The sequence below is a fragment of the Hibiscus syriacus genome, unplaced genomic scaffold, assembly GCF_006381635.1.
Source record: "Hibiscus syriacus cultivar Baekdansim isolate YM2019G1 unplaced genomic scaffold, ASM638163v2 tig00111027_pilon, whole genome shotgun sequence".
Classification (NCBI taxonomy): Eukaryota; Viridiplantae; Streptophyta; class Magnoliopsida; order Malvales; family Malvaceae; genus Hibiscus; species Hibiscus syriacus.
This window is the reverse complement of record NW_024062960.1, coordinates 4,086,953-4,147,709: the sequence shown is the minus strand read 5'-3', so window position 1 is coordinate 4,147,709 and position 60,757 is coordinate 4,086,953. Positions and strand designations below refer to the sequence as shown.

The 60,757-nt window shown below is 34.8% G+C and overlaps 2 protein-coding genes and 1 pseudogene across 5 annotated transcripts; all 3 read left to right on the top strand.

Annotated features, from left to right (window-relative positions):
- The first annotated feature begins 28,725 nt into the window (after positions 1-28,725).
- Positions 28,726-30,851, top strand: LOC120151108. 2 transcript variants are annotated; one of them, XM_039163650.1, is made up of 5 exons: positions 28,726-29,328; positions 29,419-29,730; positions 29,819-30,110; positions 30,206-30,325; positions 30,401-30,851. In XM_039163650.1, the coding sequence occupies exons 1-5, from the start codon at positions 28,969-28,971 to the stop codon at positions 30,514-30,516; spliced, it is 1,200 nt and encodes a 399-aa protein (XP_039019581.1). In that variant the 5' UTR covers positions 28,726-28,968; the 3' UTR covers positions 30,517-30,851. The 2 variants fall into 2 exon arrangements, with proteins under 2 accessions (XP_039019581.1, XP_039019580.1); XM_039163649.1 differs by having other exon boundaries at positions 28,728-29,328; positions 30,203-30,325.
- Positions 30,852-31,409: 558 nt separating this feature from the next.
- LOC120150952 lies at positions 31,410-32,716 on the top strand (annotated as a pseudogene).
- Positions 32,717-42,715: 9,999 nt separating this feature from the next.
- On the top strand, positions 42,716-48,625 carry LOC120151107 (peptidyl-prolyl cis-trans isomerase PASTICCINO1-like). 3 transcript variants are annotated; one of them, XM_039163647.1, is made up of 21 exons: positions 42,716-42,833; positions 43,020-43,099; positions 43,184-43,268; positions 43,398-43,467; positions 43,679-43,776; positions 43,903-44,025; positions 44,262-44,294; positions 44,464-44,522; positions 44,626-44,710; positions 44,855-45,013; positions 45,092-45,149; positions 45,458-45,606; positions 45,799-45,896; positions 45,981-46,050; positions 46,185-46,244; positions 46,457-46,513; positions 46,821-46,889; positions 47,019-47,096; positions 47,781-47,882; positions 47,963-48,034; positions 48,118-48,625. In XM_039163647.1, the coding sequence occupies exons 2-21, from the start codon at positions 43,026-43,028 to the stop codon at positions 48,388-48,390; spliced, it is 1,872 nt and encodes a 623-aa protein (XP_039019578.1). In that variant the 5' UTR covers positions 42,716-42,833; positions 43,020-43,025; the 3' UTR covers positions 48,391-48,625. The 3 variants fall into 3 exon arrangements, with proteins under 3 accessions (XP_039019578.1, XP_039019577.1, XP_039019579.1); XM_039163646.1 differs by having other exon boundaries at positions 46,185-46,334; XM_039163648.1 differs by lacking the exons at positions 42,716-42,833; positions 43,020-43,099; positions 43,184-43,268; positions 43,398-43,467 and having other exon boundaries at positions 43,674-43,776; positions 43,877-44,025; positions 46,185-46,334.
- Positions 48,626-60,757: the final 12,132 nt, after the last annotated feature.

Sequence of the window (60,757 nt, the reverse complement as noted above, 5' to 3'; positions counted from 1 at the left end):
TTAATTTCAGTAATTTTAAAACTGACAGCATCCTATAAATAATTATACCAAAAAATAATGGGAAGAACAAGAGCTTAATTGCAATATTTTTAAAACTATCCATAAAGTAATTATACCATCAAAATTGGGGGACCTTGCCGATCCCACCCATAACATGGTTATGCCCCTGACATTGAAAGATTTTTTTGTTACGAATAAATAACAAGATCTTGCTCCATAAATTTTGGAAACTATCTCATTAATTATAGTAACACAACAATATCACCTTAATTTTTAAATAAAAAAATATATTTTTCTAAAAAATATAAATTAATATGCGCGAAGAAAAAATTTATTAATATAATAATAATAATAACAGGAACAATTAGGTAATAGTAATACTCATTACAAATAATAACACTCATATCCATCAATGCCAAAATTAATAAAATATGAAAAATAATACGTTGAAGGATTAAATTGAAAGAAAACATAACTTAAAGGGTTGAAATACTATTTAATCATGGGAATTTAGGATCTAATTACATTATTCTAATGAAAGAAGGACTAAATAAGAAATTATCCCAAACTCTTAAAAAGGCCATGGTCCTTGATGAGTCAGAATTCTGATTGAGTCCTACGCTAGTCACGTCAAAAACGATATCAATTTGAGAGATTTAAAACCCAAAATGATTTTTTGGGGGAATGAGTATATAAAGAAAATTTTAAGTTTTTTTTAATTTCTTTCCTTTTATTAAAAAAATCTTTTTTTCTTCTTTTCTTTAATCTATCATCTCATTGGCATATCATCGTCGCATACTGACGTCGGTCACTATTGTTAGTGACACTGACGATGGATAGAAAACCTAAAATGGTTTCCTCCCATATATAGGGCATCAAAAAAAAATGTTTTTTGTTGCATTGCCTTTGTTGTTTTATTTCCTTAACTGGGACAATTACTACGGTGCAAAGGAGAAGACTAGTTGTGTTCCATGCGTCTTCAAAAGACTCTAAGACTAAAATGAGTCTTTAATTAAAGACTCCAAGACTCTTATGTGTCTTCAACCTTCCTAAGCTCATTCTTGGAATCTTATGAAGACTTTTTGTACTTCTAGAGTCTTCTTAAATCGCATGGACTATCACGTGTATTCTCCTTTACACCGTAATAATTGCCCTACTATGGGAAATAATGCTCATAGTGGATTGTTTTGGGAATTATTTTTCTCAAGGACATTATCTAAACTATTTTACCAACCTAAAATTATTCTATTATATCTCACATCTTCCCCTTTACATCGTAACAATTGCCCTAATTTGGGAAATAATGCTATGAATTATTTTGGGAATTATTTTTCTCAAAGACATTATCTCGACCATTTTACCAACCTAAAATTATTCTATTAACTTATTTTATAAATTTGATGGAATAATGAGGTGAAAAATGAAATTGACTCACATGAAATGATGATTTTTTTTCTCAATTAAGGTGTAATGAATAGTGGTTGTGGGAAGAAGGTTGGATCACTTTACGTCTTTGGGAAGACGCTTGGAAGACACAATGTCTTCCTCATGCTGCATGCAGTTGGAACACCGAGTCTAGCAAAGTAGCAAAGTAGAAGACGTTGTATTTTATAGGCGTTTTCCCAAATATGCCAGGTGATTTGTGTGTCTTCCCACCTATACTGTAAGCAAACACCATATCTCATAAAATAATTCCCTCAACACCCTCTACGAGTCAATTTTTTTCCAACATCTCATCTAAGCATTTTTGTTACGTTTTCATATTAAATAAAGAGTGTTTGAGATGATCGTCATATATTTAGGGATATGGTGAGATATTGAGTTTAATTGAGGTTTTTTTGGAGAGAGATTTGGTTGGTTATTGGGGATTGATCGGTGGCAAAGGTTAGAGGTATAAATGAACAAAGTGTTTGCTGAACTATTCGCACAACGTCGTTTATGTTCACGAACAAGTTTGTTTATAAGCTCATTTATGAGCTCATTTATTGACTCGTTAGTTTATGTTCATGAACAAGTTCATTTAATGACTCGTTTAAAAGCACATTTTCCTTTTATTTTTTATTTTTACATTTTAAATATTGGTGAATATAGGGACTGAATTGAACATACGGTCAATTTTAGAGTTAAATTATGAAGCTTAATGAGTTTAAACACTAGTAGCGTAATTTTACCCTTTTTTAGATTATCAATGAACATGTTCGCGAATGCTAAATGAACATGTTTGTGAATATATAAATAATCACTAAACAAACATGATCGCGAACGCTAAACAAACAAACATGAACACCTTCAAAAATAAATAAATTGAAGGAAAATATGAATGAATAGATTGAATCATGACTATTCATGAAAAAATAATTAAGTCTTTTCATGAAAAATAGTTATTTCATTTCACTATAAAGGTCATGTCTTTCCATGATAACCTTTTGATTAAAAGGTTATGATTTTTAATCAACTGGTTAAGTCATTTCATTTAAAGGTCTTAACCTTTCAATCTTCTCCTTATATAAAGGCTAAGCTGTGACACATTTCAACACACAACTTTCTATTATTTTCTTTCAAATACTTTACTTTCAATTCTCTGATTCTTTTAAAGTCATTTTTCGGTGATAGATAAAGACAAAGATTGTGTTCGATTGTTCACTACGGTTGTGCTTACTGTTGTGAACGTTTGTTGTTGTATCCTGGGAGACCGACGTCCAACGTTACTCAAAGCACCGAGGAGAGGACGAATTTGTCTTAAGGAAACTGTTCATTCAGGCCTCAACAAAACTTTTCTTCTATTGATTCAGTTCCATCCGATTACAGGTTCTATTTTAATTTCACATTTTTTTAACTTTATTATTATTGAAATGAATTTTTTTAGATTGTAATACTACAACACTATTTTTTCAATATTTTGCAACAATCTTAAGACAAATTTCTTGTGTTGTAGTTCAATCTAAACTCAAGCAGATTACCGTGGCAATATATTTAGGCTAATATATATTTCGTTTCATATTATATTTATTATTTTGGTTTTGATTCCGATTACAGAAAAATGTATGATACTTCATCCAATTCGCAGTCTAATACGATTGTCGCTACACAGACTCAGGCTGCAAGCCAAACGTTACCTATTACCATTAGTCATAATGAAAAGCCTGTGAAATTCAATGGAGAGAATTTCAAAACATGGCAACAGAAAATGTTGTTTTATTTGATGACATTGAATCTGACCAAATTTTTTAAAGATGCTCCTCCTACTATTAGAGAGGATAAAGTGGATGCTGCAACCGCATTCAACATTATCAAAGCATGGAAGCACTCTGATTTCCTATGCCATAACTACATCTTGAATGGTTTATCTGATGCACTTTATGAAGTATACATCATAAAGAAAACAGCTAAGGAACTATGGGAATCATTGGACCATAAATACAAAACTAAAGATGCTAGTGCTAAGAAATTCTTAGTTGCCAAATTCTTAAACTTTGTAATGGTTGATTCTAAAACTGTTGTGAATTAGGTGCAAGAATTCCAACTAATCATTCATGGTATTTTCGCAGAAGGGATGATTATAAGTGAATCCTTTCAGGTGGCGGCCATTATTGAAAAACTTCTGCATGCTTGGAATGACTTTAAGAATTATCTTAAGCATAAGAGAAAAGAAATGACAGTGGAAGATCTGATTGTGAGACTTCAGATTGAAGAAGACAATCGATGTGCGGCTAAAAGGCTAAACAAAACAACCAATCATAACATTGCCAAGGCAAATGTGGTGGAAGTCAAAAAGGACTTCAAGAAAAGAAAACAAGGTCAAATTGAGTCTAAACTAGAACCAAAAGGCGGTGTTTCTAAGAAGCAACAATTCCAAGGGAAATGCTTTAATTGCAATAAGACGGGACACATGTCATTCAAAAGTAGGCTTCCAAAAAGGTCCAGAACAAAAGAGGCTAATGTTGTGACAGAAATTTCCAAGGAAGTATCTGCAATTAACCTATGTGTTGTGGTCTCTGAAGTTAACTTGGTTTATTCAAATCCAAGATAATGGTGGCTTGATACTGGTGCCACAGGCCATATTTGTTGTGACAATGACTCCTTTGTTGAGTTGGTTTCTTGTGAGAAAGAAGAAAAGATAAATATGGGCAATGTTGCAACTTCCAAGATCAATGGGAAATGCATTGTAATTTTAAAGATGACTTCTAGAAAAGAGTTGAAACTTCAAAACGTGTTGTATGTGCCTGACATACAAAAGAACCTTGTCTCTGGGACCCTCCTAAGTATACATGGCTTTAGGATGGTGTTTGAATCCCAGAAGTTAGTTTTATCAAAAGGGGGAATATTTGTGGGAAGAGGATATGTATTGAACAATATGTGGAAACTCAATGTTATCTCTGTAAAAGCTAAAAATATAAATAAGAATGATTCTTCTTCTTCTGTTTATATGATTGAGTCATTAAATTTATGGCATGGCAGACTCGGACATGTTAATTATGATATTTTACGTAGATTAATTAACTTAGAACATATTCCTCCATTTCACATTAATTATAATTATAAATGTGAAACATGTGTTGAAGCTAAACTAACAAGGTCTTCATTTAAACCTGTTGAAAGAAATACAGAACCTCTTGATCTAATACACAGTGATGTTTGTGACTTAAAATTTGTTCAAACTGGAGGAGGGAATAAATATTTTATTACCTTCATCGATGATAGCACAAAATATTGCTATGTATATTTGCTTAAAAGAAAAGATGAAGCTATAGAAAAATTTATTCTCTATAAGCAGGAAGTTGAAACCCAATTTAACAAAATGGATATTAAAACCGCTTTTCTTAATGGATACCTTGATGAGGAAATTTACATGGAACAACCTGAGGGTTATGTAGCTCTAGGGCAAGAAAAGAAAGTATGTAAGTTGGTAAAGTCATTATATGGACTTAAGCAAGCACCAAAGCAATGGCATGAAAAGTTTGATAGTGTTATGATATCAAATGGATTTAAAATAAATGAGTGTGACAAATGTGTGTATGTCAAAATCACTGTTGATGGATATGTGATTCTATGCCTATATATTGACGACATACTCATTGTTGGAAGTAACAATGAAATGATAAAACGTACCAAAAATATGTTAAATTCAAAATTTGACATGAAAGACATGGGACTTGCTGACATGATTTTGGGCACCCAAATCAAAAGGTCATCTGAAGGTCTCATATTGACTCAGTCACACTATGTAGATAAGATTCTTGAAAAAATTGGCAAGGACGATTCAAATGTAGCCAAAACTCCAATAGATACAAGTCAACATCTATCTAAAAATAAAGGTGAAAGTGTTAATCAAGTGGAATATGCAAGGATTATAGGTAGTCTAATGTACCTTATGAGTTGCACTAAACCTGATATTGCTTTCACTGTAAGCAGTTTAAGTAGATTTACAAGCAATCTAGGGGAGAAACACTGGAAATCAATTGTAAGGGTATTGAGATATCTCAGATATACTCGAAACTATGGATTGCATTATTCTAGAGATCCTGATGTGTTAGAAGGATTCTCTTATGCCAGTTGGATATCTGATATTCAAGATACCAAAGGCACAAGTGATTATATTTTCACATTGGGAGAAGGAGTTGTGTCATGGAAATTTTCAAGACAAACAATTATAACCAGATCCACGATGGAATATGAGTTTGTAGCCTTGGAAAAAACTGGAGAAGAGGCAGAATGGTTACGAAATTTTTTGGAGGATATTCCTGAATGGCCAAAGCTTGTACCCAAAATATATATATATTGTGATAACCAAGCAATAATTGGTAGAGCACAAAATGTAATATATAATGGTAAGTCGAGACACATGCGACGTCGACACAATACCATTAGACAACTGATCTCAACTGGAGTTATTTCTATTGATTTTATAAGATCAAAAGATAACATTGCGGATCCACTAACCAAAGGGTTGAATCGAGATCAAGTTGATAAAACATCAAGAGGAATGAGACTAAAGCCCATGAATTGTTAAGGTTCTATGTGAAGGAAAACCCAACCTAGTTGACTGGAGATCCCAAGATCTAGGTTCAATACGACAACCCACTTGCATAGACCTTGTGAGGTCACTGTGGGGGGTTTTTATCCTTAAGCTCATTCCTATGATGAAAACAGTGGCTAAAATGTGGATAAGGTTAAGCAATGCTTTTAATGACCAATATGTGTTTCGTTGAACCGAACAACATAAGTCACCTATGTGAGAGTGAAGTGGAGCCGCTTCAAAGAGACTATTGGGGCATAGTTCTCTAAGCTATTGCAGAACCAGGAGATGTCCACGGCTATATGGACATAACCATGAGAACCAAACTCTTATCGGTAAGATATTTGTGTGAGATATGTCATCGCTTACACAAACGGTATGACACTTCAAGGACATCACGTCTACTGGACAGCCAGTAAGGTAAACATATTTTCACAAGGGAAGGTTCAAAGGGGGACGCCTACCTATCCTATGCAAATATCGAACGTAGAATCTATCACCACATCGAGTCAGTGTTTTAAACAATCAAATTCATGTGGGGGATTGTAGGAAAAATATGAATGAATAGATTGAATCATGACTATTCATGAAAAAATAATTAAGTCTTTTCATGAAAAAATAGTTATTTCATTTCACTCTAAAGGTCATGTCTTTCCATGATAACCTTTTGATTAAAAGGTTATGATTTTTAATCAAATGGTTAAGTCATTTCATTTAAAGGTCTTAACCTTTCAATAAAGGTCTTAACCTTTCAATCCTCTCCTTATATAAAGGCTAAGTTGTGACACATTTCAACACTCAACTTTCTACTATTTTCTTTCAAATACTTTACTTTCAATTCTCTGATTCTTCCAAAGTCATTTTCCGGTGATAGATAAAGACAAAGATTGTGTTCGATTGTTCACTACGGTTGTGCTTACCATTGTGAACATTTGTTGTTGTATCCTGGGAGACCGACGTCCAACGTTACTCAAAGCACCGAGGATATGACGAATATGTCTTAAGGAAACTGTTCATTCATGCCTCAACAAAATTTTTCTTCTATTGATTCACTTCCATCCAATTACAGGTTCTATTTTAATTTCACATTTTTTAACTTTATTATTATTGAAACGAAATTTTTTAGATTGTAATACTACAACATTATATTTTCAATATTTTGCAACATAAATATACACGAACGCGATATTAGAAAATCAAACGAACACAAACCAAACATAAACACCTTTAAAATATAAACAAAGGAACACGAAAACAATCTTATTTGTTCAAGCTCAGTTCATTTACAACCCTAATAAATGTTGAGTGAGAGAAGGGTCCTGTTGTAGAGATTACTAGTAGTGGAGAGTTGTTACGGTTGGTTTATTTTGGGTTCAGGATATATTTGGGCCTATGTTTGGTCAAGTTGTGTTTGGACCCATGTGTGTAAGACCCAATTATAGATTAGGTAAATTATATTCTATGAATGTTGATAAGTGATATTTAAGCTCTTATTTGATATAACCCTTGGAATAATCCTAATGATTAAGGAAATTTTATTCTTCTTTGATGACTCGAGTTTGAACAATGTAATTTACATTTGTGCGCGAGTTTAGATATAGGCCTTTTAATAAAAATTATTTAATAATAATAGATAAAAAAAACTGATAGAAGGGAGCATGACTCGAATTATAATATAATTCAAGAGTCAATTTTACACCAAATCCTTTTCAAAGTAACGTATACGTTTATTGCCGTTTTTACGTTAAAATGATAATAATTTTATTATCTGTCATGTATAATGAAAACGTCGACACAATAAATGAACAACTAAGCTTGTCAGAGTAAGAGTTATCCATAGGATGGAAAAATTACCTTAAATATATTTGGATTTGGATTTAGATTTTATGATTCATATTTGATAAATTTTTTATTCATATTTTTATCAATTATATAAATACAATAAATTTTGTAATACAAGTATAATATACAATATCGAATTCAAAGGATATAAAATATAAAAAAATAATTGATGATTAATTTCAATTAACCTATCCATTTCGGTTGTAATTGTAAACAAAATAATTTTGTTTAGGGTAACACTACCAAAAGCATCATATTAGACATATAAAGAAAGGATTATACATCCCGTTAACTACTAAGTGAAAACACTGGCGATTTTCTCGATATATCACCGTTGAACAATATATTTCCTGATCAAGCACCGTTCAGACTATATATTTCCCAATCTAACACCATTTGCAGAAAGGCGCGGCCCCTGCAACGCACTTTACGCTGATTTGATGCCACGTGAGGTAAGGCGCGCCCCTTGAAATGCGTCTTATGCTTACATGGTATACACGCGTGTAAAGCGCGGCCCCGGGGGGAGCCTTAGGCCACCTACACTACAACAAAATAGGTATTTTAAGGCTTTTTTACATATAGCAGCGTTTTTAATTGCCGCTAAAAACACATGCGGCGTTTGTCAAAACGTCGCAAAAAGCATCGCTGAAAATAGCGCTGCTAAAGTTAGCAGCATTTTTAAACAAAAAAGCCGCAATAGGTAATAACATATAGCGGCGTTTGTTCAACAAATGCCGCAATAGGTGTTGTTATTTAGCAGCGTTTGTCACAAAAATGCCGTAATAGGTTTTGATGTTTAGCGGCGTTTTCCCTACAAACGCCGCAGTAGGTGTTGATATTTAGCGGCGTTTAACTTACAAACGTCGCAGTAGGTGTTGATATTTTGCGGCGTTGTTACAACAAATGCCGCAATAGGTTATGATGTTTAGCGGCGTTTCTCCCACAAACGTCGCAGTAGGTTTTCAGATAAAGCGGCGTTTGTATCGAAAACGACACAATAATGGTTGACAATTAGTAGCGTTTTTATTGAAAACGCCGCAATAAGTGTTGAGCTTTAGCGGCGTTTATCATACAAACGCCGCTAAAGTTCGGTATATCACGGCATTTATAATATACAAACGCCGCTAAATGTATGGTATATTACGGCGTTTTTTAACAAACGCCGCTAAATAACACAAAATTTTATAATTCTAAAAATAATGCTTGATTACCCCCAAATCTGTTTTTTCAACCTGTTCCATTATCCAACAAACAAAACAACAATAACATCAAACTCTATATCCATAACAAACATCATCAAATCCAATATAATAAATAAGTTTTCATTAACGTAATATAAGTTCAGTTAAACAAGGTTCAGTAACATTAACAGAATGCTCATAACATAAATGAGACTACGATGGTGGATTCTGAGGTTGCGTTTTCTGTATCATTAGCATCATATCATTGAGTCATTTTTCAAATTCTTCACATCTCTGCTGATATGCTGCTTCTCTCTGTGCTGCCGCTGCTTCTCTCTGTGCTGCCACTACTTCTTTCTCTACTTTCGCTGCTGCTCTGGCTGCTTCTACTGCTGCTCTCTCTGCTTCCCTTGCTTCATATTCTGCTTTCAAGTTAGCCATTTGTTGATCCATCTCAACCAACTTTTCTTTTAAACGACTAACTTCGTGGTGGGAAGATCGAGATTGTGATGACATGTACTGTGATGAGCTGGATCCAAAATATTTGGTGGGAGTAACGAATAATCCTTGACAGTGCACCCGACCATATCTTTCAGGACCCAAAACGTCATTAATAGCTTGGTTTTCAATGTCATCATCATTAACAATACCTTGACTCGAAGCGGTAGCATGATGCTCCGCTTTTTTATCCCTCAATTTTTCCTAATAATAAAGTGAATAATTAATTAAAATAAAAAATGTCATGGTACAAATATAAATAAAGTCAGGTAAATTTAAAACATCTACCCAATAAACGTACCATAATTTCTGCAGCGTCAGCAGTCATAGGAGTGTCATCATTCTTCGTATGTGTCATGTCAAAGAGTTGTATTCGACCAACTTTAGAACCGGATGTATTTTCCTACAATGTACCATAATATAATTACTATGAGTTAGTATGTACATGGAATACAAAAAACTATTTCAATAATCTATAATACCTCCTCATGAGCTATACAAGCAAAGCTCTTTGATCCAGCCGTGTGTGTAAACTTTTGTTGTTGCCTGCTAGCAACACCAACATGCTCTCGGTCCTACAATGTCAAACAATCACTTTTAATGATGATTTAAAATTCGTTACAATTATTTCTGAAAAATACATCATACCTATCCTTTTTTTGAACTCCAAAATCTGATTGCATCTTCCCATTGATACCTGAGCATTCCTGGTGGGACTGTTTGCAACTTCTCTTCAAGGCTGAGATCATTCTTGAAGTATTTCTTCTTTAAGGAGCTCTTGTGGTCCCTCCATCTCTTTCCTAACGCTTGCTTCACATAATCGTCAGAGACCTCTAAAGAAAATTTCTCCTATACAGCAAATAAGTGTGCACCGTAAGTATAAATTAGTATTGAATTTTTATAGAGTATCTATTATAATGACATTATTACCTTAACAAAATCCACCGCTTGATTTTTGTTACTATTAGGCATTTCGCCCCATGACTCATAATTGATGGGTAACAGATTCGCATTACGTCCAACTATGCCTAAGTAACCTACTAGAAGACGTGATTTTGGGCCAATAGGTTGACCGACATCATTTCTTGAAACTTTGACATGATGCCCAAGAGGAAGTTGGTATAATTCCTTCAAAGTTGTACGTCCTCGAGTTTTGCGCGTTCCAGCATTTTCAACTATATAATAAATTATTAAATGACAGTTTTGAAAATAAACAAAGTAGTAAATAATGTTTCGAAGATTACTTTGAATTTTTACTTCTTCTTCAATAGTTTCAGGAACTTCGGAAGAGTCAGGTGCATTCGATTCCTCATTATTTCTTTCTTCATGATCTTCAGAAGCTCGAACAACCCGCAAATCAGTTATTTTTCTCCTCGGCATGCTATCTATAATAAACAAACATGAATAATAAAAAAATGAATTAAGTAATGAATATATTAAAGGACAACATGTTAAATGTTATAACATTATAAATAAATAAATGAAGATATAAAATCGTACAAAAGTCTTATGTAATGTCAGTTGTCATAAATATCTTCATCAACATCCTCCCGAACCCATTGAAATTGTGTTGTATTAGTGATAGTTTCATCTAAGTTTTGTGGTAGTAGAGGTAAACATTCTGATCTTGTTTCAATGTCATCTCTACTTCCATCCCCGATGTCTATCAAGTCTCTGGGAGTATTTCGAAGCACAACATACCAACCGTCATCCATTGAATCGTGACAATAAAATACTTGTTTCACTTGAGAAGAAAATACATATGGTTCATCCATCAAACGTTGACCCGTGTGAATTAATCGAGAGAAATTCACCATTGTAAACCCGAATTTATCTCTTTTTATACATCTGTTTACATCAACCCAGTCACACCGAAACAACACAACCTTTCGTTTTCCATAATAATCTAACTCAATAATGTCCGTAAGATTTTCATAATAATCGACCTCTCCCTCATGCAGATTATTGTCTCTTACAGTAGCATAACTTGTAGTTGACGAAGTAACTACGACTCCACAATTTTGTGTCCTCCTTAATATTTCACGAGATTTCGTATGGAACCTGAACCCATTAATGAGGAAGGCATTATATATTTTAACTATTCTATTCGGACCTTGAGAAAGCCATTTAACTTCATCACTAACTTCTCTCCCACTCCAAACTTATTACACATGAATAGTGAATTAATTTCCATTGATGTCGATATAAAAAGCAAGAAATATATAATTTATAAGTGTTCTGTAAGATTTAGTTGCTTACCGTCTGGCCTAACCATTCATGAAAAGTTTCTATGAATAACTTATGTAGCTCTCGCTGATTTAATCTTCGGGAGCATGCTCGATATCTCAATACTTCTTTAAACTCGCTATAAAGAATATTATGTCGTTAAAAATTGATAAATATAAAAGATAAAGAGATTTCATTAGGATTGAGTCCGAAAGACTTACGTGCGAAAGGGATCTATTGAATCGTGATGGAAAAGAACATATCGGTGTGATTGTACCCAAGACGTGTCATCTAAGTGTGCAATTTCAACTTTCCCTAATGGTTGACCATAACTTCCAAACAAATAATGTTGAGGTCAGTCATCAGTACTTAACACATCATTTCGATTTGGTCTATTCCATCTTGTTTCAACATCTTCCAAATATCTAGAGAAAAATGTCTTTCATTCCTCTACCAAATACCCTTCAGCAATTGATCCTTCCGGATAACGCTTATTACGACAGTAAAACTTCAACTTGCCCAAGAACCTATACACAAAACAACATAGTACGTAAATACATTTTATTAAAATGTCTAATCAGTAGTAATTTGAAAAATATCATTTAATTAACACTTCTCTATAGGGTACATCCATCGATAGAAAATTGGTCCACCAACTCTTGCTTCGTGAGGAAGATGAATTAGCAGATGCACCATAATTGTGAAGAATGAAGGTGGAAATATCTTCTCCAAGTTGCATAAAGTCAAGGCGACTCGATCTTCTAGTTTATCAAGTTCTTCAACACTTAGAACTTTCCCACAGATGACTTTCATTATATTAGAAAGTTTAATGATACAAGATGTCACCTTACTTGACATGCAACCGCGAACAGCTACTGGCAGTAAATCTTGCATTAATATGTGATAATCATGTGACTTTAAACCATAAAGTTTTCGATCTTAACACTGTGCAAAACACTTCTTTTTCTTTCTTCGAAACAGAAAAAATAGAAGGCGACAAGAAATATCTTCCATTCGGATTTAATTACGGATGAAGATCATGCCGAATTCCCATGTCCACTAAGTCAAGTCGACTCTTAAGATTATCTTTAGATTTTCTGCCATCATTCAGAATGGTCCCGATAATATTCTCACAAACATTCTTCTCAATATGCATTACATCAAGATTATGTCTCAGAATATGCTTCTTCCAATAAGGCAACTCGAAGAATATACTCCTCTTTTTCCACAAGTCTACCTCATTTGGATCATCCTCTTCATCAGACTCATCATCACTCTTTTGGTCAAATTCAACCTCTTCATTGACCTGCTTTGTTTTTTTCTTTGATCGTGTACTACTTGGTTGATTCATCTTTCCATAAGTAAAATTCATATTTTTCAACATTCTGAATATTTCAGACCCGGTTGTTTGGTTAGGAGCATTTCGAAACTCTTCATCACCATCAAACATATTCCTTTGACATCTAAATCTATGATTATCAGATAACCACCGACGATATCCTATATAAGAGAACTTCTTTCCGTTAACCAACCACTTCAAACATATTTGTGCAACACAACAAGGACAAGCATAATGACCTTTGGTACTCCAACCAGATAAATTTGCATAAGCTGGAAAATCATTAATTGTTCATAATAAAGTCGCGCGTAAATTAAAGTTCTCTTTCGTCAACACATCGTATGCTTCAACCCCTTCCCATAATTGTTTCAACTCAGCAATTAGCGACTGCATGTAAATATCAATATCATTTCCGAGGCCTTTCTCGCCAGGGATTATCATGGATAATATGAAAGATGATTATTTCATGCAAATCCAAGGAGGAAAATTGTATGGAACAAGTACAACAGGCCAAGTACTATACGAAGTACTCATTATTTTGAATGGATTAAAGCCATCAGTTTCAAGACCGAGCCTGACATTTCAAGGATCTCTGGCAAAACTTGGATACTTGTTGTCAAATGACTTCCAAGCTAAAGAATCTGCAGGATGCCGTAATACTCCATCATCGGTTCTGCTATCATGATGCCACCTCATAGAGTCAGCAGTCTTGGAGGACATAAACAATCTTTGTAGCCTAGGTATTAGAGGGAAATAACGCAGAATCTTGACTGGTTTCTTTCTTGATCGTGCTTGAGCTTCATCTTCAGTAACATTTTCTGCCTCATTAGTCATCCATCGAGATTTTCCGCATACATGACAAGATTCCTAATTTTTTCAATCACCCTAATACAACATGCAATCATTCGGAAAACTATGAATTTTGTCATATCCAAGACCCAGATCTTTTATCATCCTCTTCATATCTTTGCATGGTTAAGGGATTTTTGCAAAAGGAAACACTTCTCCTAGTAACTCCAACAATTGCATAAAGGAGTTTCCAGTCTACCCTCCTAGGCATTTTAAGTGGAAAAGACGAATGCAGAACGAAAGCTTTGAAAACTTTGATCCCTCATAAAGTTGTTCATTCATTTCATTCAGCAACTTGTAAAACTTTGCCGCTTCTCCATTTGGCTCTTCATCACATCCAATTCTTCCCGTCTCAATGAAATCATTAACATCATCCTGACAATAATTTTCTGTAACATACGGCTGTTGATTGTGCATATTAAATGCATCTCGTATCATCCCTTCCATGTCATCTTCTCTGGAAGTTGGATGGTGAGAAGGAGCAGGATAAGTCGAATAACTCGTGGAAGTAGATCTATTTGATACAAACTCTCCATGAAAGATCCATTTTCTATACCCCCGAACAAATCCAAAAATAACTAGATGCTCGTACACAACTTCACGAATGTGCCAATTAATGTTCACACAATTCTTACAAGGGCAAAGAATCATATTCTCTTGGCTTGCATTCACAAAAGCTAAATTTAGAAAGTTTTCGACTCCATTTCGATATTCGACTCTTACCCTTGAGAAATCCATCCAACTCTTATCCATTTCGTATTTCTGGAGTTTCAATTTAAAATGTTAATTGGTAATATTATAGATACATTTATAACCTAAACATAAGCATTAAACTATCAGATATAGTTCATAATAATTTAAAACATAAATTGGAGTTGCTCAACTCAATTAGTAGCTACAGAGATAATTCAAACCGATGAAAGTGTATAACAAAATATGCAAGAAAATATCAAATCTAAACAAGAATACTTTAATTTCACTCATAAGCACGCATAATTTAATTTCACATAATAATTTAAGTTCACATTTATTTGCTAATACTATAGAGGAAAGTAGAACCTAAACAGAAGTTATAATTTCCTTTTTAATTGTTCAATATAAATCGACATCATAATAAATTCACACTAGAGGAATAGCACGCTTGGACCTTTATATATAATGCAATCATAATAAGTTTGTCTCTTAAAACAATACTTGCATATGTTTATGCATTTAAAAATCATTAGTTTGAAATGTTTATGCATTTAAAAATCATTAGTAATTAAAATATTTTGGTTGTACTACTGAGCCGTGTCGTCACTGCTACTCATGCTCCATTGCCAGCATATAGTAAAAATGTTGGATTATTTTGGTGGATATATTTTTATTCGATCATTATTAACCCGATAATTTTAATCTTAATTCAAACATTAATAATTACATTTAATAACTTTGAATTCTGTTATTTGTTCATGTATTAGGTAAAAATTGTAGACTGTATTGATGTTCTTTAGTTTTGTCATTTATGTCTATATATTATTAGGCCATGACTAAAATTTTAAAATTCAAGAATTATCGAGACTAAATTAATCATCTATACTAAATTAATCAAAATATAGATGATATACCTGTTGTAATTCTAGATGACCAAGAAGTAAAATGATACCCTATTTTTATAATCCAAATCAAGATTCAAATATCTAATTCTGCAATATGTTTCAGTTTCGCAAATACATATAATATCTGGGGTGTTCGATTCTACAAAGCATAGTAATTTTAACAACTTTATCAAAATATTATTTGAATATTCAAAGACATATCAAATATCTAATGACATCCAAATCTACAATCCGAATTACACTTCCTTTGAAATTAAAGATTAACCAGATCCTTCGCTCGGATTAGAGGAACAAAATGAAAGTAAATGGGAAATTAGAGGAACAAAGATTAACCAGATCCTTCGCTAGCCAAAAGATTCATATTTCACCAAAGAACCTAAAGCTAGCGATCTCAAGTCCTATGTGCTTCATTTATCATGTGTACAAATTACTGATATTTGGTTTAACAAATTAAATGAAATAAAAGGGAAATCATAGTCATGGACAGGGCACTTAAGAATCAGATTTGTCCAGGAAACATTTGTCTCTTAAGACATCACAACTATGGTAATATGAAAATGCAGACACATAAGCACAAACAGTATACAACTTAAGTTTATTAAGTTTGAGGTTTGAGTACCTAGATAAGCCAAAGCCTTCCGGTCACCGGCCGAGCAGACAACTCGTATGATGAAAGAGGCAATATGAGGATTATCCCTTGTCAGATTTAAAATTTATGGGTATAATCTAACGTGCAACAACCTATTTTTCTCCACAGATAAATGTCTTCATATCACAGAAACCCAGAATTTTGAGTATAATTACCTCACTCAAAGTTCAACAAGAAAATCATAGATGAAAGTTACATCCAAATAGATGAATAAATGTTTTCCTTCCCTAGTTAATATCGCCTTGGCGATGGAAGTAATGAACTTCTCTAAAGATTCCTAAGATTCACTTTTGTTCAATCTTTAACACCACTGTAAACAACCCTGTTGCGGCGTTTGTAGCAGGGGTTATAACAATTGCATATGTTGGTGATTCACGCTGTATATTTGAATCAGCTGAAGGTGGAATATATTACTTGTCAGCTGATCATAGGCTTGAATGCAATGAAGTGGAGTAAGTTTTTGTCATGGCGTTTGTTATATTTTCCCCCTAAAGATTGAGATCTTACTTTTTGTTTTCATCTTATTAGGAGGGAACGGATCACTGCATATAGGGCGGAGGTTGGTCGGTTAAATGCTGGTGGTGGTGCAGAGGTATATCCTCTACCCCTTCAAGTGTGCATTATGATGTATTTTGGGTGCTTTATCTATTTTTTCTCTCTCTAGGTTCCTAGTCTTTTCTCCCCATCAGTGAAACATAACACCCTTGAGATATTAGTGTTAATGGGATGTGCAACTACAATGCTTGTAAAACAAAACATAGAATCCAGGTTCAAACATGCATGACACTTTCTGCAGTTAACCAAAAAGACAGTAAACTTATTTGATAACTAATGTGAATTAGAGAACCCTTTTGTAGAACTTACTAATTTTTGTATGTAACTTTTATAATCTAAAGAAATAAAATGAAGAAGAGGGAAAGAATAAAAGAGATAATGAAAGAGAAATCTCATTATTGAATTTAGAAGATTACAATAGTTTGAATAAACCAAGTTGTTAACTTCTAATAGGACTTTTTTGCTAAAGATAAAATTCTATCTAGAGATAGAGATTACAAAGATTCCTAAGGCTTATCTTTCTTATCGTGATAGATTCCTAAACATACAATAGTTTAAATAAACTGAGTTGTTGACTTGTAATAGGATTTTTTTTTTGCTAAATATAAAATTCTATCTAGAGATAGAGTACAAAGGCTCCTAAGACTTAACATTTCTTATCATAAGACTAAGATGATACCTTGTTATAATCCAAGGAAATAAACTGAAGAAGATGGAAAGAATAAAAGAGGTAATGAAAGAGAAATATGATTATTGAATTTAGAAGATTACAATGGTTTATGAATAAACTCCTAAGGCTTATTCTTTCTTATCGTAAAAGATTCTTAAACAAACAAGACTTATACACGGCTGATTCTAACAGTAACAGTTACAATTATTTACAACTTTTCAGTATCTGTCTTGATTTGTTGCCAGATCTAATAAACATGATACTCATATGTTTGTAAACGATGATAAATTGATTCCCATTAGAGAATTTTGGCATCTGCAGTATGAGTAAACTATATTTGATAAATTGTGTGGATCAAAGCTGGTGACCTAATAGTGAGGTTATTTTATAGATTGGTCCTTTGAGATGTTGGCCTGGAGGCTTGTGTCTTTCACGATCTATTGGTGATATGGATGTTGGGGAGTTTATTATTCCTGTTCCATATGTAAAGCAAGTAAAGGTTTGTCTTTCATAATCCTCCTGCAGAATGTAACTGATATATTCTTGATTTAACATGTGCGCTCAATAGTGTCAGATCTTGACATTTTATATAAGGGGGCAAATTGGAATTATGTATTTTTCTATTTTCATTTGAGGTGTTTCTAAAACATTTCCTAATACAAAAGTTATATGCAAACAATATAGCAGTTAAAAAAAAATAAAAATCTCATGAAATATGTAAGTTTTAGCTATTCATAAATTCACAAATCTATTGAAAACATTCACAAATCTCATGAAATAATTACCTCACTTTTGTTGAAAGATGAAACCCACGACGCAATTACAAACGGTGCTATAGACGAACGTAGCAGGGGTTTTGTTTATGGATGCGCGAGAGTCAATGGTGATGGCGCGACACTGGAACCGACAGCGTGAATGGTGGCCACTGCAAGTCCGATTGTGGCGTTTTGTTTGTGAGGGAGAGCGGAGGAAGATATGGAGGATAGATGGAGACGAGAATAGGGCTCAGAATTCGCGTCTAATTTGGGGATTTAATATCAATTTGCGGTGTTTGTAATCAACACGCCGCTATAGTTATATTATATCGCGGCGTTTTCTATAAACGCTACTATAGTCCATATATTGCGGCGTTTTTTTAAAATGCTCCAAAAGTAAAAATATATTACAGCGTTTTGTGAACAACTGCCACTATATCTTACACCTATTGCGGCGTTTGTAAAAAAACGCCGCAAAAGTAAAATTCATTAGCGGCGTTTTTATACAAACCCCACTATAGATTAACTATATTACGGCGCTTTTAGATACAAACGCCGCAAAAAGTCAGTTATATAGCGGCTTTTTTTTATACAAACGCCACTAAATACCTTTATATAAATAAATATTTGATTTCTTCTCTACATTAACTAAAAATTAATACCATGTATTTTTTGTAATTAACAACAACCATACATTTTAATTAAGACATAATTGATGCATAAAACTAATTAACAACAAAATACATTATAATTTATAAACATTAATTAAAGTTATGCATAAACATTCTTCACACGCTTGGACCTATTACGGCGTTTGTACATTAAAGTTATGCATAAACAGTCTTAACCATAAAATTAATACTTAAAAATAGAATATATTAAAATTTAGAAACATTAAAGTTATGCATATAAAGTCTTCACCATATTGTTCACTTGAATTTATTCTTCACTGCTCCTTCGTGGGGAAAGGACGTAAGAAAGTTGTTTTCCTTGTTTGACGACGCATCGTTGCGTTTTTCCTCTTTGTAAACTCTATATGGAGAAACTCTTCATCCATTTCACCAAATAAATCCCGTATATCCGGTTCACCAAGAAGAGTCCTTGCGCGCTGCAGTGCTTCACTTGAAACAGATAACAACCTTCCACCTACAGTATGAAACTTGATTGGAGGTGGCTTTGGAACTGAATCAAACATTAAAAAAAATTAAATAGAAGATAGAAAAGTTTACTTGGAGTATCAGTAGAGGCAACGTTGTCTTCATTGAGGATATATATTGCTTTTGCAATTGAAGATTCTTTCAACGCCACAGATTTAGCAATTTCGGTTCTAAACATCGGGTCTTTATCCACTTCTCTATCATCGTTCTCAATAAGCTTTGAACATCCTACATGCGTGCGATCTATCAAATTTGGGAGTACAAAATAAAATAATTGGTGGCATAAACTTTCAGCGTTTAATTATTACCTTCAATTAGGGGATCGGCCATGGAAGGGTATTTTGCAATATGAGGGCCTTTCGGGTCATCATCGACTTTCGACGGCAAGTCCGGACTGATAGCCTCCCAACGATAATTCGATCCATCGTCAGAGCAAAGACGCCACATGGACATTCTGACGATAATTTGTCTTACTGAATGAAACACCTGCTATTTGTACCACAACCATTTGTTCAAGTTTTGAAAAGCTATTATTATCATATTGCAAAGATATTATTTTTGTATTCGAAAGCAGAAAAACACAGCTCCAAAGCAGTAAACCAGTAAAACAATATGCATAGATATTCTTTTCCTATTCGAAAGATATTATTTTTCTCCATTACACCAGCTTTCTGGGTTTTCCCCATTTTCAGAATACCAACAAAAAATGAAAAAAATTTGTACTTAGAGAAGGGATCAAACCGTGCAATCGTGAGATAAATGTTTGTCGAATACCGATTGGTCACCGAGATAGACAGAAGATGACGTCGCTTGGAATCGTGTGAGTGTTGTTGTTGTACCAGAGAAATCCCTTTTAGGGAAGCAGTGTTGAAATGAATTTAAGGATCAAGCATGAGAAAAGAGTAGAGCATATATTGACCATTTGGCGGCGTTTTTAAAACAAACGTCACTGTAGTACACGTTTTTGCGGTATTTTTTTAAAACACCACTATAAACAAACATATGGCGGCGTTTGTTCTACAAACGTCGCTAAATTATTAATCTATTATGGCGTTTTTTGTAAAAACGCCGCTATAAACAAACCTATTGCGACGTTTTTTTAATAAGCGCCGCTAAATTAATTATCTATAATGTCATTTGTTGGACAAACGCCACTATAAACAACCCTGTTACAGCATTTTTATACAAACGCCGCTAAATTACTACTCTATTGCGGCGTTTATTGAAAAAATGCCACTGTAAACAAATCTATTCCGGCATTTTAGCTATAAACGCCATTAAATTACCACTCTATTGCGGCGTTTTTTGGAAAAATGCCGGTAAAGTATAATTTTGTGGCGTTTGGATAGTAATCACCGCTAGATGCTTAAATTTTGTGGCGTTTACCCTAAAAACGCCGCTATAGAACACTTTTGTTGTAGTGCTAGGAGTATAGCGCCTTACCTTTAACATAATTATTAGGCGAGGAATAGGGGCCGCGCCTTAGCTTTATCTGATATAATTATGTAAGGCGCAGTGCAGGTACCGCGTCTTGTAGCTTTTCTCGGTTATAAATACCCTTTCCCCGGGGTAACTCCTCACGTCTACTCTCAATTAGAAAAAAAATTAATACAACAATCTTCTCATATTTAATTCAGAAGTTCGTGCGAGTTTTCGTTATAAGGTAATTTTGTGATAAATTTTTTATTATACTTATTGTTTATTATGATTATTTGAAAAAATATTATACTAATTATTGTCAATTAATTTCTGTGTTTGTAAAATTAGAAAGCGAGAATATACATCGAAATAGTTTTGCGTTACAGGTAATAATATAAAATTATATTATTTAAATTATTTACGTTTATGTGTAAAAATTTTATTGTGTTATATTTTCGTTCATATATTATATATTTAATCAGCATTGTTTCAGTTGTTTTTTTTACAGATATAATATTGCCACACTTTTAAACTCAAAGAATGGCGCGACTTTCGGCTATTGTTTATTATGATGGAGAAACTCGAGAAGATGAAATCGGTGTTATTTTCGCATCAAATAAGCGTGTTAAAATATCATTGAAGAGAAACATAACTCTTGAGGAGTTGATAACGAAGATTTCGAGGAACATTCATGTTGGAAGTAATAGAAGAATGTCGTCGTTGCAGTACAGATTTCCAACATCATTGTTGTCATTAACTTATACAGCGTTCGAACTTTTGAACAATGATGATGTTGAAATGATGGTTGAAGCTCAAAGTAATTATTCAGACGCCAATATTGAGATGTATGCAAATTTTATTCAAGTGCGTGTTGTTCGGGGTCAATCATTAAGCTCCCACTATGGGCTGGCTGAACAAGTTGATCAAGTTGACAGCCCGACGACAGTAATGTGTAATGATTTTAATGTCATAATGGGGAGATATTCATCCGCAACTCCTTACGATATGTACCGAGGTGGGTCGACGAACAATCTGTATGGTAACATCGCGTTCAGTTCAAGGGGAAGGCATTCATCTGTAAATCCCTTTGACCTCAATATGGAGATGCCATCGACGCAACAATCTGTGCAGTTTCCATTTGACACGATGGCTTCAAGCTCCAGGGGGAGGCATTCGACTGCGAGCTTTTTCGATCTAAATGTCGATATGCCTTCCAGTTCATGGGGAATGCGTGCAAGTAGTAGGTTCTTCGACCTAAATATGTAGAGCATGGAGGAACCATCATCTCCACCAGAAGAACCGCTTCGTGAGCCTGGTGCGGATGGTGCTGAGACTGGACTATTCATTCACCCAGAATCACCACAATTCAACTCTGATGATAATGATGATGTTGATGAAGTTCCAGCAAATGTGACACAAACTGACCCTCCAGCACACATGTATAAAGCTGATTATGGTGCAATGTATGGGCCAGAATTTACAGATATGCCTCATCTCGGTGACTATTGATATTACTCATCAATAAATAATGGTGAGTTATATTTAGGCATGGAGTTTTCAAGCAAAGAATAAGCGATGATGGCTATAAAAAATTACAATATCTGTAATTATGTTCAATTGAGAGTCGACCGCTCCACGACAGAAAATATGTATACTATTGCGCCCGATGCGAAAATGGATGCAATTGGATGGTTCGCGTATCGAAGAGGAAGAGGAAAAACAACAGATGACAACTAACAATATACAACTATCCTCACACATGTTGTGCTGGAGGGGTCAACCAAAATCATCCCAACTTGGACTCTGAAGTGATATGCCAAGCCATCATGCCAATGGTAAAAGCAAGCTCTCATATAGCTGTTATTGTGTTGATTTCAGCTATACAATCGCAGTATTGGTACATTGTCTCCTATAAAAAAGCTTGGTTGGCAAAACAAAATGCCATTGTAAAACTTCATGGCGAATGGGATGAATCTTACAACGAACTTCCAGACTGGTTTAAGCTAGTGTGTAGGTTGAATCCTGGGACAATTGTGGACTTCAAAACCTCCTATGCATACCATAATGATCGATTTCTCCGCGATCGATGCCAATTATACTGGGTTTTTTGGACTTACCCATAGTTCATTAATGTTGTCAAATACTGCAAGCTTGTGGTCCAGATCGACGGGCCTTTCTTGTATGGAAAATACAAGCAAGTTTTATTATTGGCAGTTATCTAAGATGGAAATCGCAACATTCTTCCAGTTGCTATTGCTCTTGTCGAAGGAGAAGATACAGATTCTTGGGCTTTTTTCCTCTAAAATTTACATGCACATGTTATCACGAGGGAAAAAATCTTTGTCATTTCAGATCGCGGAGCTGGGATCAATGTAGCAATGGATTCTTTGGGTCCAACCCTTTTTCCAATATAGGTATTGTCTCCGACACATTACTGCGAACTACCATGGAAGATACAAGAAGAATTATGAGTGTTAATTACTTGTGCGCATGGGTAAGTGAAACTGATGTAGTTTGTTTTCTTTCGATTCTTTTGATCATTTTAGTAAGTTATACATTTTTTGATCTGGTTACGAACTACTTCCTCGAATCTTTGAATCAATGCTTTAAGATTTACGAGCGAAGAACGAGGAAGGATACGGTTACATCAGTCTCATCGATAAAGAAATGTGGACGAACGCATATGATAGTGGATATCGATATGGACACATGACGACCAACTTGGCAGAGGAAATCAATTCAACCTTAAAGGGTGCACGTCACTTACCTATAGCAGCTTTGGTAAAGACTGTATATTTTTATTTGGGGGCATTTTTTGCGAAGCTCGGGGGACAAGCTCAAACCTGGATGCAAGACGGTCATGTGTATCACACTAGATTAGTTGCAGATCTACATAAAAAATTGATGCATCAAATGGGATGTCTGTAACAAGTTTCTCTAGAAGGCATGAAATGTTTCGTGTCATAAAGTTGTCGCGACCTCTTCAAGGGATTGAAGTTATGTCGTTAAGAGTAAATCTAAGGGATAGAACGTGCGACTGCGGGTTTTTTCAAGATCTGAAATATATATGCTCTCATGTGATAGCAGATTGCTCTCATACACGTCAAGACTATAACCATTTTGTGGATCATGTATACCTACTATCTGAAGTTTTTAAGGTATACGAATTTGAGTTCCCCCCATAGGTAATGACAAAGACCCCGTTGAGGTTCAAGATTGGCTTCCGATTGTACCAAATCCGAGTTTATTGAGGGAGTGTGGTCGTCCAAAATCTAATCGAATTCATTGCGATATGGATATTCGAGAAAGATCTAGACAAGACAAAAGATGTGGGCATTGTAGAAACTCAGGAAACACTAGAAAAACATGTCCACTTTTGTTGTCATCAAGTAACAATTGATGAGGAAATGATGTAGTTGTTTATCAATTAATAATTATTGTACTTTAATTTGAATTTACTTCAAGTTAATATTATTCGATAACCGCTGATGAAGATTAAAAAAAGATACAATTATACGAGATTGGACGTTGCCGTTATATTAACAAATAACTGATATTAACGATACAATAAGTATTAAATGGTAAATGATAACCAAATTACAATAACTAATATTAAATGGTAATAAACAAAATTAAGCAAAATAAATTAACAAAAGTCCAACAAATTTATCAAAATAAATTAAAATAAATTCAACCATATTAACGAATTAAAGTAAGTATTAAATGATAAGTAATAAAAAATTACAATAAAAAAGTCCAATAAACAACTACAATAAAAAGTACTAAATACAAATATAATAAAAAAAAATCTATCGATGCCTGCGATGCGAATGTGTTCCGCAAGGCGGTGGCTGTCGGTCTCGAGGAGGATTTATTCGTATCACTGGTTGTGACTCCTCGCTGACATCATCATCACCATCATCATCGTCGTCGTCGTTGTCCTCGTCGTCCTGAGCACCATAGAATAAGGACCCTGGAGGTGTATGACTAACTATCCCACCGGCCTGCGAAAACTGGGAAAACTCATAAAACCCAGACATCGCTGAGTATGAAAACTGTACAGGAGGTGTCTGTGCTGCGGCCATGGGTGATGAGGCTAAACCCGCCAAATATTCAGTATATGAACCCCAAGTCGAATCTACAAACATAGACCCATAAAAGCCTCAAGGAGGGGTTTTATAACTCTGTGAAGGTGGCGGCGACGGGGTCATAAAACCAGGTGATGGTGATGGCGATGGCATCGGGTAAGGGAATGGCGGTGGCGGTATAACATATGGTTACGGTATGTAAGTCGTTGTAGACGGTGGCTGCTGTGAAGGTCCTGCTGGTGCAGTTGAGGATGAACCGGAAGCACTTGCTCTCCGTCCACGAGTCGGGGGACGATGGTGTTATGTCGGTGAACGTCTCTATCGATGTCGTGGAAAGGTCTGCCCTCTTGCATCCTCGGGAAGTAGAAACGATTTCCTATTTCTGTTGAACCACTCATAATAATCATCACCAATCGTCAAGTCATCAACATAAATGGGCTCTTTATGGGGAAGGCGCCGATGTCGATCCTCCCACAACACGACCTACTTATAATGCCTCACCAGCCAATCTGTATCGGTCTTGTCGCGTCTATCTGTGGCATGCAAGTCGTCCATATTGCGAGGTGCTTCCGGAATTGGTTGAAAACAACCAAATTATCGGAGCACGCGATCAGTGGAGTGCCACTCGACGGTCGCATAACATATCAAAGGGGCCATCACCATCCAAACATCTGACGGGCCCCTCAACTCAGGTGGGATCACCGTCCTCACATCATCATTAGAATATGGCACCCATTCAAACTAAAACAAATATATATAATTTTTACCAAAATAATAATCTAATTATATAACTATAATCTGAAATTGATTTTTAAACATTTAAATTCATACTTGTGTGTCAGCCTTCTGATCGATGAGCACCCTAATTTTTTCTAAATCATCAAGTAGCTCCTGATGATTTTTCCTATCAGTGGACCACCTATTCAAGAAAAAAATTTATTATACGCTATATAAAATGATTAATATACGAAATCAGTTTTATAATTACCTCAAGAGTAGCAGAAATACGAATGGGTTCATCACAACGGGACATAAAAAGGGCAATCGATACCATGCCCAAGATTGCAGCAGGAGGAGACATCCGCCGATAGCATTTCTCTTGTAGTCAATGGCTTGACACATCTTCCTGTACAATAAAGCCAAAACTGTCGAGCCCCAACTGAGTGATCCGACTAGATGAAAGTCGACAAGATGTCGCAACCACATACAGTGAACTTGGTTATGCGATTTGTCTGGCATCAACAACCCTCCTATCAGTTGCAGTATGCATGCCCTGGCATACATTTTAACTTCATCATCTGACGCGTCCTCGCTCAACTCCCGAAAATTGGCATATAACCAATTTAACGGTATCCGACCACCGTTAAAACTTTCCGGGACGCGTCCTATATTATCCCGACACAAAGCAATCCAGGAACCCTGCGCGATCCCCGATATCACATCTCCATCCACCGGAAGCCCCAGGTGCATAGCAACATCCTCAAGTGTAATCGTGCACTCTCCGCACGGAAGATGGAATGTGTGGGTCTCCGGCCTCCACCGCTCTACTAAGGCAGAAATAAGGTCTGATTCTATTTTACAGTGACCCTAATATTTACCTATGTAACCGAATCCAGCCTCTACTAAATACGGCAAGACATGGCTAGGTATCACTAACTTAAGATTCCTAATAAATGGATCTAATACACTATCCTTCTTTTAAAATTAAATAATTACAAAAATTAATTCTTAATCTAATAATCATGCATTAAATAAATCAACAAATAATTACTAATAATTTAAATTAAATTAAAACGTTAAAATGTTACTGTATCAGCAAAGTGTCGAGATATATGATTTCCATCCAAACGAAGTAGACCGTCTTCCATTTTATATATGCAAAAAATTAATTAAATAAAATATTAAATAAATTAAATACTTAAATAAATTAAATACAAAATATTAAAAATATAATAAAATATACCTTAGATAGAGATTATAAGAGTATTTGAGAGAAGTTGAGAGAATTTGGTATGATGAAAGTGATTGAGGATGGGGGTATTTATAGGGAGGGATTGAGGTGTGAAACGTCGGGGTAGGTGAGTAATTATACCCAAGGCGTGCCGCAGGGGGCGCGCCTTACTGACGCGTGGCATATTATGGGGTAAGGCGCAGCTCCTGCACTGCGCTATACCCCTTGTACACACGTGTATACCATGTCAGCATAAGGCGCGCTTCAGGGGGTGCGCCTTATCCCACGTGGCACCAAATCAACGCAAAGCGCATTGCAGGGGCCGCACCTTTCTGCAAAAGGTGTTAGATCGGGAAATATAGTCTGAACGGTGCCTGATCGGGAAATATATTGTTCAATGGTTATATATCGGGACACTAGCCCTCGTAAAAATGCCATTTATTAAAAAATATTAATTTTGAAATTTTGTTTGTTTTTAAATTGATTAATCAGGGTCTGTTTGTTTTACTGAAAATATTTATCTAAAAACATTTTCTAAAATGAATTATATTTTATGGAAAATATATTTTGAAAAACATTTTAAGATGTTTAATAGATATTTTGTAAACCATTTTTCACTAGTTGATAATTTTTCTAAAATGTATTTATTACAAATATGAAATATAATAAATAATATTATTTATTATAAAAACTTAATATTATTATTTTAAAATATTAGAATAATTTATTTAATATTTTATGTCAATATTATTATTAAAATATTATTTTTACAATTTAATAAATAAAAATATTAAGACTAATATATTCTATTAAAATAAAATATTATAAATTATATTATTTTTATTAAAATAAAAATATTATAATATATTTTGAAAATTATTAACAAATATATTTTAAGTATTTCTATTAAAATATTACTAGACTATTATATTAACATTAAATACATAAATACTCTAATTTATTATTAATAATTCAATAATATTATTTTAAGAAATTAATAAATAATATAATTTTTAAATAATTTATTATATATTATTAAAATAATAATATTATATCATATATTATTATAATATAACTAAGTGTATTATAATAATATTAAAAAATAATATTATATTATTAAAATATTAATATATATATTAAATATTTTCATATTATTTACATTTTTTAAAATGATATTATAATATTAAATACATAAAATAATATTATTTTTAGTATTTATGTTTAAAGTGAAAAGTTAAGAAAATAACTTATGAAAAATCAAAAAATAACTCATTTTTCAAAAATTGTAAAGGAAACTCTATTGACCAGAAAAATATTTATGTCGACCAATTTATTTTCCTCTAACCAAACATAAGAAAATAAATGAAACATGTCCTGAAAAATATTTTACGAGAAATAAATATACCCTTAATCTTTAGTCTAAAACTTACAAAAAAGAATATAGAAAAAGGTAAAATACGTTAGAAGCTATTGAATTATGTTTAAAGTAATAGTTTAGTCATTAAATTTTAAAAAATATAATTAAACTATTATAAAATAATTTATAATTATTAGATTTTATTACACTATAAAAAATGAACATAAAATTTTATTAAATTATTATAAAATAACTATTAAAGCTTATAAAAATTTTATACTTATTATAATACTTTAATAATTATTTTATGTTTTTTAAAAATATAATAGCTAAAATCATCATTTAAAATATAATTGAATAACTTGTAATATAATTTATCCAAAAAGAAAAGAAAGTTGACCCGTCACATGCTGTGCCTCAAGTGCCTCTTATATTTTGAATTGGCCCCACTTACATGGATACAAGCCCCACCATGGACCCCATAAAATAGTTACAGCGTGTTAAGAACATTCCTTTATCAGCGAGTGGGAACTCAGCCCCGCTTTTTCTGTCATCCTCTCTTTCTTTGCTTCTTCTCATGAAAAAAATCTCCATCTTCCCACTCTCCCTTTATTTTCTTCTTATTTATTTTTTTCGCTTTTTTAGGTTTCTGCTGGGTCCCAAAACCTGCCATGCCCAGCAATCTAACCTTTACTTCTGCTTGTTATTAAATCTTACCCCATTACTTTTCACTCCCTCAAATTCTTCCCTCCCTCTTGGGTCTTTTCTCTGCAATCTTATTTCTTCTTCTCTGCTCTTTTCCTTTATGTTTTTTTCACATGGCGGAGGTTTTAGACGACGGTGAGCTCTGCCTTCCTCCTCGATTTTTAACTGACGACGACCTGTTCATGGACAAGGGTGAAGTTAAGAGTACTAACCACAAGGATCTGGAGAATGAGTTTAGGTTGGACCTTGATGGTTCCAACAAGCCTTTGTTCACCTATGAGTTCGCTCACGGGTTTGGGTCTCTTGGTTTCGCTTCGGATCCAAGTTCTCCGGTTGACTCAGTGGTGGGTTCTACTGAGACAGAGAGTGACGAAGAGGATTATCTCGTTGGGTTAACTCGTCAAATGGCTCACTCTACTCTCGACGACGGTGTTCCCCGAAACGGCCGTACTTTTGCTTCTGAAAACCCTAAGGTTTGTTGACGAACTAAACTCTAAACTTATTCGCTACGTTATTTGATTTATGGATGCTTTCTTATTTTTGTCTTTTTTGGGCTTTTTTAGGGTTGGGGTTTTTCAAGTTCGCCGCAATCTACCTTATGTCCGTTGAAGAGCGGATGCGGTTGCATGCAAGGGTCTAGCCGTGGGGTCTCTACTTTTCCGTCTCGAATTTCGTCGCCGCCGGGAATATCTGATCTGCTGTATACGGCGGCAGAGGAAGTTGCTAGAATGCGAATGACGGAAGAAGCTTACAGTGGGCTCAACAACAGAGGCCCTTTACGTTCACCGGGGGCAATGTTCTCTCAGAACGTCGATTTTCCTGGCTTGTACCCATCTCCTCAGTCACTTTCTCACCAGAAGCTGCAGGCCGCTCGAGTACAAACCTCTAAACAGAGCCTGAAAATGCTTGGTTCAGTTTGTTATTTTCTGCAGTATTTAAATATGGTCGGTTTTTTGTTTGCAGTTTCAGATTCTGAAGCAACATCTGCTAATGAAACAACAAAAGAAACAACAGCAGCCGCACTACCATCCCCATGTTGTCCAAAGCAGAGTGAGGAGTAAGAATGGTGCTAATAGGCCTATGGGTTTGTTTCCCTCTGGATGGTCCCCTCTGCAGCAGCAAAACCAGAAGCCAAACGGGTCGGGTATGCGGACTGTTTTCTTGAGCAATCCAACTGGCAAAAGGGAATGTGCTGGAACTGGTGTCTTCTTCCCTCGCCGTATTGGTGCACCTCCTGAACCCCGCAAGAAGCCAGGTTTCTTACCGCACGTTATGTTTTGCATATGAACTGCATTAATTTATTTGGATTTGTTCAGTAATTTTGTTTTATTATCTTGATTATTTTAGCTGCTTCTCCTACTGCTCTGCTTCCCGCTAGAGTGGTTCAGGCCTTGAACTTGAACCTCGATGGGATTGGCGCTCAACCCCAGCTTCATCCTCCGTTGAACCCAAATTCTACTGCTGACACTGGTACATAATCATGTGAATCTAATAAAGTTTTCTGTACTTTGGATTTTTTTTTTTGACTTTGATCTATATTTGCAGATGCTGCTTTGAAACTTCGAAGTCGTGGGAACGTGTTAGGCAACCAAAAGCAACGCAATTTCAGGCAACAAGGAGTGAATCATGAAGTAGGGTTACCTCTGGAATGGACGTATTGACTCAACTTTAGCATATCTGCTAGTGGTTGACTAATTCTCTCTGGGTTTTTTTTGGGAGTTATTAGGAAGAAGGGAGAAAGATGTTAGGGTTTGGTTATAGTGAAATAGTATAGAAAGTATAGGTTTTTAAGAAAGAAAATCTCTGGGTTATCAAGAAGAATATGAAATGGTTATTTTGGTGAAAAATAATGTAAGGTCTAGTTTATGAAGCACAGCTTTTGCTTGGGGCCAAGGGGAAAGCACATAAAGTTTAGGCTTTTGTAAATCTGGGATTTGGGTCAATAAGTTGACAGTGAAAATGTTCAATGAAATGAATGGGAACAGTATTTTGTCCATCTTCTGCACCTCATGAGCCCTACTACACAGCACACGGGTGATCTTATGTCCCCTTTACAATTGCCAAGTAATAAAATATAACAGATTTGCCATTTATTAACTATTATGGTGTAAGATGGTCTTATATTTGATGAATTGGTTAAATAATGTCTGGTAGATAGAATTTTGCATCTGTGCTGTGCCCTATGCAGCTGCTGGAATTCTCCATTCTTCGTTATTCATATTCTTAAAAGGCTCAATGGGTAATTAACAGTAAAATATTGGGTAAATTATACAGATAATACCTTATTTTGGTCTTCGATTCAAAAATAAGAGTTATTTTGATCCTAGTTTGTTCGATTTTTAGACCCTTGGCAATTAAAAAATAAAAGTAAGCCTAAAAATTTCACGTCTTGTTCCTCCTCACATCCTCTCTGACAACGTTTCTTTACATATAGTTTATCCATGGCAAAGAAGGGTTCGTCTTCTTCACATCCTCTTTGATCATCATTTCTTTACATATAGTTTATCCATGACAAAGAATGGTTGTCTTTGCGTTGCCCATCAGAATATACATAATGTAAATACTTGAGTTCAACCGAGTTAGCCCATCCCCTAACTCACCAAAAGCATCAGTCGAATTCTCTCTTCCACCCATTTTCTCAGACGCTTTCTGATTCAAGCTTCCTCCTGTTGAACTTTTATTCTTTTACCGACTAAACGCCTTAAACCTCGCTTGTTTCAACTAGGAAATCCTCCCCAAACTCAAGCAATCTATTTCCCTCGCTCTCCTTCATTACCTCCCCCTCCTCAGCAACCTCAAGTGACCTTCAAATGCCCCAAGTACACCCTGGGCGACGGAGTTCCATTTACGGTTACTGAATCTGATGCTGACTTTAACCTTCTTTCAAGCAATGGAGTCTACGAAGTTGTTGAGTTACACCCTTTGACACCTGAGCAGATAACATTGGATGATTCAACATCAACTTTTCCCTTTTCCCTAACACTTTGTTTTGCGTTAGAATCGTAGCTCACCATATTGTTCTTGACGGGAAATTCAGAAGCATGTTCATCAAATCTTGGGCTTAAATGGCAAGCAAGGTAATCCAGAAAACTCAACTTTGCCATCTGGCACCCGGGCTAACCCCTGTTTTGAACAAGACTGTTTTAAGAGATCCCGGTGGACTCGACGTGATATATTTGAAGACTTGGTTTGACATTATGGGTTCAGATTCAGATACTGCCAAGAAAAGCCTAAAGGTTTTACCGGACGGAGGATAACCTGCAAATCTAGTTCGAGCCACGGTTGAGATTACTCGAGAAGATTTGAAGAAATTAAGAGCAGGGCAATTGCCAAAGTTACCAGATACTGGGAAAGACCTTCATTTATCAACTTTTGTGCTTACATATGCTTACATAGCGACTTGCAAAGTGAGATCTAGAGGAGGAACTGGTGATAGTGTCGTTGCTTTCAGATTCACAATCGATTGCAGGCCACGATTAGACCCTCATGTTCGGGAAAACTATCTCAGAAACTGTAACACAATTACAGCAGATTTCGCCAAAGCAATAGATTTCTTAGATGAAAACGTCATCTTTCGGTGTTCAAAAGGTCAGTAGCGTAGTTAAACAAGTGAAGGAGAACAGCGTTCTTCAAGGAATGGAAAATAAATTGCCGTTTCTTCTCGAATTTTACGAGAGATTAGCAATAAACCATGTACAGGCTATTAGTGTTGCAGGGTCACTGGGATTTGGAGTTTATGTTTCAAATTTCGGATGGGGCAAGTCAGTGAAGGTGGACATTGTTTCCATTGACAAGAATGAAGCTGTATCATTGGCTGAGCCAGAAACAGGGGCAGTGGGGCTGAGGTTGGTTTGGCGTTGAAAAACATGAAATGGAGAAATTCTCTTCTTTCTTTTTTAGTTGAGTTTTAACAGAAGGGCGGCAAAATATGTTTTAGTTCATAAAATGTACTAAAGGAAATGCCTATATTCAATGATTTACTATTAGGGTGCGTTTGGTTCACGGAATGTAAGATTATCAGTGGAAATAAAAAGATTACTAGGGAATAGAATTACTGAGAATGTTGTATTTTATGTTTGGTTAGTTTAGCAGGAATGTAAGATTACCGTGTTTGGTTAAAGGAATAAAAGATTATTAGAATGTATATTTGACCAAATTATCTTTATTATATATTTATATAATATTACAAGTTGAAAAATATTTATATATTCTCTTTAAAAAAATTAAATTCATATAATTCATATAATTTTTTTTACAAAATTAAAAATATAAAAAAATGTTTAATGAAAGGGTAAAATTTTATTTTAACCCTTGAACTTCATATAAAATTTTAATTATAGATTTTTTTTGTAAATCTAAAAATTTTAAGGATAAATTTGTAATTTAACCTTCGTATAATTTTTATTATTTAATGACAGAAGAATTATATTTTTTAAAAAAATTAAGTGCATTTTAGTCCAAAACGACAGTAATGTTACAATACATAAGGGAATTGAGGTAATGACATTCCCGATAATATACCCAAAAAAATATACTATTAGTAATAAAACATTACCGATAATGACATTCCCGGCCAAACCAAAAGGGATTGTGAATTCCATTCATGGGGAATCCCATATTAGTCCATCCAAACGGCCCTTAAAGAAAATAAAAAACACCTCATCTTCACGCCCAAAACATCAATAATAATGGATTAATGTAGGATCGTCGGTGCAAATTTGTTGAAGAAAACAGAAAGATAAGAATCATTATCAAGCTAAATATGAGGTCCAACATATGAAGATTTTAGCTTCCGGATTTAATTTGGAAGAAGAAGAAAACACTTGTTTTATTTTTTAAGTATCAATTAAAATTTGCGTTAATGAGTTAACGGTTAAGATATTAAAATTGAACGGATTAATAATGTAAAAGATTAATTTTATTTTTAAATCCATAATCAAAACTGTTCAGATTAAAAATATAAGGGACCATTTATATGGTTTATCCTAAATTATTAGAGTAAAAAAAAGAAAAATATGATTTTGGCGGCGTTTTTCTCGAAAAATCATCGGTGACCGGTATATTTATCGATCTAACACCGGTCAGACTATATTTCTCGATCTAACAGCCTTAGCAGTAAAGTGCGCCCCCTGCACCGCACTATAAGCTGATTTGGCGCCACGTGAGGTAAGGCGCGCCTTATGCTGATATCGATACACGTGTGTAAAGCGTGACCCCTGGGGCGCGCCTTACGCCATGTAGGGGTATAGCGCGGGACAGAGGTCGCGCCTTACCTTTAATTCTGATTTATATATAGCGCGGGGCAGGGGCAGCGACATACCATTAACTGATATAATTATATAAGGCGCAGTGCAGGTATCGCGCCTTGTAACTTTTCCCAGCTATAAATATCCTTCTCCCCGATTAAGTTCCTCACATCTCCTCACATCTCTCCTCTCAACTTATAAATTAATACAACAATTCCGTCAACGAGTCAATAATTCTAATAATTTTCTCATATTTTATTCAGAAGTTCATTCGATTTTTCGTTATAAGGTAATTTTGTGATAAATATTTTTATTATATTTATTGTTTATTTTGATTATTTGAAAAAAATATTATACTAATTGTTGTCAATTAATTTCTGTGTTTGTAAAATTAGAAAGCGAGAATATACGTCCAAATAGTTTTGCGGTACATGTAATAATATAAAATTATATTATTTAAATTATTTACGTTTATGTGTAAAAATTATATTCTGTTATATTTTCGTTCATATATTATTTATTTAATCAACATTGTTTCAGTTATTTTTTTTGCATATATAATATTGTCGCACTTTTAAACTCAAAGAATAGCGCGACTTTCAGCTATTGTTTATTATGATGGTGAAATTCGAGAAGATGAAACCGGCGTTGTTTTCGTATCAAATGAGCATGTTAAAATATCATTAAAGAGAAACATAACTCTTGAGGAGCTGATAACGAAGATTTCGAGGAAGATTCATGTTGGAAGTAGTAGAAGAATGTTGCCGTTGCAGTACAGATTTCCAACATCATTGTTGTCATTAACTTATACATCGTTCGAACTTTTGAACAATGATGATGTTGAAATGATGGTTGAAGCTCAAAGTAATTATTCAGACGCCGATATTAAGATGTATGCAAATTTTATTCAAGTGCGTGTCGTTCGGGGTCAATCATTAAGCTCCCACTATGGGCTGGCTGAACAAGTTTACAGCCCGACGACAGTAATGTGTAATGATTTTAATGCCATAATGGGGAGACATTCATCTGCAACTCCTTACGATATGTATCGAGGTGGGTCGACGAACAATCCGTATGGCAACATCGCGTCCAGTTCAAGGGGAAGGCATTCATCTGCAAATTCGTTTGACCTTAATATGGAGATGCCATCGACGCAACCATATGTGCAGTTTCCATTTGACACGATGACTTCAAGCTCTAGGGGAGGCATTCGACTGCGAGCTTTTTCGATCTCAATGTCGATATGCCTTCTAGTTCAAGGGGAATGCGTGCAAGTAGTAGGTTTTTCGACCTAAATGTCGAGCGCATTGAGGAACCATCATCTCCACCAGAAGAACCGCTTCGTGAGCCTGGTGCGGATGGTGCTGAGACTGGACTATTCATTCACCCAGAATCACCACAATTCAACTCTGATGATGATGAAGTTCCAAGAAATGTGGCACAAACTGACCCTCTTGCACACATGTATGAAGCTAATTATGGTGCAATGTACGGGCCAGAATTTGCGGATATGCCTCATCTCGGTGACTATGGATATTACTCATCAATAAATAATGGTGAGTTATCTTTAGGCATGGAGTTTTCAAGCAAAGAAGAAGCGGTGATGGCTATAAAAAATTACAATATCCATAATTATGTTCAGTCCAGAGTCAACCGATCCACGACCGAAAAATATGTATACTACTGTGTTCGACGCGAAAACGGATGCAATTGGATGGTTCGCGTATCGAAAAGGAAGAGAAAAAACAACATATGGGAACTAACAGTATACAACGGTCCTCACATATGTTGTGTTGGAGGGGTCAACCAAGATCATCCCAACTTGGACTCTGAAGTGATATGCCAAGCCATCATGCCCATGGTAAAAGCAAGCTCTCATATAGCTGTTGTTGTGTTGATTTTAGCTATACAATCGCAGTATGGGTACACTGTCTCCTATAAAAAAGCTTGGTTGGCAAAACAAAATGCCATTGTCAAACTTCATGGCGAATGGGATGCATCTTACAACGAACTTCCATTCTGGTTTAGGCTGGTGCGGAGGTTGAATCCTGTGATAATTATGGACTTCGAAATCTCCTATGCATACCATAATGATCGAGTTCTCCGCGATCGATGCTAATTCTACCGGGTTTTTTGGATTTACCCACAGTGCGTTAATGCTGTCAAATATTGCAAGCTTGTGGTCTAGATCGACGGGACTTTCTTGTATGAAAAATACAAGCAAGTTTTATTATTGGCACTTGTCCAAGATGGCAACCGCAACATTCTTCCAGTTGCTTTTGCTCTTGTTGAAGGAGAAGATACATATTCTTGGGCTTTTTTCCTCTGAAATTTACGTGCACATATCGAGGGAAAACATCTGTGTCATTTCAGATTGTGAAGCTGGTATCAAAGCAGTAATGGAGTCTTTGGGTCAAATGTGGCAACCACCCTTTGTCCAACATAGGTATCGTCTCCGACACATTGCTGCGAACTACCATGGAAGGTACAAGAAGAATGATGAGCATCAATTAATTGTGCACATGGGTAAGTGAAACTGATGTAGTGTATTTTCTTTTCGATCGTTTTAATTTTGCAAAGCAAGCAAATTAGTAAGTTATACATTTTTTGATCAGGTTACGAACTACTTCCTCGAACGTTTGAATCAATGCTTCAAGATTTGCGGGCGAAGAACGAGGAAGGATACGATTACATCAGCCTCATCGATAAAGAAATGTGGACGAACGCATATGATGGTGGATATCGATATAGACACATGACGACCAACTTGGCAGATGCAATCAATTCGACCTTAAAGGGTGCACGTCACTTACCAGTAGCGGCGGTAAAGACTATATATTTTTGTTTGGGGGCGCTTTTTGCGAAGCTCGGGGGACAAGCTCAAACCTGGATGCAAGGCGGTCATGTCTATCACCCTAGATTAGTTGCAGATCTACAGAAAAAAATTTCTGCATCAAATGGAATATCTGTAACAAGCTTCTCTAGAAGGCATGAAATATTTCGTGTCACAGAGTTGCCGTGACCTCTTCAAGGGATTGAAGCTATGTCGTTAAGAGTAAATCTAAGGGACAGAACGTGCGACTGCGGGTTTTTTCAAGCTCTAAAGTATCCATGCTCTCATGTGATGGTAGCTTGCTCGCATACACGTCAAGACTATAACCATTTTGTGGATCCCGTATACCTACTATCTGAAGTTTTTAAGGTATACAAATTTGAGTTCCCCCCCATAGGTTCAAGATTGGCTTCCGATTGTACCAAATCCGAGTTCCGACACATTGCTGCGAACTACCATGGAAGGTACAAGAAGAATGATGAGCGCCAATTAATTGTGCACATGGGTAAGTGAAACTGATGTAGTGTATTTTCTTTTCGATCGTTTTAATTTTGCAAAGAAAGCAAATTAGTAAGTTATACATTTTTGATCAGGTTACGAACTACTTCCTCGAACGTTTAAATCAATGCTTCAAGATTTACGGGCGAAGAATGAGGAAGGATACGATTACATCAGCCTCATCGATAAAGAAATGTGGACGAACTCATATGATGGTGGATATCGATATGGACACATGACGACCAACTTGGCAGAGGCAATCAATTCGACCTTAAAGGGTGCACGTCACTTACCAGTAGCGGCTTTGGTAAAGACTATATATTTTCGTTTGGGGGTGCTTTTTGCGAAGCTCGGGGTACAAGCTCAAACCTGGATGCAAGGTGGTCATGTCTATCACCCTAGATTAGTTCCAGATCTACAGAAAAAAATTTCTGCATCAAATGGAATATCTGTAACAAGCTTCTCTAGAAGGCATGAAATGTTTCGTGTCACAGAGTTGCCGCGACCTCTTCAAGGGATTGAAGTTGTGTCGTTAAGAGTAAATCTAAGGGACAGAACGTGCGACTGCGGGTTTTTTCAAGCTCTGAAGTATCCATAATCTCATGTGATAGTAGCTTGCTCGTATACACGTCAAGACTATAACCATTTTATGGATCCCGTATACTTACTATCTGAAGTTTTTAAGGTATACGAATTTGAGTTCCCCCCCATAGGTTCAAGATTGGCTTCCAATTGTACAAAATCCGAGTTTATTGAGGGAGCGTGGTCGTCCAAAATCCAATCGAATTCATTGCGATATGGATATTCGAGAAAGATATAGACAAGACAGAAGATGTGGGCATTGTAGAAACCCAATACACACTAGAAAAACATGTCCACTTCTGTTGCCATCAAGTAACAATTGATGAGGAAATGATGTATTTGTTTATCAAATAATAATTCTTGTACTTCAATTTGCATTTACTTCAAGTTAATGTCATTCGATAATCGCTGATGAAGATTAAAAAAACGATACAATAATACGAGATTGAACGTTTGCGTTATATGTGATTATAATAAAAGAGATAATAAGTGACAAACTTAAGAAAGTTATCGAACACAATCATTAAATTTTATCAAACTGATAACAATTTGGCATTTCAAAATAATTTTAAATACAACAAACTTACAATAAGTATTAAATGGTAAATGATAACCAAATTACAATAATTGATATTAAATGATAATAAACAAAATTAACTGAAATACATTAAAAAAAAAGTCCAACAAATTTAACAAAATAAAGTAAGTATTAGATGAGAAATAAAAAAAATACAATTAAAAAGTCCAATAAACTAAATACAAATATAATAAAAAACAAAATATATCGATGCCTGCGACGCGAATGTGTTTCGCAGGGCGATGGCTGTCGGTCTCGAGGAGGATTTATTCGTATCATTGGTTGTGACTTCTCGCTGTCATCATCGCCGCCACCATCATCGTCGTCGTCGTCGTCGTCATTCTGAGTAGGTATATGAGAACCTGATGACGATGAAGCACTTCCATAGAATAAGGACCCTGGAGGTGTATGACTGACTATCCCACCGGCCTGCGAAAACTGGGAAAACTCATATAACCCAGACATCGCTGAGTGTGAAAATTATATAGGAGATGTCTGTGCTACGGCCATGGGTGATGAGGCTGAACCCGCCAAATATCCAGTATATGAACCCTAAGTCGGATATACAAATATAAACCCATAATATCCTCTATGAGGGGTCATCTGTGACGGTGGCGGCAGCGGAGTCATAAAACCAAGTGATGGTGGCGGCGGCGACATTGGGTAAGGGAATGACGGCGCGGCATCTGGTAATGGAAAGGCGGTGGCGGCATCATATATGGCTACGGTGGCTGATGTGAAGGTTCTGCTGGTGCAACTGAGGATGAACCGGAAGCACTTACTCTCCGTCCACGAGTCGGGGGACAATGGTGCTGTGTCGGTGAACGTCTCTATCCATGTCACGGAAATGTCTACCCTCGTGCATCCTCGGGAAGAAGAAATGGTTTCCCGTTACTGTTGAACCACTCGTAATAACCCTCAGCAACCATCAATAGGTCATAAAAAATGGGCTCTCTACGGGGAAGGTACCGATGTCGATCCTCCTACAACACGACCCACGCATGATGCCTCACTAGCCAATCTGTATTTGTCTTGTTGCGTCTATCTGTGCTATGCAACTCGTCCATATTGCGAGGTGCTTCCGGAATTGGTTGAAAACAACCAAATTGTCTGAGCACGCGATCAGTAAAGTGCCACTCGACGGTTGCATAACAGATCAATGGGATCATCGCCATCCAAACTTCTGATGAGCCCCTCAACTCAGGTAGGATCACAGCCCTCACATCTTCAGTAAAATATGACACACATTCAAACTAAAACAAATATATATAATTTTTATCAAAATAATAATCTAATTATATAACTATAATCTAAAATCGATTTTTAAACATTAAAATTCATACCTGTGTGCCAGCCTACTGATCGATGAGCACTCTAATTTTTTCTAAATCATCAGGTAGTTCCTGATGATTTTTCCTATCAGTAGACCGCCTATTCGAGGAAAAAAATATTATACGTTGTATAAAATGATTAATATACGAAATCAGTTTTACAATTACCTCAATAGTAGTGGAAATACGAATGGGTTCTTGACAACGGGACATAAAAAGGGCAATCGATACCGTGCCTAAGACTACAGCAGCAGGAGACATCTGCCGATAGCATTACGCATGTAGTCAGTGGCTCGACACATCTCGCTATACAAGAAAGCCAAAACTGCCGAGCCGTAACTGAGTGATCCGGCCAGATGAAAGTCGCCAAGGTGTCGCAACCACATGTAGTGAACTTGGTTGCACGATTTTTCCAGCATCAACAACCCTCCTATCAGCTACAGTATGCATGCCCGTGCATACATTTTAACTTCATCCTCAGACGCGTCCTCGCTCAAATCACGAAAATTGGCATCTAACCAATTTAACGGTATCCGACCACCGTTAAAATTTTTCGGGACATGTCCTAGATTATCCCGACACAAAGCAGTCCAGGAACCATACGCGATCCCCGATATCACATCTCCATCCACCGGACGCCCCAGGTGCATAGAAACATCCTCAAGTGTAACCGTGCACTCTCCGCACGGAAGATGGAATGTGTGGGTCTCCGGCCTCCACCGTTCTACTAAGGCAGAAATCAGGTCTGGCTCTATCTTACAGTGACCCTGATATCTACCTATGTAACCGAATCCAACCTCTACTAAATACGGCAAGACACAGTCCTTCTCCTAAAATTAAATAATTACAAAAATTAATTCTTAATCTAATAATCACGCATTAAATAAATCAACAAATTATTACTAATAATTTAAATTAAATTAAAACGTTAAAATGTTACAGTATCAGCAAAGTGTCGAGATATATGATTTGCATCCAAGCGAAGTAGATCGTCTGCCATTTTATAGCTGCAAAAAAATTAAATAAGTAAAATATTAAATACTTAAATAAATTAAATACAAAATATTAAAAATATAATAAAATATAACTTAGAAGAGATTATAAGAGTATTTGAGATAAGTTGAGAGAATTTGGTGTGATGAAAGTGATTGAGGATAGAGGTATTTATAGGGAGGTTTGGGGGTATTGAAGTCATGGTAGTTGTGTAATTATACTGCGGCGCGCCTTCCTGACGTGTGTCAGATTCACAGGGAAGGTGCGGCCCCTGCCTCGCGCCTTAGGTGTAATTACACACCTATCACGTGCTTTATCCACGTGTATCCATGTCAGCATAAGGAACGCTTCAGGGAGCGCGCCTTACCCCAAGTGGCGCCAAATCAGCATATAACGCGGTGCAGGGGACGCGCTTTACTGCTAAGAATGTTAGATCAAAAAATATAATCTGACCGATGTTAGATCGATAAATATACCGATCACCGGGGATTTTTCGAAAAAAACTCCTATTTTGGCATTGTTGATGAGTACCAAAGCGTATCGAACATTAAGGCTGCTACTTTGTATCTTTTGTGATCTTTCTGTGCAGATTTTTCTTTTAGTCAGAGACTAAAACAGTAAAAACACAGTGGCTCTAGCAGTTGCACCGCCAACAACAGCCAAGCAACGGCTGGCCATCACACCCCAAATTCATGCCTACCCCTTATATTTGTCGGTTATGATTGTTATCGGATTTCGCTTGCAAAATCCCAACAAAATCTTTTCTTCGTACCCAAAAGCAATGACAACCCCTCATTTATTCTTTGCTTATATCAACAATGGGAGAAGTGTATTACTATTCACTGCACATTTTTTTCCCTTCCCCATCCTCTTTGTATTGTTTTGAAATAAGTTTTGGTTAAGCGACTATAAGACATAACCATTCCATATAAATCCATCCATGTATATGTAGATTTAAAAAGAATACACAACTTGCATCAGACTATTGGAGATTGAAAAATACACTGTCAAATTTTGTTATAGGGTTTAGCCCTACCCACTTGGCCTTGTGAGGTAAGAGTCGACATAATGACATGTTTTTCTAATCGATCAATTTGGTTTTATTATTTTTGAAGTATTTTAACTCTCAATATTTCAATTCTTAATTAAAATAATTGTTGTTAGATAAAAATCGTTAATTGACTAACAATTAAAATATATTATTGATATGATATTATCGTATCACCACTTTGATGATGTGACATTATCATATCATCACTTTGATGAAGTGATATGTAAATATCAGTAATTAAAGAACATATAGAAATATTTTATCAGTAATATGCTTTGAGCATTACTCAACTAATAGTTTTAATCCGGCATTACCTATTTTGACAAAAATTAAGACATTAAATATTAAAATACTGAAAAAATAAAATAAAAACTAAAGTGATCATTTAAGAAAAATGTTGGGAGTTAATTTTGTCATTATAATTATCTTTTCATGTTGGTCATAAGCTTTTAATATCATTAAATAATACAATTGGGGTTTTTAATATAGGCCTATTAAAAACATTGGGCCTATGTTTATTTGGAAAACGAAGCCAATATTTAACCCAATCGGCCCAACAAGCCGGTCATAATAATACCATACCAACAATTGGACAAACCGGAGTGAGTGAATTCGATGAACTAAAAAATGGAAATTGCCGCCCTACATGCTGCCAACTGCCCACTGGCCTACCCACCACCAATAATGTGGCGTCTTATACGTTGGCCCGGATCAGGTATATCAACTACCAGCGCATCACAATCAGAACGCTTTCAATTTTCAATACGATCAACGGCCACTATTAGCAGACGGATTTTGTCGAGCGGTTCGCCCGGACGCTTGTAAGCATCATCGAAGTCAATTGCTCTTCAACCGTTAGAATTTCAGGTATATTAATTTGTTTTGTTTAAAGAAAATTTTAGAATTTCATTTCAAAATCGCTAGTTTTCATTTTCTGTCTAGAAGAGACGGAGCTTTTTGAAGCTGTTAATCGTAACTATTTAGTTAAAATTAAGCTTTTTGTAGTTCAGTTAAAAAACCGCCGTTATAGTAAAAACTTGGTAAACTCTTCAGTTAACAATGGTGGTAGAGGAAGATGCTGCGCAGAGCTATTTACCGTCAAAGAAGAAATCAGAATCTGAGGATGATAAGAGGTAACCGCAACCTCTTATTTTTTGCCTTAAATTTTAAGATTTTGAGAAAAAATTATGTATGATTTTTGGATTTGGAATTAATAGGAGAAAAAAAATTGTTCCCGGTAGCTTAATGAAAGCTTTGATGAGACCTGGAGGAGGTGAATCAAATCCGTCAGATGGTGATCAGGTTATTGTTGGTTTTGTTAATCTGTTTCTAATTGGATAGCAGAATGCCGGATTGATCGTCTTTAAAAAAATTGAATAGCAATGCAAATACTTAAATTGTGAATCGGTAGCATTTTTGGATGCTTTGTAGGTTATATATCACTGCACGGTTAGGACCTTGGTTGGAGTTGTCGTTGACTCTACAAGATCAGAATATGGAGGTGAATATAGCTAAGCATTTGAGTAGATTTAAAGTTTTGAGTTTTGTCTGCTATGTTAAGTAGAGTGACTATTATATATAGGCAACCTTCTAGTGAATTTCAGAATGTTGATGTTTGACATGTGCAGGCCTGAAGTTAAACAATATACATAGTTGAATTGTCTAAAGGTATATGCTTTTTTGTACTGAGCTGTCATTCATTCCTGTTGCAGGGAAAGGCATTCCAATAAGAAATGTATTGGGCAAGAGCAAAATGATATTGGGGTTGTTGGAAGGTATTCCGACAATGTTGAAGGGTGAAGTCGCAATGGTATTATCTTTGTACTTTCTAGAATATTTGTTGGTCAAAATATTTAAACAGATGTGGAAACAAATGAATTATTGATGTGGAATTTCTTTTTATTCCTTAAAATATACTGTTAATCTCTCTTTTCAGTTCAAAATGAAACCTCAAATGCACTATGGAGAGGAAGACTGCCCCGTTCCAGTTCCAAATAGTTTCCCTAAAGAAGATGAACTCCATTTCGAGATTGAGTTGATAGATTTCTCCAAAGCCAAGGCAAGACTACAAGATTGCTGCAAATTTTGATAATTGTCCTTTTGCTATAACATTTTGGCACAAAGCAATTCCTTTATACAATGTGTTTTTCTTTCTCTTACAAGCTTTCTTAATAGTGTCAATAGTATTCATATGATGGTGCTCATGATATGGTACTTAGCTCTCAATCTCATTGTTGGATTTGGATGTAGCCTCTTTTAGTTCTAATTCCATTATATTTTTATGGCTATTTCCAGGTTGTTTGCGATGATTTGGGAGTTCTGAAGAAGGTATTGTACCTTTCTTTTATTTTTTTATTTTTTAACTTCTAATGTCATCATTATTTTTGGTTTGTTGCACTCTCTTGCTGCAAGGATTTTATTCTTTCTTTCATATTTGCACCAAATTTGTTTTATTCTGAAATATATCATGTAACTAATGCCTATATAATACTGATAGGTAATAGATGAAGGTCAGGGTTGGGAATCACCAAGGGAACCATATGAAGTAAAAGCTTGGTAATGGTTCTCAGCCTTTTTACATATTCTTTTGTGTACATTGCACTAAATTTCCAGGATGTTTTTGATAATTTGTACGATGCATAATATGTAAATCATTCAGGATTTCTGCAAAGACGGCTGATGGGAAGTTAATTATGTCACACACAGAAGGAGAACCATATTTCTTTACTTTCGGGAAAAGTGAGGTAGGTAATTTATATTATTTTGGGGTTTTTTTATTCAGTCATCCTGGTTTTCTTTATCTAATGTGTGCTTGATCTACCCTGCTTCATTTATTTACGCTTAAGCAACTGTTGATATAATATTGCATTTGCTGTCATAACTTTTAGGTACCTAAAGGTCTTGAGATGGGAATAGGAACAATGGCTCGGAAGGAGAAAGCGATGATTTATGTTACAAAGCAGTACTTAACTCGCTCTCCCCTCTTGCCTGAGATTGAAGGTTATGAAGAAATTCATTTTGAAGTGGAGCTTGTTCATTTCATCCAGGTAAGTCATTTCTCTCATATTGATACCTCTCATAAATGTTTTATCATTTGGTAAACTAATTGGCAGATGTACTAATAGGTGAGGGATGTGCTGGGAGATGGGCGCCTAATTAAACGACGACTGCAGGATGGAAAAGGTGCTCCTTGGTATTTTATTAAACATCGTCATTGAGAATCAACTTATTATTAGTTCATGTTCTGTCATATTTTCACCTATGCATTCATGTGAAAGTTTTACTTTGGGATATGTATTTAACAGTTTTGCAATCAATTCTTATTTGATGGGAAGATTCCTAGGATGTTGTTTCAAAATTTTGATTTCCATGAGTTCCAATTAAGCGCTAGTTACTGCTTCCATTTTTTTCTTCCTTTAAGTTTGTCTGCCAAAGACCCTGGTTGTGTGACTGCACAAATGATGGTTATCTTTTCTGTTTGGAATAACCAGGGGAGTTTCCCATGGATTGCCCGCTTCATGACAGTCTTTTACGAGTCCATTACAAGGGCATGCTTCTTAATGAAAAAAAGACAGTCTTCTATGATACAAGAGTTGATAACCAGGGAGAACCTTTGGAGTTCAGTTCCGGGGAAGGGCTGGTAAGTTCACCATAGTAAAGTTGAACAGGCTTCTTGAAGGATGTCCATTTTTGTTTGGTTCTATTTATACATTCATAACATATATGGTTGAAATCAAATGTTAATTGCCTACCAAACTGTTCTCTTTTAAAGAAAATCATCATTCTAAGACTGTTTATGCCTTAATCAGTTGCCTTTTATTTTTCTGTACAGGTCCCCGAGGGATTTGAAATGTGTGTTCGCTTGATGCTTCCCGGAGAGATTGCTCTGGTCACTTGCCCTCCTGACTATGCATATGACAAGTTTTCCAGGTCAGTTTTCCCCCCTCTAAATATATCTTATTTTATGTTATTATTTTGTGCATGTCCTGAATCCTTCTCTTTCTATTTGATTAGGCCACCTAATATTCCTGAAGGTGCTCATGTTGCATGGGAAATTGAGCTTCTTGGTTTTGAGATGCCAAAGGTAACAAAGTCTTATTGTAGGAACTTATCTATGATATGGTCATTAAATTATCAGTATGCACCAAGTTATTATTAAGAAAGAGTTGAATCGTTCCTTTTACTTGCTTTAGTTCCTAATTTAAACCTTTATTACAGGATTGGACTGGTTTGAACTTCCAGAGCATTATGGATGAAGCAGAAAAAATTAGAGCTACGGTATGTGGCTTACTCTATGTTTGTATCTTCGTCAATGAGCCATTTATCCATTTATTGGATGTCCGGTACTTTGGATTCCCATCTCCCTATGTATGCTTGCATTCTATTGCACTAAATCAAAATAATTATTTACCCTTGTCTTTTTTGTGCTGTATGTAAGGCATGTTATTCATATAATTATATTTAACCATTACACTATCATTTGTATGCAGGGTAATCGACTCTTCAAAGAAGGAAAATTTGAACTTGCCAAGGCAAAGTATGATAAGGTAGTGTAGTTACTGTATTTCCTAGATCATATATTTCCCAGTACCCAATACTAACAATGAAACAAATAGGCCCAATGAGGTAAACAATGATAATAAATGGTAAAAACCAAATTATATATGAAGTGATAAAAAACCTGAGTCTGGATATCATGTTAAACATCCCATCCAAGATGCATGGTAATGGATTGAAAGTGAACTTGAATAAAGCATAATTAACAGACGTTCATGTCAAACCAGTAGCAATTTTCCTATTATGGTGCATTTAAGTGAATCTGTAATTCAATTCCTTGTGTTGCTTTATATGTAGGTTCTTCGAGAATTCAATCATGTGAATCCACAAACTGATGAGGACGGAAAAGTGTTTTTAGACACAAGAGTAAGTGTCATCCTGCCTCATGCTAACTGAAAGGGTCTATTCTTTTCTGTGATTGACCAGTTATTACATGACGTTAGATCAACATGTTTCTGGAGTTTGCTAATCTTTTTCCTGTTTTACTACTTGAAGAATTTGTTACATCTGAATGTGGCCGCTTGCTTCCTCAAAATGGGTGAATGCAGAAAGTCCATTGAGGCTTGTAATAAGGTTAAATTGAACTTCTCATCTTTTTCTCCTTTAATCATGAAGAAGGTGGTTTTGTGATTTTATTGGTGTCCTGGGGAAAGATACATTATAACAATCATAAATAATTTTCCTACAAGAGTTATGGTAGCGTTTGGGGGCTTGGATTTGGATTTCAACAGTAGTGTAAATTGAGTAATAAAATGCTTAAATGTAACATCCATCAAATTCTCTCAAATCCATGGATTTGGTTGATGCCTATTTAGTAGTGATTTTGGAATCCCTAATATAAATTTGGATTTGTAAATCCATGTTTTTATGCTTTTCAACTAATTATTGTATTGAATCTTAACTATTTGTGTCTAATGTATACATTTCATTTTTATCATTTACATAGGAAATGAAATCCAAATCCAAGTTCCCAAATGAAGCATTAACGATATTCGAAATAGTCAGATGTTATTTCATAACTCATTGATTGGTTTCTGAAATTTAGTAGGGATGACTCGACTCTGAGTACATCAAGTCTGGAGGTTTAAGTTCAAACCAAGGAATAAATAAAATAAAAACATCAAAAGCAATACATCTGAATTCCCTTTTCACCCTAAGCTGCCTTCTGTTGTACTTGTTTACTTATCTGAATAATTAAACCCTCCGACGAAATCCATCAAATTACGGATCTTGATATGTTTTGGTGGAACCATGTAGGTGCTAGATGCAACCCCTGTACATGTGAAGGCTCTATACCGTCGTGGAATGGCTTATATGGCTGCCGGAGATTTCGAGGAAGCAAGAAGTGATTTCCAAATGGTAGTTATAATGTATTTCATTTAGTTGGTCTAAAACTGGGTTCTCTAGCAATCTCTAACTCTCTTTCTGGATGCTATTAGATGATTAAAATCGACAAGTCTGCAGAACCGGATGCAACAGCCGCTCTAGCGAAACTGAAGAAGCAAGAGCAGGTGTGTTAATTAGCCATAGAGTTTTTTTTTTTCATTGTGGAAATATGGGAAATCATTACGTATCACTACCAACTTATGAGCAGGAAGTTGAGAGGAAGGCTCGGAAACAATTTAAAGGACTATTTGACAAGAAGCCTGGAGAAATTTCGGAAGTTCAAGTCGAAGAGAAAGCTGCCAGAGATGAGATCAGTGGCGAAATCCAGAAGAATAGCGAGGGCTCTTCATCAGAAGGGGGTGAGCCTCCGGATTTTCCTGCAGCTGCAGCGACACCTCCAGTAGGTTGGTTCTACAACTTGTGGCCCACCGGTGGAAGACTCTTTTCAGCTCTCGGGTTTCAAAGATGTACCGTACTCTGATACATGTAGGATACACTTTGAAGATGAGAATCCGAACTTGACACCATTGCATTGACTGCAGAGTGCTTAAATTAGTTCTTTCGTTAAATAATAAAAATTTTATGGTGCAACTTCATAGTAATATATATCATCAGTGATATATAAGAAAGAAAAGGCAAGGCTTCTTCCTGTTCTTTCTGAGAATTATTTTCATTTACATGGAAAAACCTGATTTCAAACAGAAATGTTTGTACTCAATATCCAATTATTTATCAGGAAAATTTAAGGTGAAACAGTGAAAATAAAATAAAAAATTAGGGAAATGGTGTTCAAACAGAATTATGATTGCTATAGTAATCCCGAAAGTTGTCAGAATCTGTTGGCATTTTTGGTTTTTGTATTTCCAAGACTAAAATGAAGAAAATTAAAATTATAGGATCAAAATAAAAAATCTTAGGACGTCTGAAGTGAAACTGTGATGTATGTTATAACAAAGGAGAGGAAAACTTGGAAAGGTTATAATCTTGTCACTGTTTTTGTTTTAAAAAGTTTCGTTTTTACACTACAATGGTCAAATACAAAATAAATTAAATTATAAAGGATTGAAATTTTTTTTAAAGTAAAAGTATACGCAGCATATCTTCATAAATAAGGATTTATTTTGTAAAAATAAAAATAAAATTTTAATTCTGATAAATTAAAAAAATGAGTTTAGAATTATTAATAAAAATAAAAATAAAAGAAAAAGTAAATACGAAATGAAACCGATAACAATGTGAATTGAAAAATCATTTCAATCGAACATTTGATTATAAAATTATAATCTTTTTAAATTCTATATTATAGTTATAATTCAAACAACAATCAAAGTAATAAATACTGTAGACGTATAATTCCTTTTAAATGGTTTATTTTTTTTAAAAAAAATTATTTTTCTAATTTAACATTGAAAATATAAGATTAAAATCGTCTACCGGAAATTTTATCAATGTGAATGTAAATTGATAACTACGAGTGATTTTCAAGATTAAGGTAGATTTCATTTCCCCATAATTTTTCCTATTTATCAAGAAAAATGAATTGCAAATATGAGATCCATTTTGATGGTTAATCTCAATTTTTAATTTTCTCCATCTAACAAATTTTAAAAAGATATAAAAATAATAAGTTTCATTATGTAATTATATCCTAACCCTATATATATATACGGACCAATGAATATGGATTCCAAAAAATAATCCTAATAGAAAATAGTTCTAAAATTGACATACAAAATCCCTATAGAAAAAAATGATACGATGTTCTTGGGAAAATTCTTGAGATTCTAGAAACTTTGTTCAAAGAGTGGAGTTTTTTTGTTAACAAAGATTTGATGGTTTTTGGAGATCTTTCTAGAGATTTAACAAAAAATAAATTATTTATATAATTAGTAATAACTATTATGATCAAATTTTTATTTTTGTGTTATACGGTTTCTAACTATTCCTATCCAAAGCACTTTTGACACATACCTTATATCTAGGGATGGGCATGGGTCGGGTTTTTGGTCCACCCGACCCGACCCGAGAACAAGACAGCATCCACCTGAGAACCGACCCGATCCGACCAAAACAAGGTTTCACCCGATTTGATCCGACCTAAATATATGATATAGAAACTCGACCCTACCCAACCCGAAATAATAAAAAAGTTATTTTTATTCAATAAAAATAGTGACTTAATTGAAAAAAAATTATATATAGAGGGGTATTATTATAATTATCCCTAAATATATATGATAAAATTATATATTTTTCGGGTCGGGTCGGGTCGGATTTTTTCACCCTAAACCTGACCCGGCCCGAACCTAAATTTTTTTATAGAAAAATCCGACCCGTCGGGTCGGGTTTAAATGCCCATCCCTACTTAAACCTTACAACCTTGGTGCCAGCATGAGATGGAGGTGTCTGGACTATGGGCATGCTTTTAAGTCAAGTAATTTCTAACATTATTAACCAAGTTATCAACATTTCCAAACCCTCCAATCGTACATATTTATCATTTAACAATACCTTCTAGAATTAAAAGGAGGAAAATTCAATATTACCCTCTCACCAGGTTTCTTTAAATTTCAATTAAATAATGTGAACATTTTATCCAAATGGTTGACCCAAAGTCTTTGTAATTTGGAATTGTTTTAAAGATATTATATATTTGTTTTGATAAATTTAAGGTGGATATAAGATGGTGTTTGTTTAAAGATTCACCCAGCTACACGCTCTCGAATTTTACTGCTACCACTCACCAAGTTACACACTGGTCGGGTCTAGAATCAGGGTGGTTATGCTTGAATGTTGATGATGTGGTTTCTTCGACAACTGACCTTGGCTCTATCGGTGGCTGTTGGGGTAGTGTCAGCTCTTCACGCCGAACTTTGGGCGATTCTCATTGGCCTCCAATTTGCTCGGGACAAGGGGTTTGATTTTGAGCAGGTTCATTCGGATTGTGCAAAAGCGGTCGAGATGTTGAATGATACGAATGCGAGTCTTAGCTCTCTTTCTCTCTCTCTCTCTCTAGTAAGGTTCATTGATGCTTTTAGACATGGCGAATGGGCCACAACTATTATATGGATTCCACGAAACTGCAATAAACCTGCATATATGCTCGCTAAAAACGTTGATCCTAGCTCTCTGGAGATCATTTATTTAACGTCCCCTCCAGCTGTAGTAGTTTCTCTGCTAGAAATGGATACCTTGTATCTTCAGTTGTAAAGCTTTAGTTTCTTTTTTTCTACTTTTTCAATTTTAAAAAAAAAACTCTTAACCATCAAATATTGAATATCTATATTTGTATATAAACGATGCTAGAGTAATAATAAATATTTTAACTACTACGATAACTTCATTGATGCTTAAAGATGCTAATTAGATCTTAGGGTTCATTTGTTGCAACATGACAAATAGTCATGACCGTGTTTCGAGAAGAAAAAGAAAAGCCGGCTTGGCGGTTTTTGGGTTTTTGCGTACAAGAAAACGGTTTTTCTCCTTTGTACATTTTGGTTATTTAAAAATCACGTCTTTCTCCCGCCTTTGTTGAGTTATTCTTTTGTTTGAGGGTTTTGTTGAATTTCTGCCATAATTTTATGATAAAAATATTTCAACGCGCCTGATGAATTGTCGGCGTCGATGGCAAAAACGACCGCTGACTTGGTATTGGCTTCTTGTCATTGAATTCCACGCATTTGTTACTGTTAAACTAAGTTGTACTTTTTTACACAATCGACGATTTCTAAATTGTTATGGTAATAATAATAATATTGATGTGCCTTATTTGCATGTCATTTCTGCACTTCCGTTTTATAGGTTTGGGAGAATTTTAAAAAAATTTAAAAAAATTAAAAATTTAGAGGGACGATTGTCTCATCTGCACCTCCTCGGTCTATATCTATCGGGTTGATGGCTTGATGCAACGCGCTCTTCTTACCTGAATTACACTGACCAAATCACCAGCAGATTGCTCCTCTTCCCCTCTTTTTGGAACCATCATTATAACCATCATCTTTACCGCTTCACTCACCTAAGCTTGACACACAACAAATCACCCATCACTCCCCATTAGTTGAAACCATCACCCATCATCACTCTCAGTCAACCCAAACCTAGCAAGTACACCAATCAACGACAACAACAAACAAGTAATAACAAAAAATAAAAGTGTTAAAAGTCAAATAATTTAGGTACCAAATGGTGCTTTGTCAAAGTCAAAAATTAGGCACCTAATTTTTGTTGAAATTGGGTAATGGGATAATTAATTTTAGTCATTGTAATTTAGGGTATTTATAAGATTAGTCCTTAAGTTTCAACTATAAATACCCTAGCTCATATAGCTTCAAAATCATCCCAAAGCATTCTAGCTTTCTTCCAATACTAGAGAGATTTTAGAGAGTTTCTTGAGAGTTGTTTTCTCCTTTTTATCTAGAGAGAATTATCATTGTTTTCTCCTTGGTAGATTGAGAGGTTGTAATTCCTATTTTTCTCATAGTGAAATTCTTCTACCGTTGCCCGTGGTTTTTACCCTAAATTTTTAGGGGTTTTCCACGTAAATTTTGTGTCTCTTTTATCTTCATTTTTATTTTCTCAAATTATCAGTTGCGATTTTGCTCTATCCGATAGCCGTCTTCCGCAACAATTGGTATCCGAGCTAGATTAGAGTGTGTAATATCTTCTTATTATCTTTGTGGTTGCCACCAAAAGGTGGATCCTCCAACATAAGAAAGTAAGAAGTTATTACTCATTCTTTGAAGGTTCCAGAGAACTATTCACGATAGTGAAATAGTGGGAGCTATCCGTAAACGAAGCAATGGCAACGAAATTTGATATTGAAAAGTTCAATGGGAGAAATTTCTCATTGTGGAAATTGAAGATGAAGGCCATCCTGAGGAAAGACGGTTGTCTAGCAGCTATCAGCGAAAGGCCAGTAGATTTCACAGACGACAACAAATGGATCGAAATGGACGGAAATGCTATGGCAAACTTTCATCTAGCATTAGCAGATGAAGTATTGTCAAGTATCGAGAAGAAGAAGACAGCTAAGGATATATGGGATCATCTCACCAAACTGTACGATGCCACATCGTTGCACAATAAAATTTTCCTTAAGAGAAAATTGTACACTCTCCGTATGCCAGAATCTACTTTAGTGACGGAGCACTTAAATACACTGAACACTTTATTTTCTCAGCTTACATCCTTAAGCTGTAAAATAAGAGAACAAGAACGTGCTGAACTTCTACTTCAAAGTCTACCGGATTCATATGATCAACTCATCATCAACTTGACAAACAGTAATGTCACCAGTCTAGTCTTCGATGACGTTGCAGTTGATGTTCTACAAGAAGAAAATCGGCGCAAGAACAAGAAAGACAGACAAGTATATCTGCAACAAGCAGAAGCATTGACAACGATAAGAGGGAGATCAACAGAACGTGGCCAAAGCAGCAGTCACAAACATGGTAGATCGAAGTCGAGAAGCAAGAAGAATTTAAAGTGTTACAACTGTGGAAAGAAGGGTCACTTGAAGAAGGATTGTTGGAGTCTAAATAAAAACTCCAATCCACAAGGCAATACCGTAAACACTTCAGATGATGGAGATGATCTATGCTGTGAAGCGTCAACCACCGTGGAATGAAGAAAATGATTTGCAGATATATGACTCATTGATTCGGGAGCAACATATCACATGACCTCAAGAAGAAAATGGTTCCATCATTATGAACCTGTCTTAGGAGGATCTGTGTATAGTTGCAATGATCATGCCTTAGAGATTGTTGGCATAGGAACCATCAAATTGAAGATGTATGATGGAACAATTAAAGTTGTTCGAGATGTGTGGCACGTGAAAGGTCTGAAGAAAAATTTATTATCCTACGGATTGTTGGATAATAATGCTAGCAAGATTGAAACATGGAAATGAATCATGAAGGTGTTCCGTGGAGCGCTTGTGGTGCTGAAAGGTGAAAAGATAGCTGCAAACTTGTACATGCTGAAGGGAGAGACATTGCTAGAAGCAGAAGCCTCTGTTGCCTCATGTAGTTCAGATTCTGTAATGCTATGGCATAAGAAACTTGGACACATGTCAGAACAAGGAATGAAAGTCCTTGTGGAGCAAAAGCTACTTCCAGGCTTAACAAAGGTATCACTTACTTTATGTGAGCATTGCATAACAAGTAAGCAGCACCGGTTGAAATTCAACACATCAAATTCTAGAGGCAAAAGTGTTCTAGAACTGGTTCACTCTGACGTATGGAAAGCACCAGTTACATCCCTAGGCGGAGCAAAATATTTTATCTCATTTATTGATGACTACTCCAGGAGATGTTGGGTGTACCCTATTAAGAAGAAGTCCGATGTGTTTTCAACTTTCAAAAACTTCAAAGCGCGGGTGGAACTTGATTCTGGAAATAAAATCAAGTGTTTCAGAACAGATAATGGAGGAGAATACACAAGTGAAGAATTTGATGACTTTTGCAGGAAATAAGGCATCAAAAGACAGTTCACAGTGGCGAACACTCCTCAACAAAATGGAGTGGCAGAGCGGATGAACAGAACCTTGTTAGAAAGAACAAGAGCAATGTTGAGGGATGCAGGCCTAGAAAAATCATTCTGGGCAGAAGCAGTCAATACCGCCTGTTATTTGGAGAATCGAGCTCCATCAACTGCAATAGAGCTGAAGACACCAATGGAGATGTGGACTGGAAAACCAGCTGATTATTCAAACCTCCATATATTTGGAAGTATAGTGTACGTGATGCACAACTCCCAAGAAATTTCAAAGTTGGATCCAAAATCCAGGAAATGCAAATTCTTGGGGTATGCTGATGGAGTAAAGGGGTATCGTTTGTGGGATCCCACTGCCCGCAAAGTGATCATTAGTAGAGATGTTATCTTTGTAGAAGATAAACTACAAAGAAAAGAAGACGATGATAGCGCTGAAAAGTCAGAGACTACTCAGATACATATGGAAAAAGAGTTTGAAGAAGGAGATTATTCTGAAGCAGAACCAACACATGATGAACAAGAACTAGAGAGTTCTGAAGCTCCAACAACTCGTCAATCAGATCGTGTGAGAAGACATCCCAATTGGTACTCAGATTATGTTATAGAAGGTAATATTGCATACTGCCTTTTAACAGAGGACGGTGAGCCATCAATATACCAGGAGGCAATAAACAACTCAGATGCTTCACTGTGGATGATAGCGATGCAAGAAGAAATCGAAGCCCTTCATAAAAATAATACATGGGACCTTGTGCCACTACCACAAGGAAGGAAGCCAATTGGTAACAAATGGGTCTTCAAAATCAAGCGAAATGGTGACGATCAAGTTGAGAGGTATCGTGCAAGACTGGTGGTCAAAGGATATGCTCAAAAAGAAGGTATCGATTTCAATGAAATATTTTCTCCTATGGTTCGACTAACAATAGTTCGAGTAGTTTTGGCAATGTGTGCTACATTGAACTTACATCTAGAGCAACTAGATGTTAAAACAGCTTTTCTTCATGGAAATCTTGAAGAAGAGATTTATATGCTCCAACCTGAAGGTTTTGAAGAAAACGAAAAGAAGAACTTGGTTTGCAGGTTGAACAAATCTCTGTACGGTCTAAAGCAGGCGCCGAGGTGTTGGTATAAGAGATTTGATTCCTCCATTATGTGCCTTGGATACAACAGACTTAATGCAGACCATTGTGCTTATTTCAAGAGGACTGGTGATAATGATTTTATTATATTGCTGTTGTATGTGGATGACATGTTGGTTGCAGGACCCAACAAAGATCATATTGAAGAATTGAAGGCACAACTGGCTAGGGAATTTGAAATGAAGGACTTGGGATCAGCAAACAAGATTCTAGGGATGCAAATTCACCGAGACAGAAGTAATAGGAAGATTTGGCGTTCACAAAAGAATTACTTGAAGAAAATCTTGTCATGATTTAGCATGCAAGATTGTAAGCCAATTTCTACCCCTCTTCCTATTAACATCAAATTATCCTCCAGTATGAGTCCTAGCAGTGAAGAAGAGAGGATGGAGATGTATCGAGTACCGTATGCATCAGCAGTGGGAAGTTTAATGTTCGCTATGATATGCACAAGACCAGACATTGCACAAGCAGTGGGAGTGGTTAGTCGATACATGGCGAATCCAGGCAAAGAGCATTGGAATACAGTAAAGAGGATCATGAGATACATCAAAGGGACCTCAAATGTTGCATTATGTTATGGAGGATCAAACTTACTAATCAATGGGTATGTAGATTCTGACTTGCAGGGGATTTGGATAAAAGCAAATCTACTACAGGATATGTGTTCAAAGTTGTTGGTGGAGCTGTAAGCTGGGTTTCAAAATTACAGTCAATTGTGGCTACATCCACAACAGAGGCAGAATATGTAGCAGCTACACAAGCCAGTAAAGAAGCAATTTGGTTGAAGATGCTATTGGAGGAGCTTGGGCACAATCAAGAGTATGTCTCTCTGTTTTGTGACAGTCAAAGCGTCTTGCATCTAGCAAGGAATCCAACATTTCATTCAAGGACAAAACACATACGAGTTCAATACCATTTCATTCGTGAAAAGGTGGAAGAAGAGACAGTAGATATGCAAAAGATCCATACCAAAGACAACATAGCAGATTTCATGACGAAGGCGATCAACGCTGATAAATTTACCTGGTGTCGATCCTCCTGTGGCCTGTCAGAAACGTAAGCAACATGAAGGTACAAGGTAGAAAGAATGGTGTGAAGATATGATTATTTCAATCAAATCTTCAAGTGTGAGATTGTTAAAAGTCAAATAATTTAGGCACCAAATGGTGCTTTGTCAAAGTCAAAAATTAGGCACCTAATTTTTGTTGAAATTGGGTAATGGGATAATTAATTTTAGTCATTGTAATTTAGGGTATTTATAAGATTAGTCCTTAAGTTTCAACTATAAATACCCTAGCTCATATAGCTTCAAAATCATCCCAAAGCATTCTAGCTTTCTTCCAATACTAGAGAGATTTTAGAGAGTTTCTTGAGAGTTGTTTTCTCCTTTTTATCTAGAGAGAATTATCATTGTTTTCTCCTTGGTAGATTGAGAGGTTGTAATTCCTATTTTCGCATAGTGAAATTCTTCTACCGTTGCCCGTGGTTTTTACCCTAAATTTTTAGGGTTTTCCACGTAAATTTTGTGTCTCTTTTATCTTCATTTTTATTTTCTCAAATTATCAGTTGCGATTTTACTCTATCCGATAGCCGCCTTCCGCAACAAAAAGAAAAGAGGAGTGCGTTTAATGGAGATTGTAGGAGAAATTAAACTGACATATTTGCAAAAAAAGGAAGAGTCGAACGCTATTCATTCTGGTTGTTGAAAGAAGGTTGCAGGATAACTCACCATGGTGACGAATGTTGAGTTGCGAGAAGAATCAAAATTTTGGGGACAATTTTAGGAGAATCCAAACCTGCAAGAAGAAAGAGGCCCGGAAGGAGAGTTATTTGATGATGGCGATAATTAGAGACGGATGCAATATTTTATATTAGAAAATTAATTTATAAAATTTCAATAATAAAAAAATCAACAAAAATATATAAAAAGTTTAAAATATATAATAATTTTAAATTTTTTTAAGAATTGATTGCCCCAGTTGCTCCTTTAATAATTTTATAATATTTTAAAACTTTTAATGATAACTTTATAACTTTTAAAAATTTTAATAATAAAAAATCAATTTAATATAATTTAGTCATCAATAATATAGTCTAATTGAATAAAAAAAGCCCAAATATCAGTTTGTATTTAGCAATTTCCTCCATCAATATAATATAATTGGTTAAAAAGATTTTAAAAGCACACATTCTTTAATATATGGTATGTTTGATAATTGGTTGAAATTTTTAATTCATTAAATTTTAATAATTATAGTGATTTAATATTTTAAATATTTGTATAATTTAAAATTAAAATTATTTGTTAGATTTTTTCAATGAAAAAGTGTAAAGACCTATTTCGTATTGAACAATATTTTTAACACCTTTTATTTTATTTTTTAAGTATATTATATTTTAAAATTAATATTTATCAAAATATTTATAATTCGAGTTAATTAGATCATATGTCCCCAAGCTATAACCCTTATTTTAAATTAAGTTTTGAATATTCCAATTTCATCCTCAAATTATGACTCTCATTCTAAATTAATCCTTAAAATTTTGAACATTCTAATTTCATCCCTAAACTTGACCCTCTTTCTAAATTGGTCGTCAAACTTAATTTTGAATATTTCAATTTCATCCCCAAATCCATCCAAATATGTTATTAGTTTCAACCATAGTATAACCTAATTTTTTTAAAAATATATAATAATATAACTTGACCTGATGATTTTATTAATAAGGGATGTGATTAGTATATAAGTATAGTTTGGGATGAAATTGCAATGTTCAAAAAGTTTAGGGGAAATTTTAGAATGCATATCACAGTTTGAGGATCAAATTGAAATATTCAAAAGTTAATGACTAATTTAGAATGATAGTCATAGTTTAGAGATGAAATTGAAATATTTAAAAAATAATTTAAAAAGAAGATCATACTTTGAACAAATAAGATGTAATTAACTCATATAATTTAGATTCTACATTTAATTTTTATCATTTAAAATTTTCAATTTACACTTTAGTCTTTCGTCCAGGTTTAAAGGTGTTAAATTAATCAAAATTCTTCAACTTAAATCACCCTTTAATCTGTTAACAATTTCTAGAGGAGATGGTTAAAAGCTCTCTGTTGACATCTCTCATCTCCTCTAGGTTATGAGTTTAATACCCATTAGTAGCGAATCCCCTTTCTCCTCCTTAGATAAAAATTGTTAAAGTAAATTACCTAAAAACTTAAAGAATCCAATCTCTTAATCCACCATTTCCACAAATAAATAGTTTAACTTTAGTTATTCGAAGGTTTTATTATAAAATATATATTCAAATTATAATATTTTTTATTTTAGGGTTTATTTTTTTGGTTAAATAAGTATTTAATATTTTATTTCGTTATAAATTGTATATAAATTATAGAAATACAATAAACAAAGGAAAATTTTAAAATGTGGATCATTTTTGAGAAATCAAACAATCCTAAATTCCAAATACTTTAATTTTAAGAACTTATCTATTTTCAATGCATCAATTTCGATCGGCGATTCTCTATTATTTTTTTCATAGATAGGAAAAACGAGAATAGAGACTCGTCGATCAAAATTTATGAAAATTCATCTATTTGAAAATAGAATAAAAAGTCAAACTCTCAAAAATTAATCCAAGTCAAAACTTTAAATAATTTATCAATGGAGGATAACATTTTTTGTTAACGCGATCGATCTGAAAATGATTATAAAATAAAACGTGTTTAACAAAAAAATTAAACATCTAAAATAAAAAATATAATTTAATCCCTTATTTTTATTTTTATATGAATCCAAATTAAAATTAACATATTTGGTTACCATATAGTAATTTATAAATAATTAAAATATTCTTAATTTCTTTATTTAGAAAAAGGGAAAATGAAAGGGAAATTCTCGAAACTCGAGACAAAACAGTGAATATCTTATTCTCTCACCCACCACCAAGGGCATTTGAGTAAATAAAGAGTAAACTTTTATGTTGTTAAAAGTAATAAAAATAAGGGTAAAATACTTGGATTGTTTAGCAACGATACTATTTTGTTAAGTTTTTCGATTATTAAAAGTTATAAAATAATTCATTGATTATAGAGAGTTGTTTAATTGAGTCTATCGACTATTAAAAGTTACAAAATGTCATTTGACTATTCATATATTCTAAATATGTCATTTTTCGTTGAAAAATTAACGATCATATGAGTTGAACGTTAATATACTAACTGATATATAATAAAATCTGATCTTATAATCTCAAACGACTATTATAACTCAGGTTAGGGTTGTAAAATCAGGTAATCGGCCAGGTTTTAGTCGGATCTTGGAAGGTCGGGTAAAATCGGGTACAAGTCAATTCAGGTTGATTTGACACCAGATTCAGATCGGGTTCAGGTCAGGTCAAATCAGTTCAGTTTATTTTCAGGTTGATTTGACACCAGATCCAGATCGGGTTTAGGTCGGGTCATTTTCAGTTCGGATCGATGCCAGTTCAGGTAAAAATAATTCAGGTCCGAAGCAGATAAAGACCAAGTTAATTCAGGTTCGGGTTGACTTCAGTCGGATCTCGTTCAGATCGGGTCACATCATTGACAAATAAAATTTAGGTCGGATGTTTATCGGATACGGATTGAGTTCAGGTCGGGTCGTTTTTATTTTTTTAGATTAATTATTTTGTCATATTTTGTGATTGTTGAATTGGAAGTTGTAATTGTATATGATTTCAAGTAAAATAAGAGAAAAATAAATATTCATGGATCAATTTTGTAAAAATAAAATAAAATTAATGACAAAATTGAAGAAATGTAAAATTACAAATAAAATCTTAAAATATAAATTAAACAACACATAGATAAGGGACTAAATCGAAATAAATTTAAAATGTGAGGTTTAAATTAATATAAAAAGGACTAAATTAAACACATTTAAAAAATTATGGGTTAGTTATAAAAATATAAATAAATAACAACTAACAATGGAATATGCAAATATAAATTTAAGGACTAAATTGAATACATATAAAAGTGAAATACGTAAAATTGAAATAAATTAAAAAAACACAAAAAGATTAAATCGAAATAAATGTAAAATGTGAAGAAATAATGAAAAATATAGTAAATTGCATTCATTTAAAAAATTGAAAAAAATATATATATATATATATATATATATATATATATACATATAATATAAATTTATATATAAACTATAT

Coding starts and splice junctions, on each gene's coding strand:
- LOC120151107 (XM_039163646.1), top strand. CDS start 43,026: ATGGTGGTAGAGGAAGATGCTGCGCAGAGCTATTTACCGTCAAAGAAG. Junction 45,897..45,980: donor GCATATGACAAGTTTTCCAG/GTCAGTTTTCCC, acceptor CTATTTGATTAG/GCCACCTAATATTCCTGAAG. Junction 46,051..46,184: donor TTGGTTTTGAGATGCCAAAG/GTAACAAAGTCT, acceptor CCTTTATTACAG/GATTGGACTGGTTTGAACTT.
- LOC120151108 (XM_039163649.1), top strand. CDS start 28,969: ATGGCGGAGGTTTTAGACGACGGTGAGCTCTGCCTTCCTCCTCGATTT. Junction 29,329..29,418: donor TTGCTTCTGAAAACCCTAAG/GTTTGTTGACGA, acceptor GGGCTTTTTTAG/GGTTGGGGTTTTTCAAGTTC. Junction 30,111..30,202: donor TGAACCCCGCAAGAAGCCAG/GTTTCTTACCGC, acceptor TGATTATTTTAG/CTGCTTCTCCTACTGCTCTG.